We start from the raw sequence: 72,089 nt of genomic DNA on the forward strand, positions 1-72,089 counted from the left end.
TGTGCTTTGGCCAAGGCAAGTGTTCTCCAGCCAAAGAGGCTACTGGGCCCCTTCCAGGCATAGCTGGATGAAATGTAAAGCCCTCCAATACACAAAAATGAGGTTGCATGATCTAATGCTCCCTTCTGGACTCAAATATTCCACCAGAACTGGCACATTCAGTGCTTTTTTTTTTTTTCTGTTTATCAGATGTACTAAGTGGAATAGTTCTACAAGGAATAGGAGTAAACTATGAACACGGCATTTTGCCCTGAGCAAAGCAGATTTATATTTGGTTTCTCAGCTTTGTTCTTGTATCTGATATCCATTTAAAAGAATTTCATGGGGCCTGCAGGAATTGTGCTAATCAATGGGCAGTAAATTTATGCTTTTAAACAGCTTTGTTGTCCTCATACCCAGTGCAGTCATCACTTACATCAGGACTTGCACAGGAGTGGTTTTGGCACTACCTTTGTTTCAGGAAAGCCCTGGAAGTAGGTTGCTATTGTTAAATGTATAGTCCCAGTTCGTTTCAGAGCAGAGCAGAACAGAAATACAGATACCCAGCAGGATAAGCATCTCCCAAAGGTCACAGGGAAACACATTTGCATCTCATTGAGATGCACTTATTTCTATTCCCTCACTCAGGAATACAGACAAGTGCTTTTTAGTGAAGCTAATTATGTTTGGCTTGTAACAGCATCTGCCGATTCGTGATTGCTGCTTTATGGTTTTTTTTTCACTTGGAATCTTTTTGAGATTTCCTGCTTCTCTTTATACTCACTGAGCTCATGCATGTAGTTTAAACAGAGGGAAACGTACTTTTCAAAACCTATTCCTTGCCTCTCGTTAAAGCCCCACGTTTGGTGCTGAATCTAACATTCGTAAGAGCACATTCACCGTGCCATGAAGATAGAGACCTTATTAATTGTGGGTGAGGTACCTTCTGCCAAAAGTCCCTAGGGACTCTCTCAGAAGTGCTTACATAGCTCAGATCAAGGGTTTTCCATGACAATTTCTTAAAATAACTCTGGGGACTCTCTGAAATAATTTAGCTGGGTCCCTTTGGCTTCGAGAATTATTGCATATGGCACAAAATGACACAAATAGTGTGGCCAGGAGGACTATAGAAGTGATCATCCCCCTGTACTTGGCACTGGTGAGGCTGCACCTTGAATACTGTGTTCAGTTCTGGGCCCTTTACTACAAGAAAGACATTGAGGTGCTGGAGCGAGTCCAGAGGAGGGCAACGAAGCTGTAAAAGGGTCTGGAGAACAAGTCTCATGAGGAGCGGCTGGGGGAACTGGGGTTGTTTAGTCTGGAGAAAAGGAGGCTGAGGGGAGACCTTATTGCTGTCTACAACTGCCTGAAAGGAGATTGTAGCAAGGTGGGTGTTGGTCTCTTCTCCCAAAAAACAAGTAATAGGACAAGAGGAAACGACCTCAAGTTGTGCCAGGGGAGGTTTAGATTGGATATCAGGAAAAATTTCTTCACCAAAAAGGGTTATCAACAGGCTGCCCAGGGAAGTGGTGAAGTCCCCATCCCTGGAGGTATTTAAAAGACAGTAGACGTGGTGCTTAGGGATGTGGTTTAGTGGTGGACTTGGCAGTGATAGGTTAACAGTTGGACTTGATGATCTTAAAGGTCCTTTCCAACCAAAACAATTCTATGCATCAAGAGGTACTATTGTGTATGGCTTATTTCTCTCCTCTGCAGTTGTTCTAGGCCTGTTCAGCATGCATTTTTTTTCCCAACGTGATGTTCCTAGGACCCAAATTAATAGAGGAAGACCTTGTTGTACTGACAACACAGTAGGATTTCTCGGGTTTTTTTCCTGTTGACAGACTGAACATTGTACCAGTGAAAGGCAGCTGCATCCCAGCCATGCAAAATGAAGTCCTATTTGTAACCTTGAACATGTATAGAGAGATGTGCTGCAAGCACCCTGCCAGTATGAGTTACTAGGGTCTTATCCCATTCTTTCCTCATTTGTTTCCTGAAATTCTCTGCATGGCACCAAACCAGCAAGGTGAGTCTAAGGCGTAGATACTTGTACTTCTTAAACCAGGTGCAGATATTTGTACTTCTTAAACCAGACAAAGTACTACCTAGGGTGGTAGCACTGAGCGAACAGCCTGGCATCTGTCATCATCCTGGCCTGCATTACTCTGAGGGATGTAAACCACTTAACATTTTGTTTCATACTCAGCTTGGTGTACAAAACAGGTTCTGTAAATTATACGTTTTTCACTCAGGGTGCCACCAAAGTATCTTGGGCTTTTTCCCACTGACTACAGTCTAAAGGGGCGTTCTAGGAACAGAAACAAGTGTCTGGCAGGATGAGACATCAGCACTTGAGCTATAGACTTCTGCTGCAGTCTGAAAAAAAGTCATTTAACCACTCAGCCTCCACTTCTCTGTCATAAAAAGCTTACCCTCATCTGACCCTGGGCAGGATGCAAAAATACAGCAGAGAGGAACTGTGCACAGCACAAAGCAACAGCAGTGGGCTTCGAAAACCAAATGACAGCTGAAGCCATGCTACTAAATGCATCCCGGTGATGGCTGTGTGGTGGCACCGGTCTCGCCGCATCCCTCATCCTCACCCGTGCAATGCTCAGCATTGTTTCGACACCAGGGTCAGCCCCTGCTCCGAGTTTTTAAGGAGAAGATGCAAAGAAGTCAAAACTACTCACTTCTCTCCCCAGCAAATAGTTCCTCACTGAAGAGGAAAAACTCAAGGCAAGAGCACCCTTCCACATAAGTAATCAATGCTGAGCTGCACCGGGCAATCTCTTAAAGCCAAAACCTTTTAGCTTAATGAAGAATAAATGAGACTGTACCAGTAACACTCCATATATTTAAAGCCAGCTGCACATTTAAGTGCTTTTCTAAATAATGGGTCTTAAGGAGCCTGATAGTGATTGAAAGATCCACTCCCTGATCACAAACACGTTCTGCTAATGCAGTTTTTCTCCTCTCCTCGAAAAAAGGCATGTCTGATATTGCACGGAAGTTCGGTTTAAACTTCGGTGATGGGCTGATAGGCTGCCCGCTGTTTTATACTGAGAAACACATTGCATGCTTACCTGCAGTACAGTTCTCTCTAATTGATTCTTTCCTAAAGGTATTTCCCTCTCCTCCACCTCCTTCCCTCGCTCTGATTAACAATCGTAGCATGATCTCATCAGGCCTTGACAAGTATTGATGGGTCGCAGTATCATGAGACTAATAAAGTGTGTTACCCAGTATTTTCTGGTGACACATAAAAACTCCCTTATGAAAGACGCAGGAGACAGAATATAATATAAATGCCTTTCTAGTAACAGCAGAGTACCATGGGCCCAGCGGCGCCGGGTGCGAGTGCATTATTTAATGGAGCTCCGTGGGGCAGCAGCGCCCGAGCGCGTGGCGGGGGGAGGCAGGGGAGGGGGCGATGGGGGCCCCAGGGCTCAGGACCCTGCCGTGCTGTGGCCACGGAGGAGGGGACAGGGTTGGACCGGACCTGGAGCATTTTGTGAGGAAATGAAACCCCTGGGCACCCTCTCTGGGTGCTGCCCCAGCACTTGAGCAAAGCCCCCTGGGTCCAGCAGATGTCCGTGACTCTGTGTGCACTGCCTCCACTTCTGTTGCTGTTTCCTCTGTTGCCTGCACATTGCCCTGCTAATGCTATAGAGCTTAAGGACAGTGATGATAAGGCTGAGTGCCTATGGGTAAGAATCAGGGGGAAGGCCAGCAAGGCAGATATCCTGGTGGAAGTCTGCTGTAGACCACCCAACCACGATGAAGAGGCAGATGAACTATTCTATAAGCAGCTGTCTGATGTTTCACGATCGCTAGCCCTTGTTCTAGTACGAGACTTTAATTTGCTGGATGTCTGCTGGAAGGTCAACTCAGCGGAAAGGAGGCAGTCTAGGAGGTTCCTGGAGTGTGTGGAAGATAACTTCCTAACACAACTGGTTAGTGAGTCCAGGGGAAGTGCCCCACTAGACCGACTGTTCACAAACAGAGAAGGTCTGGTGGGAGATGTGATGGTTGGAGGACACCTTGGGTACAGCGACCACAAAATGATAGAGTTCGATTCTTGGGGAAAGAAGGAAAGGAGTGAACAAAACCTCTACCTTGGACTTCTGGAGGGCAGACTTTGGCCTGTTTAGGACACTGGATCAGAGAGTGACATGGGAAATAGTTCTTGATAACAAAGGGGGCCAGGAAAGCTGGACATACTTTAAGAAAGTAATATTGAAGGTGCAGGAGCAGGCCATCCCCATGAACATGAGCCAGCAGTGTGCCCAGGTGGCCAAGAGGGCCAACAGCATCCTGGCGTGTATCAGAAATAGTGTGGTCAGCAGGACTAAGGAAGTGATCGTCCCCCTGAACTGGGCACTGGTGAGGTCACACCTCAAGTACTGTGTCCAGTTCTGGGCCCCTCACTTCAAGAAAGACTTTGAGGTGCTGGAGTGAGTCCAGAGAAGGGCAACAAAGTTGGTGAAGGGTCTGGAGTGTATGTCTTATGAGGAGCGGCTGGGGGAACTGGGATTGTTTAGCCTGGAGAAAAGGAGGCTGAGGGGAGACCTTATCGCTCCCTACAACTACCTGAAAGGAGGTTGTAGAGGGGTGGGGGCTGGCCTCTTCTCCCAGGCAACTAGGGACAGGGCTAGAGGGCATAGCCTCAAGCTGTGCCAGGGGAGATTCAGGTTAGGCATTAGGAAAAACTTCTTCACAGAAATTTCTTCACAGGTTATTAGGCATTGGAATGGGCTACCCAGAGAGGTGATGGAGTCACCATACCTGGAGGTTTTTAAGAAAAGATTGGATGTGGCACTTAGTGCCATGGTTGACACAGTGGTGTTAGGTCAAAGGTTGCACTCAATGATCCTAGAGGTCTCTTCCAACATAGTTGATTCTGTGATTCTGTAATATGAGAACATTATTAGAGTACACTATCGAAGAGTCACTGTGTAAGTCCATTCCTTTAAAAAGGACGGGTGGAAACATACGTCAGATATTTTGCTCAATTAACTTTCTTCCTATTTAGAGTTATTCCCTGAGTGTGTGTCAACAGTAAACAATAAGGGTAAAAAGGCTAAATTAATTTCCCCTTTCTGCCATGTCATGACACTTGCCCAGCAAAGCCACATGCTACAAGGACAGCAGCGTCAGTTCAAGTCAGACCACAAGCAAAACCATGGTCCCAGCTCTGGAATTCTCAGCTGACCCCTCTGGACATTCAGCTGCACTGGGGCTGGTAGATGCTGGTCCCTGCCCCAGGGCAGGGTGATGGGGCAGCCGCCCCCAAAGACTGGGTGAGCACCCAGCACCTCTGCAGGTGCCCTGTTTGCACCAGCCTCCCTGGGGTGATGTGCTTTGGGGTGATGTGCTCATGGAGCCCCAGGGGAAGCTGGGATGAGCCACCCTCCCTGGACCCCCTTTGAGAGGAGCCTTGCAGCTGCCCCTTGTAGGGAACCCCAAGCCTCTCCCCTCCCTTCCCTTCATTTGCCAGTGAACTTATTGCTCCTTATTTTAAAAAAGTGCAGGTCTTGAAATTCCCATTGTGGAGTGGAAGGCAGAGGAGAGTCACAAGGTTAACAACTCGGGTGATCGCTGGGGCCACTCTTGTAACGGATGAAAAGAAGAAGAAAAAAAATCCAACAAGATGTGCAGCAACAAAGAAAATCCCTTTTCTATCTATCAAGCCCTCTTTCCCCAGCCTCTGTGAATGCCTCACCTCCTGCACAGTCTCCAAATATAAACTTTGCTCAGCACACTCAGGGTAATCTTTTCACATCATAAAACTTATAATCCTCCTAAAGTGGTTTCCTAGGGTTTGAGGTATGATGCACTTACCAAATAACTGAAACAAATAAATCAGCTTATTTAGGCTGTGGTCAGTGTGTGTGTAGCTCTGTGTACACAGGGAGGAAGCCAGCGCCATACCAGCATTTGTATACATTAGCAACAAAGCTGTCTGTGACAAGCTGTCCTCTGCACAACTAAATATTTAGTTGCGTATCATAAGTAACTTCTTAAGCGATTAAAGCGAGAGGGTGCTCTCTGTCCGCGCTGGCGCGGGGAGCTGGGGTGTCGGGGCAAGCAACATGGCAGGATGGGGAGGAGAGCCCTGGGCGCGGCGGCGTGGGTGCAGGAAGGGAGGATGCCCACGGCAGCCTCTGTGCACCCATGCTGCGGGGCCCTGGGACCTGGCGGTGCAGCTGTGCAGCTCGGGGACTATCCCGGCCCCGGCCAGGGACACGCAGCCTCGGGCATGCTCTGCTGTCACTTATCTCTGCCTAGAAACTGGCTCCGACCAGGGTCCACGTGGCTTTCTCACATATTTGTACAGAGTTCAAGTTTTCAAATATTTGTTGCTAACTTTTATTGGTGTTAGAGCAAGGTTTATTTTTAACCGGGCCTGTATTTATGGATTCCCGCGGTTGCATATTTTTTGCATGTGGAAAATTAAACTAATAAAGCAATTTCATATTTAAGAATTATAGAATATATGCTTCCCATTCAATATAAACACATTGTTAATAAACTCAAAACCTACTAGCTTGTAAAAATTAACTTGAAACAACAACAAGCTAGAAAAACTATCCTAAACTTGCTCCCTGTATGTTTTTCTGTGTGTACAGTAAATACTTTCTTCAGTGTTCAGGCACCATCACAACAGCACTCACTCAAAACATTGGGGTTGTTGGGATATAGATACGTGCTTAACAGAATATCTTGAATTTGATATTTTACCTAGGGGAAAAAGAGAAGGAAACCAGCCTGCCTTAGGGACATGTGCCCAGTTTTTGGAAGCGGGGATCTCTCCTCCTCCTGCTGCCTCCTGCCCTTTTCCCCAGGATCTTGCTGCCTGGCTTTTGCTCTCCAGAAGATATTTCAGCTTTTCCCTACTCTGAGGGGGAAGCTCCAGAGGCAATTTGAACTATTTTCAAGAATACTGATGTCGTTTCTCTTTCAGTATGTGCCATGTGCAGGCAAAGGGCAGAGCAGGATCGGGCTGTCACCCCACATGGATGAACCACGTGTGGGAAGAAGGTTGGAGGGGTCTGATGGTGGCAGTGCCCAGGGAGCAGGGATGGGGCTCCCCTGCACCCCCCAGTGCCTGGCACATCATCCTGCCTCCCCATCACCGCCGGAGGGGAGCCCTTTCCCATCCGGTGCCTCGGCCGCCAAGGATGCTCCAGATGTGCCAGGACCGTCCTGGGAGCCCCGGGTGCATTCTGCAAGGGCCGGTGTGGGGTTTGAGCAGCAGCTTCCATGGGGAGGGCAGAAACCCAGCCCTCTCTATTCCTTGTAGAGGTGTTTGTTCACACACATGCCAGACTGACAAAATGTTTTCAGCTACCAAAAAAAAATGCCAAGAGTTTGCTCTGGTGTCAATGTCATGGAGAGATGTTTAAGACCATGCTTCCACAAAACGTTTCTCAGAGATTTTGTTTCTTGCATCCGGGAGAGCAGTGTGAGGAAGACAGTAGCACCATCATCTTCTTTTCTAGAACATACTGGGTTAATAATAAAATTAAAGCTCAAATAAATATTCACCAGAAACTAATTTCAGTCTGTCATGGAAATAATCTACATTTATAAGTTATCTAAAGTAAAGTGAGCCATACTAGCCTCCAGCAGCAACCATTATGAATTATTGAATAAGTCATCTTTTTTTATTGTTATTGACATAATAAATATATTTGCTTGAAAACATCCGGAGCTGCATAGGCATAGAAGTATTTATGAGCCCGTGCTCTTTACAGAACTGTTTTACAGGGTGCTGTCAACTGCAGAGGAGAAACAGAAAGACAGAGAAGAAGGTTTCACCTCTGATGTTCTTGTCAGCAGACACAGTGCTTCAGTCAGCCCATCTCTACAGGTCCTCGCCTTCACAGGTCAAAAAAAATTAAAAAAAATCAAGGTGCAAATGGTGTTGCTGGATTTACTATTTCTTTAATGGCTAATTCTTGAACCACTAACAAATCTGCAGTTCTGCAAATGGAAATAATACTGCTTTTGGTAACAGAGCAGCTTAGGCTTTAAGTTCCCATCAGAGCAGCTTTGAAAGTCTTAAAAAATTAGAGAGCTTGGGACAAAAAAACGCACTGTCAAAAGTGACGGGAGGTTTGTCAGGCAGCATTGATAATCTTTGCATGCAGCAGCTGAGGAGAGGGACGGTGCCCGCAGCCACGGCAGAAGCTGATGCTGCTGAAGACACTTTCCCAAGGACTGGGTGGGATCTCCTGTGTCACAGCATTCATTTCTCTGGGGGAAGATCTGCCTGAATTACATTGAAACGCTAGGTAAAAAATACCATGATGGGAACTGCTGCGTGCAAGAGCATGCCCACACACAATGAAAGTTGAATCAGTCCTGGCTGGGCACATTTGCAATCGGGATGTCATGGCTAAACCTCGTCCTGGCACCTGACGGGCGCTTAGGCATCCCTGGGGCCAAACGCTGACATCTTCTGGGAGACTTCAGGCTCCCCTCTGGACACTCCAGGGTGCAACATAGTTGGGGGAAAAATCTCCTTCTGCAGTAAAAGCTGCGTTATATTTTCTGTCTGTCTCGTTACGCAGTAAATATATCATCAGTGGCTCTTCAATTTCCCATAAGTAAAAAAATTAGCAATTACTAGCTATGAATTCACAGGAGTACTTGCTATAAGCAAGAAAAACCAGCAGCACATTTTAAAGAGCGCGTCTCCCTGGAATGCAAGCCCAGATGAAGATTTAGCCTGTTTTTTTAGTTTAAGTCTGGTGGAGCAACATGTCATACCTTGGACATTGACAAGAAATCAGCCTTTATTCAAGTGTGAAAATTAAGGCATAAATTGCTGGCTGCTTAGCTCTCAAAACAATGTCACGTTACAAGAAATGTGGTATTTTGAAGAGAAACAGGAAAAAATTTATCAAAGTTAATGTTATTATTGTGTTATCCTCCTGCTTGATCTACTAGCTATAGATACTTGGTGTCTGCTTAAGTGCTTTCCATTCTTCCCATAAGCAAATTCTGGTTGAAGACTATATATCATTTTACTCTTGATCACTGCTAGTCTCAGTACCTCATTACAGCAGAGCACTTTTTGAAACTGAGCTATAGCCCAGATAAATGATTGTATAAAGTTTTAAATAAACTTACAACATTTATGTTATGTTGTTTCACAGAGATGATTTATAGTCATTTTCTTCTTCCAGTCCTGAGCTCTGGACATAAAAGACACTGAGCTCTCTGCTGTTTATCCAAGCTAAATCCTCTGTTTGTTCTGCATAAGCGTTCTTGATTCTTTAATATATTGCAGGCTTTAGCTTCAGGTTTATTCCCTCTGGGATGGTGGAATTAGATACATTAACTGACAAAGATAAGGTACGGACATTGTAGCTTAAGAGCCATTAAAATAGATACTGTGATAACAAAAATGGAGCTAGAAAAGGGAGTCAAGGTTGTGATATTTTAAAAATATGTATTTACAAGACTTAGACGAATAAATGCAAGATTTCAGAAATCTCCACAAGGAAACCCCCAAATGATGGTGGGATTTTGTTTGTTTGAGACAGAGAATCAGAAATGGAAGATATTGTGAACCAGGTTACATATATACCAGGTTGCCTCTGGTGTCCCCAAAGACAATTTTGTTTCTTCTTACTAAAATGACATTATGTAATCTGGATGCCGAGCCACTGAAAGAACTGCTCTGCACTACAGAAGAAAATTAAGAAAGTGCTGTAAAATAAAGCAAGTCTCTTTGCCTTAAGAAAACCTGGGTGGATTCTGTTTACCATGTTCCTTCTTTCATCAGCATATTTAAATACACATACATACATGTTCAAACTGCATAGGAGTAGTCTGTTTACTTCATACTGCTATTCTTCACCACAGCCCTTGTTCCTCTGTTAAAAAAGCAGACAACACTAAATGCCTGTTTTCTCTTCTTGCGTGGACATAAACAGAACAAATTTTGAGCTAAGCCCACTAAAATTTGCTTTGTATTTCGACTCCGTATTCATTCTTAAATTTTTGTGTAAAAACACAGTGTTAGCATTTAAAGACCTAACGCTTGACACAGAAAAAAGACTTTAAGAATTATAGTCTTTAATGTGACATACCCTAAATCACCTCTTACCACAGTATAAAATTAAGCTAAGATTTTAGAGGCCCTAAATGGACTTTCATTTTTTTCTAAGTCAGGATTAACTGGTGTATAAGTAACAGACTGGGCACTTTCACTGCCAAAAATTATCTAACTAAAAGTTTGAATCTGGCAGTATAAACAGCAGCCCTGCCTGTACTCATACAAGCTTGTTATTTTGTGGTACGCAAGTTGGTACGTTGTCCGTGCTCTGTAACAGATTGCATTCCATGAAGTATGAAATGCATTTTTATCTGAAACTTGAGTGGTAAAATAAGCAGCAAGCAAAACAAAGACATGGGCAGTAATTTTTTTTTTTAATTCTACAAGCATTTATTTTAGCTAAGATACTTTCCTTTTATAGTGGTGGGATACTTCCAGGAGTAATGGTGCAGATGTTGTGAATGACTTATTCAAAGATCATGAAAGGAACGGCAAAAAAGAAAACTCAAAAAAACCCTCAGCTCTTCATGAAAGACTGCTTGAGTATGCACAAAAACTATCTTTAAAAAAACCCACAACATATTTTCTGGAGATACTGCTTTTTTAAAAAGAATTATCTGATCAAGATTGCTTTCAAGATAAAGTATATAAAGTAACATGTAATTTCTTTGCATATTTAATTACCATTTTTTTATTATTCATTGTGAACAAACCAACCCAATTTATTTGTTTGCTGCTGAAATCTGCTGTTCCCTTCATCACATGTACATTTGATAACAGGAAAAGGAAAAAAAAAAAAGGAGCAGAGGGAGAGGGGGCAAGAGTCCACTCTGGCAAAAAACTGGGACTTTGCTGCTATACAGGGAGAGGTTTAGGTTTACGTTTAGTGAGCGGCAGCGAAAGTGTCTTTTCCCTGCAATGGGAAGTGCAGTGGAGCAAAGCCACTGCTTCCTCCTCCTCCCACTGCCCTCTGTGGCCCAGCAGCCCCTGAGTTTTGGTGCCGAGCTCCAGACCTGGGTGGAGAATTTGCGACCATCTTGTGGGCACAGCCACATTTGGCATGGGGGCGTGGGTGTCCTGCTCAGCAGCAGCCAAGTGGTTTCACAGCATTTGAGAGTTACTTCGCTAAGAGTTGGCCTCCCCCCACCTTCAAGACTCATTTCCAACAGTATCTGTCATGTTTGTTAGGATAATAGGGATTTGCTTTTATTAGTATTTCAATACTAATAAGTCATGAAATGATTTTCCTATAAAAGTTTTCACTAAAACCCTTGCAATTACTTATCTGCTCAATAGATAGGATATGGCAAACAATGCTTGACCTTTTCTTTTTCAAACAGCTGTAACAACCAAGCATTAACTAGCCATTCATCAAAGCATCGGTATAATGAGGAATCACCTTCATCTTACCAAGAGAGAAACAAAAGTAAACAGTACTGTCCCATACCACATACAGTCTTGTTCAGGGCAGGCCCAAAACTTCAGATATTTTGCCTTTTTTCTGCCCTCACCATGTGATATTAATTCATCTCTTAACATGAAGATTAACCTATCCTTTCTTGGAAGGCTGCAGCCTTGGACTCCCTTAATTTCCCTAGAAATTAGGGGGCTATACGTAAGGACTGAAATATTTTTCTTTTTTTCTAAAGTTTCTGGATGAATTGGTAATTAGCCAGAAGAATTAAAGAAGATACTCATTTATCTACCAAAAAAGAGCAAAATAAATAGCTTGTATTCATTTGTTGAAGAAGTATCCCAGCAGAAGCTAGTAACTACCCCTTTTAGGTCATTAAGATGACTGTCTCCAGCACAGGTAGTCTGAGTTTAGAGCAGTTTGTGAACCACTTACACAGAAAAGCTTTTCCCACATTATTCTCATTTTGCTGATAGGAAGTGGAGGCCCAGAGACCTGTTCAAGATCACTCAACACCCCTATAACCAAGACGGGCAGAGAACACAGACATTGTACCCGACCCTCAGCCTACCAGTGGGAGCCCCTTCACGAGTGATTCACGAGAGATTTTGCCCTGTTGCACCAAGTACTGCAACACAAGCTTTTGGTCAGGATGGCAAAGCAATGCTTTTCCTTTACACAGTGTTGGGAGAGAATGCCTTCTAAGACGTCCTCTTGCTAAGCCTACTTATTTCTACTTAGGCTATTACAAGCCACCTGCATTGATGACGACATATGTAAATGAAATAGTAATCAGTAGCATAAAAATGTTTATTCTCAGGTAAAACTGTTTTAATGATTTAATTATGTATATATGCAATAAGAATATAGAGTCATGGAGCAAAAAAAAAATCCATCTGTTCTGCAAGATGTAGTAGGATGGGAAAGGTAAAACTCACTGTAGAGGAACACAAGCATGTTGCTGAGGTGTGCAAGTTTTTGCGCTAATAATAGTGCCCTCTCATGAAGATATACCTACCAATTCCTTGTGGTAATGGCGTGGTCTTGCTTTTTGACATTTTGCTTATTTTTTTCATTTATTTTGGGTTATTAGCCCCATTTCTTCAGTGCAATAATTGGATTATTATCAGAAAAGTCAGGATAAATCAATAAGCTAGAGTACTTAAAACATCATATGCATCCACAGTCAGGAAAACTGTAGTAAAAAACATTATTGCTATACAAACATCAAAAACGTTATGTAGTCCAAACAACATATCCTCTACATCACCTGAACAGTTCCTGGAGAAGCATGTAGGCTCTGTGGTTTACACCAAATATGCATTGATATTCATGAAAACATACCCACAGTACTGGGATATAAGAACAAACTATCAAGCTGTCTTATTTATTTGGATGAGAAGCATGATGTCAACTTCATGCCTGGTATGAATGGGACTCTACCTTAATGCATGCACGTCTGATTACAAAGCAAGTAATAGCTTACGGTGCCTTTCAGCCCTGATCTGGATGACTGTTGTATTACAATATTAAGCTTGTTGCCAAAAATAGCCTTCTCAGGCAATCATACTGATGGTCTGGTGTCCTGTACAACCAATGCCTCTTAACACAAGATCAATAAAATTATTTTCTGTATTTGTTGTGAAAAACAAAACAAAAAATCCCCCTTCACTTATGCGAAGTTATTAAGCAAATACAAAAATGTTGAAGACTTACCATTACCACTTAAACCTAAATTCTACACATTTATTACCTTGATTGCCTGCTCAACTCAAAACCCAATGATTTAATTTTGCTGCCCTATTTACACTTGTGTTTGCCAAACAAAACTTATGATAGTCATACTAAGTCATAGTCCTCCAACAACTTTTACAGTTTTTTTCATAGTACAGTTAAAGCTATGAGCAACGTACAATAACCGTTGAAACAGTATTAGGCTGTTGACTGTTCTACTAGACTTCATCTGCCCCAACAAACCCACTCCAGATTTTGATGCCATATTATTTTATTGATGCAGTTATGTCTCGGTAACTGCATCAAAACCCTTTGGTCAAACATTCAGTAACACTATACTTCCACAATCATCTACTCTCTATGTATATTGTTAGAACAAAACTTTTTGTAGTAATATATAAATTGTTTAAAATGCTGTCAAACTACTACAAGCATTTCACCTGCGAAAAAAAAAAGTACTGGACTACAAAGTAGTGGGTATCACTTTTCCAGAAGCATTATTAACGGGGACTATTTTAGCGTTCAGTGATGGGGAACGACAGGCTGTAGTGTTTCTTCAAGTTAAGAACAGAAAATAACTGTACTTCCAAGAATTCAATTACTCTGCATTAAAGCCACCATGGGGTCACTGTACATTTATACATCAGAAAGCCAGTAAATTATTTTCCTATAAATTAGTCTCTCAAAGTCGACTTTTTTTTTTTTTCTTTCTGTTCTGAATGCCAAACTCCTGACTGCTTCTCCACCACAGAGACTTCATATCTGGATAGCCGACATCTGTAAAAACATTTCTAATGAAAACACTACTAATACAACCCCCTGGAGAAACAAATGAAATGAGATCTAAGTATGCAGCCGCCTTACTACAGTTCTGTCTTCCACAATAGCAGGGCTAGTGCTTCCTATCCAAGCCTTGACACAGGTCATGATCATTTAGGCACAGTAGTAGCAAAATAAATAACTGCGTAAATACATAATAACTGGTATAAATACTTCAGTAGCACTTAGAAGATATGACAAAGGACTTCCATCTGTAGTTGTGCGTTAAGGTTTGTCTCGGTGGGTGGAAGGGAGAAGCATTGAAACTGCAGTGAAGGAGAACTATGGATTGAATGCTTGAAAGCTTGGTGCCAGACATAACATTGCTTCTTTTCCACAACAGCGGTTTTGAAAGTGTGTTAGTGTTAAAAGTGTTGGATAACTGCTAAAATATGATAGAAACAGTGGTTATAGCTTCACCCCAAAAACCAATATACTGGAAAGATCAATAATGTAACTATGTACGTTAATAATAAAGATCCAAAGCACAACAGTGCAATCTTATTTTAAAAATAATTAGTTACATTTTTTTCATAATGCATTCCACTGCTTAAGTACACAAGAATTTAGAGGCAATTTTTCTGATGAATAGTCTAACAATTAACAGGGCAAAAAGGTCTATTTCTTTGTAATAGTTCTCAAAACCTTAGCTAATGCTCCATATCAAGGTGTATAAACATATTACATCCAGATTTGCTGCCTTACTTTCAAACCTGTACTAAATAATTCGAGGCAACTCTGGTAATAAGGGTTGGTAATAGCAAGTCCCCACCACTGTAAGAATAATAAGCACATACAGAGACAGAAGGGGATCCTCTGCCTGAAGATTATCAGAGAAAAGAACAGTGTTTCTAAACGCCCCCGTTTTCAGATGGGCTAACGCTTTTCCTTTAAAAGACTGGATTGGACAAATACAGGATATAATCAAAGTTTCCTTATCCAAAGCCAACTGCAAGTTCTGGGCCTGAATCGTAAGGCAGATGAAAGCTGGAGTTGATTTGGCATGGAACTGACATAGAACAGCAGCCACCCTCCGCCTCCCATTTACTAATTTTTATGGGCATTTGGGTTCACAGAAACATATTGGTTAGAGTATTGTTTTGAAATAATTCCATCGACTTCCCTAGTGAAATCTGGGTGCACTAAAATCAACAGCAGGAGTTTGCCAGAATGCCAGGAGGGCCTAGCTGTTGCTCCTCTTCCCACCCCTTTTTCTAAGGCGTACGGAACCAGGACTGAACCTGTAAACACAGGTTTCATTTCCAGCAGTCTTTTTATGCTGGGTAAATTAAAATAAGCTCATTATCTCATGCATCTGTTTCAAATGGCATTTCTTTTGCCATGAAGAGAGATTAAGATAAAAATTTTAAGAAGTTTTTGATGAAAAATGGTATTTGGTCTTTCCACTGAAGAGCTATAACCTTTAAAATGGTTTTGAGGCAATAAAAAGGGAAATGGAACCCAACATAAAAATATTTTTTTAAAAAAAGTAATATTGAGCTCATGTCTGCTATAGAGATCTAGCATACAGACAAATTGTGCTGGAAAACAATAAAATTGAAACATTGCGCTTAAAGTATCATTCATTTTCTCATTCTAATACACTAATGAACACTAAGAATAATGACTATATAACAAAACAAAAATGTTAAACAAGTTTAATATCACAATATTAGTGTTTCTCACCATGTAAGTAGAGATCTTTCAAATGACAAAATGGATCCAAATAGCTTAAATTATCAGGCTTATAAATGTTTTAAAAAAATAAGTGTTCTACATTTTATTTTACTCAATACTTTGATTTACTAGAAAGAAAACTCCTCCAAGTAGTTTCTTTTTAAACCCCACAGCAACATGACTGCTGTTTTCTTTACAAGCCATGGAAGAGACTCAATTAGAAAGTAAAAAGTGAAATTAACTTTGGAAGTGAACTGGTCAATTTTATGGATTCAAGCACTAAAGACTGTCATATTACCACAAATAGTAAACAAAAATTTTTGTTCAACTACATAGTCAAAAAATAAACACAAAATCCTTAAGATTTGAATTTTATTTAATAAAGTAACACACCTGAAAAGTCATAGAATACCAGTTCAAAAAAAAATCACCAATATGAAAATTTGGTGAACACAATCTTTGTGATCTTTAAGTCTAAGGCACCCTCCAGCGTTTGAAGAAGAAACTACACTTTGAGCAAGTGAGCAAGCATTTGAAGAAAACAGTGTGAGCAAGTCTTCCTGTCAAGACAGAAGGTCCCCTATTCATTTACAATAATTGCATATGATCATGCATCAGCGATATGACAAAGCCATGATGTAAAATAAAATGGTAAAATTGCTTTTCATGGATTTGTATTGGATTTATGAAGGTGTTATTTGCTTTGCTAGTGGAGAGGGACTTCTTTAAGCACAGCAATTTGAAAAATACAATAGGGTGTGCAAAGTATTACAAAAGCATTTCCTACAAAGCCTGATATTAATAAATCATAATTCCTCACAGAGTATTATCTCTATGTTTATACAGCTTGTTTAAAACTTTTCTAAGGAGCCTAAATGAATATTTATTTAACAGGAGATAAACTCATGGTAGGGAGGAGGAAAAACAATGCACCTGGAGGCAATGTCAAATACAATATATAAAAAAAACATTTTATAGTTAATACTATACAAAACAGGAAGGTCACTTGTATACAGTCATGTCCATTGAAGTTCACTGATTTTATGTAAAAAAAAAAAAAAAAGGAATTTTTGCATTGGTATCTTTGTTCATTCTAAAAGTAACAAATCCTAAGACATTTGCAGTACTTGACATTCAAATACTGAAACATTTGTGCCTATAGGACAGACAAAAATGGCTATTGAAAGGACAGAGTTGCCAGTTAATGTTACTAGCTAGATCCACACAAATGATTTTAAAACTACTGAAAGAACAAATGCTGGAAACCAAAACTTTTTCAACTCTGATTATGCACAAACTAACATTTCTTGTGGATTTCTCTTCTGGCATTTAACATCTTCAGACTGTGCCTTGTTCATACTTCCACAATCAAACAAAATGTTACATATAATTTAAGTGGTAATGAGATAACACGCTTTGAAATATATGTTAAGTAACCGCAAAGTGGTTAGGTCTTGATTAAAGAAAACATCTTCACTTCGAAAAGCTCTGGTTTTATATATGTGTTCAGAATTTAAAGTGTATAAATTCACTGAATTAGTGCTTCAAGTATCCTTCCTCATTAGGGATGGATATAAGAGTGCATGTATATTTCTGAACTAGGTCTTTACCCTCCTGGGTTCACCCTTACAGGCCTATGTGCAAAACTGCTAGGGCAACAAAGGGATTTTCATCCTGCACAATCAGGCTGGTTACTTAATTGATTCAGTTTCATGAAGTTTGAGGTTTTCCCACACACAAACTTAAAGCCTTGTCTCTTATTTCCTACAGAACTATGTTAGCTGCAATTGGAGAAGCAACAACTGATTTCCTTGTGATTTAGTAAAAAAAGTGACATTTCATCAGTGCTGCACATTGGTTCAGAATTAAAAATTCTGTCAGGGAAAACAGCTGATGTCAGTTTTCCCTAGTATAGTTGAAGAGATCCTTTTAAAAATTGAAAGAAATTATGACAATATTGACCAAAAAAATTTTAGCATGAATATTAAAAATACTACAAATAAAACTAGCCAGGGTGATGCAAAAAGACGTAGAAAACATTTCAGAACAAAGTACACAAGATAAATATATTTACATATATATACAAGAGTATAAAAACATTAAAACACAGCCATCACCTCTGTAAAACTTACAACTGTGCTTAACTTTATATTGCAAATATTTACATTGACTTCAAGAAGAGCTAACAACAGTGTGCAAAATTAAGCATGACCTTACATATTTTGCAAAGTAGTACAGGATTATAAAAATCACTCACTCTGTTCAAATTTTGGCTCTTTTCAACAGCTTTTTGTATGCTTTTATTTAGTGATGTTCCTTTTTGCAATAGCTTCTCTGATTTGACGATCAAGTTCACTTACAATACGGTCTTCATGATTATACACTCCTGTTCTCAACAGGGTATCCCTCTCTTCTATCAGACGAGAGAGATAATCATCCATGTTCTCGTTTAATTTTCTAGAATGAATACTATCCACTCTACCAGGAGAATTATCTCTAACATCTTGCAATTGCTTTCTCTCTTCTTCTTGTTGCTTTAGCCTGATGTTGATAAAATAGAAAGAATCAGAGGCTGAGCCACATTAAAAAATGCTCTGATTATTTTCATATTAAGTCTTTAGGTTATTTGTCCACTAAAGTACTTAGTAAAATAAAGAAACCTATAAAAGCTAACAAGTTATCCTCTCTCTATGGAAAACCAAATATAAGTAAAAGAAATGTTAATATAATATTTAAATTCTAACAATACCTTTTCTATATGCATACGTAACTATACTTGCTATCAAGGCTCCTATTTTGATAATGCAAACAGCACTCAAATTAAAAGGGTTCAACATACAGAACTACTGCAGACAGTTTTAGGAGGACAACATTAGCTAGATTTAAAGTTTTCATGTATTCAAAATATGAATAGTACATGCCTCTTTCTTTTCTTAGTGAAGAAGTTATCCTTAGAACTAAAGGTTTAAAAGAGAAAAAAGTCTGGTGCTGTACAACTATGACCATAACATAAAAAAAACCCTAGAGTGGCCTTAAACATAGATTTTCTATACTGCAGTACTGTTGCATTTTATAAATGTGCAATCTTTATCTAAGGGACACTAAACTGTGTTCTTTCACTGGACTGACAGCCAATCACAATCTTGATTTAACTAAACCTTCTCCTATTTTGAGGCAGATAGCAAGAAAAGGGGTAGGGGGGGAAGGAATCTTACAAATGCTTTTATACCTGTTAAGTTCATTTCTGATATCCTCCAGCTCTTGTCGGTCTGTTTTCCCCAGCTCTTTTTCTTCTGCTGCCAAATAACGCAACCTCATGTGCTCCAGCTCTTGTTGCTGTTTTTTAAGGTGAGCCACTGCATTTTCTTGTTCACGCTAATGTGGGAAGGGATGAAGACATAATTCAGTTGACTACATGATTACATGTAAAAGCACTAATTATAGTGACATGAGCAAAACTTCAGGAATGAAGTCATGACAATTAAGTCTCCAGCAGTATTAGAAATGCGGGAGTTAAACAGAATGTCTTAGCTGTTGATATCTACAGTGCAGTAAGATCAGTGACTACCACAATTGCAGTAAACCTGCCCAGGCTGGATCAGCTGAAGCCCAGTCACAGGTATCTTCCCACTAACAAAAGAACAAAAATGTTACAAACCCTTTTACAAACTCTGGCTTAAGCTGGTAAACATAAAACTTATACTTGCAGAACTGCCTAAGATACTGAGAATTATTCCTTTGCTACATGGTATTTTAAAATATAACTTTTTTTTTTGAGAAATAAAAACCAGGAAAATGCTAAATAGCTGCAGGAAACTTCATCATCAGCCCCATAATGCCTAGTGTCAAAGTTTCAAGAACTACTTTTTGAAACTGCAGTCTGTGGTTATAAAATAAGCCTTGAAAACAAAACTATGGTGAGGTTTCCTTTAACGTTTGTCTAGCTCTATGCAAAACCTTAGATAACATTCTGTGGATTTAATCCAGTTAATCTATCCATTCTAAAAGTTTACTTGGTTCTATTTTTTTTAAGCTCTATACAGACACTGTAATAAAATTAGGGTTTGACTCCACTACCACTTTGTGACATTAAAGTGTCTTAATGAGAAGTGTGGTCCTCTCTTCACTTGTTTTCCTCCCAGTCATTTTCCATATGACCTTGTGCACTAACTCAATACAGTCAGTCTTACACTCTGAACGAGACAGAAGACCTGGGGTAAAATGACATTTCTTCCTGTAGTTAAAAAATAAGGCAGGAGGTTAAACAAACATCCTGGATCTAGACATATTGTGAAGTGCAAGGTTACCTTTGTAATTTTGACTTTGCTTTCATCTGAAATATTTGATTGTTAATACAGTCAGTTTTATATTACAGGGGTAAAAAAAGATAATTGTTTGATATGTGACAATGTATTCATTATACAGTCAACCTAATAATATTTGGAAGAGTCTCGTCAGGCAGTTTCCTGAATCTCAGTTCCCAGCATCTTAAGCACTCCCTGTTGATGATCAATAAGCAATAAGAAAATCTGAATTTCACAAGGAATTGGTATAAACAAAGACTCTAATTGTTAATGTGAACAGGCAATGCAGTAGGGGAGTACTTGACAAGAAATCATAGCATGCCTGTAACTCCAAAATACTTTATTTTTATACTAATTCCAGTACACCACCCAGGCAAATTAAATGTTAGAATTGCAGTGAGACAGGCCAGAAAGCCTGAAGAACAACTTGTTAAAGAGATACATACTAATAATAAAACCAGAAGCAGGAATCCTGCCAAAGAGTCCACAGCTGATAGATGACTGAAGTATAAAAAAAGCACTCAGGGAAGATAAGGTCATAGTCCTTCCTTCCCCATCAAGAGTTCATCGCATAAGAACATTTCCATGTGAGAGGCACCCTTTTACATGTGGGACAGGTCTGAAGAACAGTCTCAGACTGAAGTAGAATAGGTTTTAGAATAGGACTCTACAAATACATATAGCAAGTACTAACAAGTCACCACAGCCAGCTGATATTTATCCAAGAGTTTTAGGGAAATTCAAACACAAAGTCACAAGACTAACTGTAGGTGTAATCAGTCATTAAAATTGACGTTGACACTGCAGGAATAACTATTTCCCAATTTTTTATTTTATCTTTTCTTTAAACAGAGGCCTTAGGAATATCCAGGAACTACCAGCAGGACTTACTTCCACAGTGGCCAGATTGGTTGAAACCACAGCTAAAACCAAAACTAACAGGTTGTATGGGTACACCAGGAAGAATTTATCCAGCTTTTGTAGAAAAGTCACACTTCCAAATAGTCTTTAAAAAAACCCCAAAACAACACCACACCAAAGAAACCACCTACAACTAAATACAAAACCAAGCTGTTACCGAGAAAGTCCTCTTGGATTAACTCAGAGTTTAGAAGACCAGAGAAAGGATAGCGATTTATCATTTCCACAATAGCAAGCAGGTAACAGTGGACTCCACAGGAATCTACTCTTTGATATATTCATAAATGGGGAAGACATTCTGAAATAAACAGTTTGCTGCTGATACAAAATTATTCAGTGGGGAAAAAGTGGATGTGAAAGAGTAGGATATTATGAGGACAAAAATATGAGTTAGTTTGAAAAGGAAACAGGTAAATTAAGAATACGTTCACTGATGTCTGTTAAACACTACAGCCTGAATGCAACCTCTGGCTCATGATGTACTTAACTAATTGACTGAGGGCAGCTGGAGGATATTCCATGATATCCAAGCTGGGTTTCCAGATCTTGTGCCTCTACTGCTGGCCTCTGTATGGGCTAGATTGATATTTCACACCAGTTGTCTAGTTTGTTTTTTTTTTCCACCCAGTGAAAAGCTCTAGCTGAAAGTCAAAACCAGGCAAATTCCAACTAGAGATGTGATTCAAATTGTTAAAACATGGGAAATTAATCACTTAAGCAATACACCAAACATGTTAGGAGCTTCTTAATCACAGAATGTGACATAGAATGTCTTAAGATAGACATTTGTATTTTAAAAAATGCTACAGATAAAGCATTATTGTTGAAGTATTTAACAAAGAAAAGACAGAGGGTGGGTTTTTTTTTTTTCTTTTTTATAAAGTCCCAGCGAATATCACAATGGTATTCTCTGGTTTCCAAGTATCTGGATAAGCAACAGCATCCAGACAGTGAAGCCAAATTTCAAGTATACAATGGGTTATGATGAGGAACAGAATGATCTTAAGTATTTTGATAGTTGTACTTACCCTGAATTGTTTGCTTTGCTAAATGCAGGTAGTAAGATAAGATGCTGAGCATGATCTAGCCTCAAACAGGTTTGTATAAACAGTACAACTTCTGGTTATAGACCAAGTAACTAAATGGACAGCAAAGCTGATCATCTCAATTACCCAAAATCTAGAAGTATGAGGACAGGCTAATATTTACGTCTTTTAGAGACCATCACTATTCTTGGTGCTCTCATTTGATTTCCTAACTTAAATCCTTTTCAAAATTAAGTAAGTTAAAATACTGCTGTGTTTCAGAAAAAAAAAAAGTTGAGATTAATAACTTAAGGCAAACACGAGACCTACAATTTCAAGTATGTTAAATCTCCTTTGTAAAGTTTGTCTAGCCTCAGGAGAGTTGTTGCCCTATACATGTAGAACAAGTCTAGAAATTTCTACTTGTCCGTCCCTAAAGGTAAAGAGTCCAGTAATTCAGTCTGGTGACTACCTACTTTTCCTGATTAGACAAGTCTAAAGAAACTTGCTGTACGTATTCCTGTAGTAGATGCAGTACAGACTGCATATCCAAGTTCTGGTTTTGGAATTAATTTGTCTAGTACAACCTGGTTTTCCTGTTGACATTATCTAACATAATAGATAATGAAGGCCACACAATAAATTATATAAGAATGCATTTTACAAGCGAACTGCCTTTTCTGTAGGAAAAAACCCTTATTACTGTGGAGGATGAGGCTGACATCTTCCTCTTAGATGGATGTCAAAAATCTAAATCTTTTACAGAAGAGAGGACTTCTAACTACCATTATCTCCTTTTCTAGCCTTTCTACCTATGCTGATTTGTTGATATGATCAGCTTCAGTCCAACTCATTGATGCAGACGGTGAGGAAAGGATTAACTTTGTCGGGGCGGGGGGGGGAGGGAAATCTCCTTGCTCTGCAGTTCAGTTTATTCATGCTCTAATTGTCCCATTTTAAACTAGGACTACTGTCACAGGAAGCTGGGGTGTTAACGGTTAGTGTCAAATTTGTGTATCTCAGTAATTCTGTGAGAGAAGTTTTTTGAACGTATGTTGGGCAAACATCACCTGAAAACTAAATATTGGAAAACTAATGCAAAACAGAGTAGTACTTATTAGTAGCACAGGAAGACTTCAACATGCCAGCAGAAAATGACATCCCTGCCTACTAATGAAACAGATTATAATTAGTCACATAATACACACAAATCATCAAACAGCTGTGACTATACTGAATAGAAGTCTTCTAATCCAGTCCTCCAGTTTGTGGAGTGCATTGTTCAGATCCATAAGGAAAGATTTTGAAAGTGTTCGTACGGTTGCAGCTTCAGAGGAAAAACATAACTGTGCTGGCCAGAAGAAGTGTGAGGAGGGTGATGAGGCCTTCTACAGGCAGCTGAGAGCAGTCTTGCAATTACAGGGTCTGGTTGTTGTGGGATTTCAACTACCCTCATATTTGCTGGGAGGCCTACTCAGCCAGCCATCCCCAGTCCAGGAGGTTCCTCCAGTGCGTTGATGATAACTTTCTGATGCAAATGGTGGATGAGCCAACTAGGAGAGGAGCGCTGCTGGATCTTATCCTTACTAACAAGGAGGGTCTGGTTGAAGAAGTGAAGGTTGAGGGCAGCCTTGGTTGTAGCGACCATGAGATGGTAGAGTTCAGGATCTCATGTGGCAGGAACAGAATAGCTAGCAGAATCACAACCCTGGACTTCAGGAGGGTCAACTTTGGCCTTTTCAAGCAATTGCTAGGGGAAATCCCATGGGACAGGGTACTAGAAGGTAAGGGGGCTCAAGATAGTTGGTTAGCATTCAAGGACTGCTTCTTCCGAGCTCAAGATCAGAGCATCCCAACAGGTAGGAAGTCAAGGAAGGGTACCAGGAGACCTGCATGGTTAAACAGGGAACTGCTGGGCAAACTCAAGTGGAAGAAGAGAGTGTACAGATCATGGAAGGAGGGTCTGGCCACTTGGGAAGAATGTAAGTCTGTTGTCAGAGGATGTAGGGAGGCAGCTAGGAAAGCTAAGGCCTCCTTGGAATTAAACCTTGCAAGAGAGGTCAAGGACAACAGAAAGGGCTTCTTCAAATACATTGCAGGTAAAGCCAACACTAGAGGCAATGTAGGCCCACTGATGAATGAGGTGGGGGTCCTGGAGACAGAGGATAAAAAGAAGGCAGAGTTACTGAATGCCTTCTTTGCCTCAGTCTGTACTGCTGGAGGCTGTCCTGAGGAGCCCCGGACTCCTGCGGCCCCAGAAGAAGTCAGGATAGAGGAGGAATCTGTCTTGGTTGATGAGGGCTGGGTCAGGGACCAATTAAGCAACCTGGATATCCATAAATCCATGGGCCCTGATGGGATGCACCCACGGGTGCTGAGGGAGCTGGCAGAAGTCATTGCTAGGCCACTCTCCATCATCTTTACTAAGTCGTGGGCAACGGGAGAGGTGCCTGAAGACTGGAGGAAAGCAAATGTCACTCCAGTCTTCAAAAAGGGCAAGAAGGAGGACCCAGGTAACTATAGACTGGTCAGCCTCACCTCCATCCCCGGAAAGGTGATGGAACAACTTGTCCTTGGTGCTGTCTCTAGGCACATCAAGGACAGGGGGATCATTAGGGGCACTCAGCATGGCTTCACCAACGGGAAGTCATGCTTAACCAACTTCATAGCCTTTTATGAGGACGTAACCCAGTGGATAGATGATGGTAAAGCTGTGGATGTGGTCTATCTCGATTTCAGTAAAGCGTTTGACACGGTCTCCCACAGCATCCTTGCAGCTAAACTGAGGAAGTGTGGTCTGGGTGATCGGGTAGTGAGGTGGATTGTGAACTGGCTGAAGGAAAGAAGCCAGAGAGTGGTGGTCAATGGGACAGAGTCCAGTTGGAGGCCTGTGTCTAGCGGAGTCCCTCAAGGGTCGGTACTGGGACCAGTACTATTCAATATATTCATTAATGACTTGGATGAGGGAATAGAGTGCACTGTCAGCAAGTTCGCTGATGACACAAAACTGGGAGGAGTGGCTGACACAACGGAAGGCTGCGCAGCCATTCAGAGAGACCTGGACAGGCTGGAGAGTTGGGCGGGGAGAAATTTAATGAAATATAACAAGGGCAAGTGTAGAGTCCTGCATCTGGGCAAGAACAACCCCATGTACCAGTACAAGTTGGGGGCAGACCTGTTGGAGAGCAGCATAGGGGAAGGGAACCTGGGGGTCCTAGTGGACAGCAGGATGACCATGAGCCAGCAGTGTGCCCTTGTGGCCAAGAAGGCCAATGGCATCCTGGGCTGTATTAGAAGGGGTGTGGTTAGCAGGTCGAGAGAGGTTCTCCTCCCCCTCTACTCTGCCCTGCTGAGGCCGCATCTGGAGTATTGTGTCCAGTTCTGGGCCCCTCAGTTCAAGAAGGACAGGGAACTGCTAGAGAGAGTCCAGCGCAGAGCCACGAAGATGATTAAGGGAGTGGAACATCTCCCTTATGAGGAGAGGCTGAGGGAGCTGGGTCTCTTTAGCTTAGAGAAGAGGAGACTGAGGGGTGACCTCATTAATGTTTATAAATATGTAAAGGGCAAGTGTCAAGAGGATGGAGCCAGGCTCTTCTCAGTGACATCCCTTGACAGGACAAGGGGCAATGGGTGCAAGCTGGAACACCGGAGGTTCCACTTAAATTTGAGGAAAAACTTCTTTACAGTGAGGGTGACCGAACACTGGAACAGGCTGCCCAGAGAGGTTGTGGAGTCTCCTTCTCTGGAGACATTCAAAACGCGCCTGGACGCTTTCCTGTGTGATATGGTCTAGGTAATCCTGCTCTGGCAGGGGGATTGGACTAGATGATCTTTCGAGGTCCCTTCCAATCCCTAACATTCTGTGATTCTGTGACTACAAGTTTCATGACAGGTTGATACATTACTATTTGAGGCAGTAAAGTTCAATGATCCAAAGGTTTCTGCTGTTCAGTAACATACTCACAATGGCAATGTGATAGCAAAAAAGGCATTTTAAACACTCAAGGAAAAAGTATACATCAGAAGAAGTACATATACTGAAGGTTAACAGAACAAAGTCTGAAGCTCAATCAAACCAAGAAGATAACAGAATATTCCTAATGCTATCCTATTGATCAGAAGGTATCTCATTTAATACCTTGATCATTTATGCCCTCACTGAACAACTTAGTTTCAGATCTATACGGTTTTTTTTTGATTAAGAAACATCTTTACTGATGTTTAATAAAACCAAGAAAAGGACAAAAAGAGAATAACGCAAAACCCAAGGAGTGATGTAGGAAAAGAAAGGCTTTCTTGAAGAATCCTTTGTTCAGTTCCTGTTCCTTTTCATGTTTTTCTCTGGGAAAAATTTCTATGACAAAAAAAAATTTGAACAAAAATCACTGTCACTAGTGAGCATGCTCATTGCTCAGGATAATATCCCTAGATTCGTAAGGAAGTACGTTTGAATATAGAGAGTGCTAAATTCTCCTTTTCTCCACAGAGGAGAAAAACTCTTACCAGTACATTTTGTCTCCAAGCTAACGTTGGGTAGAGCTTCCTTTCAGATAAGTGTGATTAGAAATTTAATTGATTACTAATGCAACTGTGATGTAAACATTTCCTTGTTTGGGAGGGGTGAGAGAAAAGAAGAGATTAATTTTAGTCCTTTAACAGTGAAAGTCAAGAATTTCTGTAGCATGCCATGCCATGACCCTCAATAGTGACATTGAAGTACAATAATATTAAATGAAAAAAATAAAAATCAACATTTTCTGAGGCAGGATTTTCTTAGCATTCAGTTTAAGACAGTCCAACTTCGAAAAAAAAAAGACATGAAAGCAAGTGAGAAGGGATTCTGCAGATTCATTTATGATGGATCCTGTCTGTAATTTAATTTACACACTTTGTACTCTGGGACTTTCAAATGTCTTTCCCAACATTAGTCTTTGACTCCTTTAAAAGTCTTGTCATAACAATTTGTAGGGTGCATAACAGCAAACTTGCTCTATGCATACCATTCACAGCAAAGCAACAGAAACCCATTTCCTAGTAATCCATCAATACAAGAAGATAGCAAAGAATTTACAACAGTTGTTTGATAAGAAGTGAAGCATGCTGATTTTGAGTTAATTTATATACAATTTTGTTATATGTTGAGGGACCATAAAAAGATTGTCTTTTGTTACGATGAGAGAGAAGGAAGGACTTCTTATTCATCACAGTGATGAAACTGGTGCCACTTTATCAGAGACATTCAGGTATTAAATCCACTTTTTCCATCACAGTTTAACAACCCATTGGGCAACAAGCACTTCTTTTTTTTGGAGGAGTCAAACTCTACTGCATAGTAGTACTTGAAACAGCAGTTTACTATGAGATCTTCCAAAATGAAAAAACAATATTAATAAAACACTTCTGCACATTTACAGTGCTAATAAAGCAAAGTTCAGCATTTCTAAACCCACTTGTAACATCTTCATTTTCTTCTGTGCATACTTAAAAACTAAGTTATAATTGAATACAATGTATTTTTAAGTATATCTTTGTGCACTCAAGTTTATACATACAGACTCACACACTTAAAATTTTCATTCAAGTCTTTCTGACATACTTTACAGTTCCAGGGAGAATATACTCCTATAATATATCCTGAAATAAGGAACATTTCAGATTTATTCCTAACTACTTATTGTAGCCAGTCAAGCTGTTTTAAGCCTAAGTAAGAACTATTAGAATTTTAAGATTTAAACTTATAGAATTTTGTATTTTTAAATCTCATATAAGGGAACACTCTGGAATCATCAGCTGCTGGGCTGAAGGCAGCTTTGTGGATAGAAGATAAGACCCACAAGAAACACTTGGAAACTTTACTCTTGCATCACCACCTAACTATCATCAGCCACTATCCCATAGTGAGGCAGCCACAGATGAACCAGAAGTGTCACATGCAAGTTACTCTGAAAATTATTTTTGCAATACACTCTTAGTTGGCCCAGGTACCTTCTCCACTACTTTCTCAGTACTGGTAGTCACACTATTCCTTTTGCTCATTTTCTTTCCTTTTCCTCCCCTCGGTAAAACTTATCACCAATATTCCTTTCTCTTATTAATTTGATATTTTGCCATCCTCCTTTTACATCCCCATAAACAAAACAAATCCAGCCAAACAAAGCCACATACTAGTTACCAGAGCATTTACTTCAAGGTTTTACTACTTTTCTTCATTAGTTTGCATCTCTAATGTAGTGCTTGAGACATGGAATACTGTTTAAGGAGCTTGCATGGTGGGAACTTCAATCATGTTTTGAAACCTACAGTTCTACAGGAATATCAGCATTAAATAAAAACTAACTGGTAATAAAAAACACTCAAAATTTCAATTATAATCAGATCATAAAAGAATCTCTGTATGCTGCCAGGTGCTCTAGTTAAGAGGCTCTTCAATCAAGGAAGCACAATCTTTATTTTGCCATAGCTGCCTATAAATCCAGAAGGGAGATGTAAACATACATACACTAGACTAAACAATGGCTAAATAGCAGCCACTATTCACTCTCCCACTCACACATACCATGAAAGTCTGTGGGAAAAACTTACGACTGAAGCTAAGGAACTCAAGTAAAGTTTTCTGAAAATAACCCAGAGCTGACAAGTCAGTAGGAGGGCCTGGATGTTTTCAAGACACAGTTTTTAACCAAGCTTGGACCTCCAACTGTTTTTTTTTTTGTGTGTGTATTTTTTTAAAAACAAAGAGTTACATCCCATCCTTGGCTAAATTACTTATAAATTAATCAAATTAATTACTGAATGGATAAGCAAGACACTGGACAAGACAGAACTAATGTCAGCCAGCCAATATGGTCTATGTTGTTTTAAACAAATGCATGAGTGCTGGTTTTAACAGGTCAGTAGGGCACAAACACATTAAAAGACTTAAAAAAATATTTCTCCCAGAACACTGAATAATGTATGCATGTAAATTTTGAGATTTTGGTTTTCTAGATTAGAACAGAGATTACCAACTGGTTAAAAAGACATTTCTGACAGGTACTGAATTTAGCATCTAAGATCTCTGAAAGCATGTACTCAATTTTGTGTAAATGGTTTGCTTGCTCTCAGAAATGATGCTCACATACATAAAAACTATGCAAGTCTCATTTGTGTAGTACTGAGATCTCCCAGTCAGCAAACTTTGCAAGGGAGTTTTTGAAACGTCTGGAAATGATAAAGTCTACCTGGGTGCATAGATACCTAGCTAACTTGTTGATGTTTTTGTCTTCCTAAAGCTGAACACGGGTATAATAAATGAAGTATTAATACAGACTTGCACTGAGTGACAAAGATGGAAGAAAAGTAAGCTGGGTGAAGCCTATTTTCACTCAGCTTTATAAACTGTGTTTAAATTCGACTGACTTCTGTATTTTGTTAAGCACAGGTTAACATGATGTATGTGTCCTCATGTACTTTAGATCTTCTTTTGGTTACCACTGGCACTGTGTTTAGCATTCAAAATCCTACACATGGAGAAGTTCAGAGCATTTGCTATTAACAGTTCCATACTTTTTTAAGTTACGTACTGCATAACCCATATTCTGCAAAATATAAAATCATCACAGATGTTCCACACTAGTTCTTAAGAACTAGTTCCAAAGTAAAAGGAACTTCTTAATTAAGGAAACATTGACTTTTATGGTTGCAAATCAGAAGAGCATTTTACTAAATGCTTAGCCTGTAGATTATGCTTCTTTAATTCACAAATTGACTGTACGAGGTCACCTTTGAGTAATGGAAATCTCTGTTTAAACTTTTTTTGGCAATGGGCACAAAGCATTAGATTTCATTTCCAAGACTTACCAGCTGGGTTTTGTCATTAACATTTATTAACAATCTAAGATATGGCTTTCAGCGTCTAATCCTCACTACACAAATGTTTTGTATAGTTCTCTAGAGAGCTTTGGTGTGACAAATTACTGGCACAGATTACAGCCCTGTGGCTATTCACCAGAGGCAATGCAAAATTAACATGGTACTAATCCAATTTAAACAAGAAATTGGTCAAACTATGCACAATTGCACAAATCATCCGAACTAAAGCAAATCTAGAATTCCTGAAGCAACAGTTTCCAAATTTGTATTTAAAACACAGTAAATGGTTTTTGATCAGCTCTGCTTCAACTTTTATTTGGCTCTTTAAAGTCACTTAAATCCTTTATCAATAGACTAAGTATAAGATGAAGAACAGGAGTATAAAACCCACACGAAACCACTTTGAAAGGGTTTGTTCTGTAGTAGAAAAGTTTTAGGTAGCATAATTCACTGTATATGCCAACTTATTTGGCGGTTCAGACTTTCAGCAAGAGGGTCAGCTGAAACCATCTACATAAGTTACTAAATTCAGATTGTCAGGTCTACAGTGGTGAAATTTAAAATAAAAGCCTGACAATGATACACACTAGTGTTAATCTGTCAAGCAACAATCTTCTCTTTTATTCTACAGCAATTTGTAAATATGGCAGTAAGAAAAAATAGCCTAGACATTTCATGGCTGCTGAAGAAATCTTAATCCAAGAGATAAGATTTATGTTCTTCATTCTACCATCTCGTCAAACATAGATGTTTCAGAAATTGGAGATGAGAATTCATGACTCCTTTTATCACTAGGCAAAAAAGGACCAATTTGAAGACAGCAAATAAAGATGAGGTTTTAATTATCAATAGTGATTATACAGTACATTCACTCCTTTCATAGAGAAATACAGATTTAAAAAAAGGTAATTACCAATTAGGAGATGGTGGGCTTAGCTTCTTACTCTCCAGAAACTGAGTACTCTAGGAGTTGGAATGAAGTAGGAACTACGATCCTTAAAAAAACCCAACACTTTTCCTCAAGCAGGAAGTAGGTGTGAACACAGGTAATAAAACCCTTTTACTAAACCTGAATTCTGAAGCTTTATGTCTGTGTCAAGTTTTGTTCAGCAACAGGGATTAATGATTTACTAATTTGTTTGTCAAAGCCAATGGAAATGCTTGCCATTCTTAAGTATATTGTTTAGCTAATGTTTACTGTAATTCATGAAAGACAGGTGAGGACAGAAAACAGAGGCATACTGACTCTGTGAGGATGAAGCTGCTACTCGTTTAAGTTTGAACAGAGTATTTTCAGGTCATGTGTATGACTATATATACACACACACAAGCTCTGTTGAAACACATCAGTAAAAAAGTATGCCACGTTAGTATGAGATTAGGATTTCCAAAAGCAGGAGAAAGTTTCACTTCCAGTTTAAATTTTCTGCAAGTTTACTTCATTACATAGCATTCAGCAAACCTTAAACCATTGTTTCTAAAAGCTACGATTTGTTTCTCATTGTTACTCTTCACTCATTTTACAATTAAAATACAGAACAGTTAGGACTGTAACTGACCAAGACGGTTGGGACAGGAACAAAATATTTTCTCTGGAAGTGCTGACTGAGCATTATTGGGAATGAGACTAATAAAACTTTTTTTTCAAATCATGCCTGCTTTTAGCTATGCCAACCTTCTCTGCAGACCTGAGCCTTGGTCTTTCCTGAGTTCAGTATCAAACTCAAATCAGTTTTGCTGTTCTCATTTTTGTAAAAAGTGTAGCTCAGAGCTTTAATTTTGCAAAGACAAACACTAATAAAATGAAAACTGCCACTAGTTAACAGTAATTATAAGTAGTTTCCAACACTACATTAACTTGGTTGTCTCATATGACAAAAGAAAACTTGGATACCTGTTTTAACCTTGCAAGTTCTTTCAAAGCCCTTGTCCATTGTTGTTTGTAGTGGAGCTTTGACTTGGTAGCTGACTCTAACTTTCTTTCAAGTTCAACCTAAAAGCAATTAAAATCGTATCAGCTGAAGTAATAACAGCAGTAACAATCACTGAAAGATGTATATATACAAAGGGTCTGGTTTAAGAAAAGTGTTTATGTAGTGTAACATACAACATCATCTAAAGCTGTTATATAATATAACATAAATATTATGGCACACGAACATTTTCTTGTTTAAAATATAGCCTTATTTTTATTGGATAGCTGTCTATACAAAAAGAAAAACATTAGTTTTTAGCACTAAATCTGCTGATGTAACCTTTAAATTTAAGATTCTCAAATTAGCAACCCCCTCCCCTTTATTTTTTTTTCAAAGTAAGATTACAACCACTAATTTAACAGAAACAGATGGATAAATCTTGTCTTTAAAAGGTGTGTAGATTTTTTTTCTTTCCTGAAGCTGATGTAAGATATGTGCTACATTCTTTTCTCTGATATACATCTATTCAAATCATTCTTTAAAATCTATGTATCTAGTATGAACATTTGATCTTACTATCTAAATAAATCTTTAAAAAATGTTACACACTAAAAAAAATTCATTGCATTCTGTACAAAAAAAAATCTAAGCAAATGAAAGTAGTTATGAAGCACACAGAACACAGTAACCTGAAAAACAAGGCATTTTTAATTAACTCTGAGGCAGCGATATTTTCTTTTAGTCAGACAAAAATTATCTACCATTAAATTTGTGAAGATCTTATAGCACTGAGTTTTTTTTAAAATCTAACAAAAATAGGAAATCTAAAAATATTTAAGAGTTTAAAAAGTCTTTAGACAGAAACATATTTTGAATCATTTGCTTGCATTATTAGAAGTTATTCAAGCATACAGCAACATGCAGACTGGCCATATAACTATGAGTTCATTTTGTGCCAAGAAGCCTGGTCCATTTTTTTTTTTCCAGCTTACTTGGTCAACAATTTGACTCAAACCTCACAACAATTCTGAGCATAAAATACCCATATCTGTGGTTTTAATTATGCAAAATATCCTCTACTGAAGGCATGTATGGTTTCTAAGAAATTAACTTATGACAGTGATTCCATTGCCCTGGTAAGTAACACAACCTCTTTTCAGAAATAATGAATAAAAAAACCCAATCCACATAATGGAATACCAGTGTAAATTAATCCTCACAAGAAAATCTTCATCTTTATTTAGTTTTATAAACAGAATGCTCAGAGGCCCCAGCATAAATCACGATGGTAGCAATTTAAATATATAGGTTAGGTTTTTTCCTGCCTTAGCCTCTAACACTACTGCTTCCTCTATAGAAATAAGGCTACTGTTGGCCTTATTTGTGCCTGAATATTTAAAGTCAGAAGAAATTGTTGGAAAAGGTAAAACAAAAATGGACAAACAGTTTATCATGCAAGATTATTTTACATCTCTTATCAGTGAATGGACCACTGTGACAGTTTTTAAAGACTACAAAAATCCAAGATACCTTTTCTAAAGTGAGAAGATTTATTTCTGATTGTAGCTGGATTTCTGGTTTGCTACTTTGCTGTTCTTTGTATTGCTGGAACTCCTTTTCCAAAATTTTATGTTTATTTTCTTCTTCATAAAGCTACATTAAAGACATCAAGGTATAATGCAAGTTAGCAGAAAAACCCATTCACAGACAATGAATTAGGTTACAGAACTTAAGTTACTTCATACTCCCTGGAACAAACATCTTACTGTCAATTATCTGATATAAAACAGACACTGAAAGCTACACATTCATAGTAATTTCTTGATGATGGCATACAGCAATGTTTTAATTTTAAAGAGGGTCTCTGCTCAGTACTGGAAAGAACAAACAGATCTGTCCTCATATACAGAAGATGAAGATTTATAAACATTGATGTTCACATTTCTAAAACGACTTGCAGAAGAAACAGAAAACAAAACTATTTAGATATACATACATCTTTTAAAGAAAGCCAACAGTGTTATCTACTATATGAAGTTGTATTACTTACTTAGTTTCACCAGCATAACTTGTTTAGGAATGTCTGGAAGAGGAAACAACTAATACTTCGTACAGCCAAATAATGATTTAGAAGAAAGCCTGAAGTAGAAAGACTTTAGTGACTAATGACTTAACGCTATATACTTCTGCCCTCACTGCATACTTCCACAGTCTCATGAAGTTTTTATAAAGAGAGAGCTTTGCTTTTCATCTTAAAATGGGTAATTTGAAAAACGATGCCAGCATACAATTATTTTGCTACAAAGAAACTAAGGAAGTCAAATGTTTAACAGCTTTTTTTATTATACTGTATTAAAAATATTAAGAATTTTTTATAAGATGTTTTCTAAGAGTAGCTTATGTTCTTCTTCTGTTAAATATTATTCAGCTATAAATACCTCAATATACCTGATGGAACTGATGCATTCTATCACAGAGTATGATCCCAAATGCTGCACTTGTATTTATGTCCAACTAGTTAATACAAGTATTTCCATGAACTGTACCCAACAGTTTAGTATACTGGGTGAAAATGCTTCAGAGAATTATTTCTGTTTCAAAGCCAACAACTTCGTCCGTTAGTACATAAATATTTTAATTCTTTGGATCTCCTAACTGGGTCACGTCTTTTTCTTCCAAAATCTTGCTTTTTGCATCTATTATTTTTACAGAATTGATGTAAGAAAGCAAAGATGCTTCCTAAGGAGCCATACAAAAACCATAGTTCATTGTAGTTACTTCTCACATATAACTGCAATAGCCAACTTTGACAAAAGCTACTATTGTTTGACACCTTTCCATTCTTACAATTTCTTTTTAAAGCAGACATACAGACATGATGCCAATGAAAAAAGACAGTAACTAATTTCTTTAGCTATGAAAAATGCCAGCTCTTCCTAGAACTTCTACAATAATGTTTAATTTCTTGTTTGGTTCTGAAAACACTTTCAAAAATTGAATTTCTCATGAGACTTCAGGTTGTGAACTGTTAGGGAACTGCATAAATCATACAAATAAGCACAACTTCCTTAATCAGGAAGTAAGAGTGATGTTCTTCAAGGTGGATGCTTCAAGAATTTTCTCTTGCACGTAGTGGGGCTTACCTCCAAACAAGTTACACATTTAGAGAACTCTGCAGTTCATGTGTGAAAATTGTATATTGACACATCTCCCTAAAAGGTAAGGGATAAGTCAAAGCATATTGTTTAGAACTATTTTAAGTTACTCCGTAACACTCCTTGTTAAAAAAAACAAAACACACAAAGAAAAAAAACACACACAAAAAGGTAAAAAAAAAAAAAAGAGGCCCATCAGAACTGGTAGCACTGGAACTTTCTGCTTGTGCACAAAGGGAACCATGCTACAGTGAGACTCCAAAGCAAAGAAACAAAAACCATCCCCACCCCCAGCAAAGCAAAACAAAAAAGCTTGTCTTATGCAGTATACACAGTACCACCTCATATTGAAGCATGACAAAGATTCAAAATAGCAGGAACAGCACAAAGACAGCCAGGATGATCAGCTGGAAGGAATGGCCTTCAAACAACGCAAGACAAAACATAGTGGGGTTTGTGTTTGGAAGAGAGACAGTACGACAGACACCTAAGCAATCAGGAATGGTATGTAGCACAGGCACTAAAGGATTCTTCAGAATTAAGCAATGAGCTTAAAATGAACAAAAAGTTTTTAAATACAACACATAATTAAAATTTTAGAACTCACTCCCACAGGATGTTGCAATGCTAGAAACAGAAATACTTTTTAAAAGGGATCAGATGAGTTCATGAAGGATACTTTCACTGACAGCTAGTAAATATGAAATGCTGCCTCTGGCTGAGGGCACACGTAACTCTTGATTGGTAATGCTGGATACACCAAAAATGAATTTTCTCAATGTCTCGTTTCTTATTTTCTTGCCCTCTAAATCCAACCGTTGCTGAAACAGAATGCTGAGCTAACTGGATCTTTGGTCTGATACAGTATGTCTGTTCTGAACAGGAAAAAAAGTTATCGTGATGATATTGCAACCTAGCTAAAAAAAGTCAGTGCAAGTCAAAAGAACGAATTTGGAAGATGACTCCTAAGTGGTGGCATTTGGCTGCTTGAACCTGAAGAACTATTGGCTGTTTTGTCTGGAATGATACAGCATTGGTAGCTGCCAACAACACATCTACAATGTAGAAGTGATCCACCTATCACTTTGAAGTGGATTGCATTCTGCAATTTGAAACAGCTTATCTCAATTCAATGCTTGTTCAGTAGAATAGCCAAGATTAGCATCTTGCAGATAAGCAGCATTTTTTGTATTAGCCATATTTAAAAATTTCACGTGTTGGGGTTAACATATGCTGATGTGAAAAGAAGCAAGTTAATATCAGTGTTTAATATTAAACTAAAAAACCCACAAAAACCCAGCACAACTTTTCCTAATACAAAATATGCCTTTGGCTGATACAGTTCTTCCATTAGTCAAAGCTATTTTGGTATTATCGCTATCACATATTAGAAATGAAAAGCACCAAAGCCAGTAATTCATCTACATAAACTAAGTACTTTGAAAAACACACATTACTAAGATGTAATCTGCTTAACACCAAATTAAGTGTCTATTATTGTAACTGGTCAAAAAAGGTAGTACTTTTAAAATTTTACAGTATGCTTTAACAGTCAAGAAAAATAGCTAAGACTAGCCTTGTTGTTAGCTCAAAAGCTAGCTTACAGAAGAAAAGAATGTGGTCTAAATTTTATCAGTTTAATGAAACTACTACTTTCAGAACAATAGATCACAATAACAAGATATTTCCCCTCCAATTCCTGCCCCAATAAGGATAATAAAAATACTCTTTTGCAATGGAAGAATAAACCAAACTGCATAGTCAATCTACCTAGATGTTTTGCTAGATGTTAATTGCTAACAATTTATTAAGTAACTGAAATGTATACTGCTGTTCAGGTTCTGCATGTAATGTATGCCTGAAATTGCAGTTTGATTTTCAGTGTGGAAAAAACCCAAATAATCGCTGCATTGCAAACTGGCCCTACTACTGAGCAAGACTGACAGAGACAGATCCCAGCGTGTAGCTTACCAAAAAAAACTGACATAAAATGTTTATTAGAAAGTTGCCATTGCTCAACTTAGTATACTTATTTTTAAAAATGCTTAAATAAGTAAATGGTGGAGGCAAAATTTTAGTGTACTTACCTGCTGCTGTAAGCAAAGCTTGCCTTCTTCCAGCTGTTTGATTTTTGACCTTTCTAGCTCAACCTGGTGTGCACATTCTTCTCTGACTCGCCGCACAGAATCCTGTAGCTCCTGCAGATTTCGTTCATGCTCTGCTTGCAACTCCTTCTTTACTCTGTGAAGCTTAAAAGTGAGACATACTTATACTAATCCATAGGTACAAGAGCTTTAATAGCCTTTCTTACAAGTATTACTATTAATGACAAAAAATTGTTATCCATTTTAGAAATTAAACAACAGAAATTCCATTGTTATTCTTTTGTTTGCTATATAGTCTTTCACTGGCTTTCAGTTTAACTAACAACCTGCAAATTACTATATTTGGGCTACAAATATACTCTTGCTTGACTATTATAAAAACAGAGCTATCTGTATCTCTACTGTACTTTCTACATGGGATTGCTAAAGGCAAATTTTATATCCACCTTTCTACTACAAACTAAAAAGCTAAATACACCCCTTCAGTACAGAAACAGTGAAGTCACAGCTACAGCCAAGATGCCTTTAGATCACTAAGACTGTACTCTTCAAACTGAGCATATTGAGAGAATTTCTCATTGAGCTAAACAGGAAAACAGTCCTTGACTTGTTTGAACTTTCTAGAAAGATGTTACTGGCCCAGATAACTGCTAGCGGAATAGAAACCTCTCCAAACAGCCCATTTATCAAACTGTGTAATTGCTAAATGAGCCCTACATCATTTTGTCTAGACGCTTTTGGAATCCACTGATTTTTATTATCTCTAAACCCTCAGGTCAGAATCTCACTAAATTTAGCGCAAGTTTTGAGACAAACATGTATAAGATTCAAAATAAGTACTTTTAGTCAGACTGAAGTGCATTCAGCCAAATCTAATCACCAAATTTTTTGCACAGATGTCAAAGGTAAAGTCAGATGCAATTTACAGCACAAACTGCATCTTGGGGAGTACAGACAGCCTCAGTACAGAACAGGACACAGGCTCAACCAGCCAATCCCTCTATTGGGAGCTTTCTTAACTTTATTTACAAAAGCACAGAGGGATTGTTATGATAAAAAGATTAACCTCTGCTACAGGAGAAAAGGGAGTTTGATGGACTGCTAAATCACCACAGCAGTTTACCTATGTAATTGGGAGTTTGTTCTGAAGTACAAAACCAGGCAGTTCATTTTTTTTTTTTTTTTTTTCTTCTCTTTTCATATGACTAGCTTCCCTGAGGATTTGCACCCCATATCCTCTCTTGGGGGTGTTCAGTGAGATCTAGAAACAGTGGTAGCTACTGGTTTCTCCTGCATCTTCTTTGGCCCTATCGCTATAAAAAAAATACATGATGGGAAATCTATCAAATTACTGGATAACAAAACCTGGATAATTGCAGCTTCTCCCAGCTCTCCTTGTCACCTTCTATTTCAATCGTGCATCTAACAATTATTGTTTGAAGTAAGGCACTCTTGTACACATGTACAATGTTCACGTGACAGCACTAAACTTAAAACTGAGATACCCTAATGTTATATGTCTCCACTGATACTCTAATTCTGTTAAGAATAGAAAATCTACAGTTCTGTAATTTTAGCAACCCGTTTAACAGTTCACTGTATTTCCATTTCAGTAAAAAAGTGTAATTGTAACAAAACTTGGCTTAAATCATTACAGCTCCTTTATGTATCAATATGAATGTGGCTATTTCATTTCTTATACACGAGTCACAATTGTCTCTACATGACAACTCAAACCTTATAGAAATAGCTCAGGCAATTGCATTGTTTAAAGTGACCAAACACTTTTTACCTCTGATTCAGCACTAAAAAGCTGTCGTTCTCGCTTATCTAGATCTCTCAGGGTTTTCTGAAGTTGTTCTTCCAAAACAGTATATTCTGCTACCTGAAACAACAACAACAAAAAAAGGGCTTTTTTTTTCTTGCAATAAAAATAATATTTTAGGCAGGCAACAAACTTACTCTTGCTATGCTATAAAACATTGACAATTTTTGTTTGTAAATTTACATATAAAACAAATCTCCAGCTCTTAAAGAAATCGTGATAGAGAGCCTTTCTTCCTAATACAAAAAAGGCTAACAGGTTCCTATGCACAGCTGGGCTGTAGAAGTGCTTTTTGACCATGCAAGTGAAAGGCAATTAAAATTAAAAAGCCCCCAAAGAAAGTAAGATAACCTAAAGGATTTCCAAGAAGTATTCTATGATTAAGGGCTACTTTTAATTTTTTGCACTGTTGTAGATTAGATGCATGCATACCAGGTGTGAAGACTGATCACAGACCCTTTGTTCTATGTTATAGTTACAAAATATCTTGTCAAATTTTATAGTGATATGACATTTATAATGAGACTTTCAGCAAGTATAAAAACGAGTTTCCTTACCTTTTTCTTCACTAATGCTTCTCTCTCTCTATCTCGTTTCTTCCATTCTTCTGCAAGTGCTTGCATATGGGCCATTTCCTTCTTTTTAAGCTTTTAAAACCAAAAATGGACCAAAAACCCCAAATCAGAAAACTAAATGAAAAACGCTGGAAGTGTAACTTTAAATGTAAATGTACTAGCAGAACTAAGCCTTGAAGCAAAAGAATTAAAAACTAAGTTTTGTACACTGACTTATATAAATCAAGGTATGATTCTGATAGTGAAAGATATTTCTTACCCTTAAGTACAAAATGCAAAGTACGCTAAAGTTTGAGAAAAATATCCGAACAAACAGACACTAGATTCTCAGTATATTTTAAAAGAAGCATGCGACTCTTAAGAACACGTAGAAACACTTCAAGAGTAGAAACACAGCAATGGATTTTGACTGAGAATAAAGAAACATAGTGTTAATATTTAACACCAATAATCTGAATGTTGATTACTATACTTCATATACAGTAAGGGGAAATTGCGAAGGGTGTATTCTGTATTTCACTGCCTAGCACCTACTTCAGTCACTTAACAGAAAAGAACTGACCTTCTTCCTTAAGAGTACGGAAGATACTTGTGTACATCCAAAGTTTTAATATTCTGTATGAGCAAAATTTAGTTCTTCCTTGAAATAGTGGCAAAGTTTAAGAAAAATGCAGTTAATATTCCTTTCACTAATTCTGCTAAAGCTTCTCTGGCAGTCATGCAGTTTAGGAAATAAACAGAAAGAGTAAAAACCTGATTTTCAAAAATGTCTTCTTGCATTTCCTTCCACATTTCTAACTCCAGTGCTGCTTTGTATTCAAGAGTTTCTCGAGTTTCTGGATGGTTTTCTGGGGCACCACATGGCTGAGTGTGAAGGACATGTTGTTGTTGACCAGCACCTACACACTGATACAGTAACAGTGGATTTTTAACTGGAAATCCAACTTTTCAAAGAAGCGTTCAAGGAGAAAGGGTAAGATTTACGTAAAATTTACTTGAGAAGAATCTGACACCAGAACTTCTTGCACTTTCACAAGCCCGTAGTCTTCTAAAGTGATAGTATATGAAAGCTCTGCTATTCTGTTGCCTGACCTATAATAGCATTAGAATGTTATTTTAATGAAAATTGTCTTAAAAATACAGAAAGTGAATTGTATGACAACACACAAAACAGCAAAGTTGAAGTGTTAAAAGGTTCCGTGTAAGCTCAGAGACTCTAAATAGTTGTCTATGTGAGAGCCCAAAGGACTGATTTATACATCTACAGTAAGCTTTCTGACTTTAACAGATAACTTGTCATTGGGAACCTATATAACTAACAGCTTACTATAATCAACACATCCCCATAACAAAAGAATGATCCAAAAATCATACCTGCAGTCTTAAATCTTTCTAATAAATATACCTGTTGAATACAGGTATTGCTGCTGACTTAGTTGTTTCTAAGATACTCAATGAATTCCATTAGTCTTGCTTTTTTAAACATTAACAGTAACTTTCTAGTTATCCACAGTATAAGCCGCCACGTAGCTTATCATGTGTGGTAAGCCATCCTTGGATTACTAAAAAACACATTTCTGGAAGCTTCAGGACAGAGAACTGACAACTTTAAATCCACGTATAGGTTAAATATCTACTTGCACTTGTACAGTGGAAGAAATGTCTAGATAATAGATATTTTAATAAAACAACTTGAAATCAGTTGCTTAATAAGCTAATTTGAAATCAGTTGCTTAATAAGCTAATTTGAAATCAGTTGCAGTTTCTCCTTAAGTAGAACATTGTCTCTGGCTGTCTCATCTCTAATCACAGACAAAATGTAAACAAAGGTGGTTTTCTGCACAGAAAGATACTAAGAGAAGGCATACTCACAAATCATGTAAAACAAAGTTATCACTAGTCTAACATGAAAGTACACTGCAGTCTAGACCTGTACTTGGTCAGAAACAAAACTATCATTTCAGTTATAACTACTCAATGATGCAAAGGCAATTATACAATCACTTGAAGCCTGGAAGCTGCAGAATTAGGTATCAAGCAATTTGCAACAAAAGGCTGCAGGAGTTAACCATGGATGTAGTTTTCACAGAGATTCTCTTCCAGCAAATGTAAAAAGACAACATTAAAATATTTTTACAAATGTGGTGCAATCTTATACACAGTTATTTGCAGGGAGAAAAAATCCCAAACATTTTTACTTCACATAAATTAACATAAATTACTGCATTAAATTCTTGCAACTTTATATCAGTCACTAATTAAAAACCAAAACAAGATTCAAGGTAGTGGACCTCAAAAATCTGAGTAATCAGTGTAAAAAGAACATTACACCAAGAGAAAGCAAGAAAGCTATCACCACAGCAAAATGCAGAGACCTGATTACATTTTGAGAATGCCATCTAGTGGTTATTAAGTTTTGTGCAAAACCAGGTTTCATTTTAACAAACTTATTATTGGTGAAAGTGTGAACTTTAATGTACAATGAGATCATAAAGTAACTCTCCACAGAATCAGGCCATGCTGCCTTTCACACACAAAGAACCACAGAAGTTTAATCAAAGTCAGAGACCAATTTCCTATCAGTTGGGGACAAGGGGGGGTGTGTGTGTGTGTATGTGTCAGTCTTTGTGTCAGAAACCGGAAGTTTCCTGTGTATCAAATATAGCATGTTTTAATTATCTCTAGGATTAGAGGTTTAAAACTAACCTCAGTCTTAACAGCAATTATATTTATTTCTAAAGGCATAATCAAGTTCCATTATCACATAGAAAAAGATGAGGGTCTAGACACTGATTGCTAGCACAGTTCACATCTTCAACAAGGACACAAATAACTATAAATTAAGTTTCTTCATATACATAAAAAAGAACATCACTCCTCTATGTGAATGAGCATTTATCTTCAGAAAGAATATTAACTAATAACACTGCTCCTTCTGATGTACACAAGCTCAAACCCTTGCTGCTCTCACAAGGTATAATCCTGAAACAGGAAGCCTCTCCACTCTGTGGATATATCTGTCCTAACTTTCACTGAAGTCAGTTGCATCTAGAAGCATATTATGGACAAACAGTCTTACCTATTTCCTGGAATATCAGCAGCTTTTTCTAGTTGCTAAGTAACTTACTCAGGAAAGTACCTCAACAACATTTTTTCCAATTATTTATTTCTTTAATCTGTCTGTGAAGCTTACCCAAGATCATGATTATATTAAGGTTTATTATGATGACTCTGGTAGTTGTGTGGGGTTGCACAATATGCCTATGGCAATTTCCCTTTTAATCTCTTGGATGCCTATTCCCACTCCCATATTGCAGTACTCTCCAGCCTGTTTACCTATTCAAAAAGGTAAACTGGAAAAGCTTGACCTTTTTCAGGGAAATACTAAACAAACAATTCTTCAAAACTTGCTACAGAGTAAGTAATTTTTTTAAATAGTTTTACCCTTGTGCCTGTGTGACACTGACTGTTTCATTACAAGTCTGACGCCAGCATTGTTCACCATTACCACCCAAGAACCGTGTTTTTTCCGAAGTCAAAACATTTGAAAGCTGAAGTCTTGCCACCCCTAGAAGTAAGTCTTTAGCTGTTTTATCCTTGTGCCACAATTCAACCAGCAGAGGTAATCTGAAACAAAGAAGTGATTTCAGCGTCAGGCATCAACACAAAAGAGGAAGCATTCCTATTTATTTGGGAAAAAGACCTTATGTTCTAAAAGTAACTTCCCAAATCAGTTATGGTCACAATTGTCAAACAACAAGATGGGTTTACCACCTCTCACTCAGAGGAATGAGACTGAATTTGTATCTTCTCCATCACCTACCCACTTTGGTCAGAGTATCATTCCTTTCTCCAATTATTAGAAAGAACAATGCTGCAGTGAAAGTCATTGACTGAATAATCTTAACAGACCTAGATCTCATAAATAAATTTTAGTCACTGTCGCTCACAGAATACATCTCCTCCACCTCTTCTTTCAAAATACCACTATTTTGATGACTCTTTATTCCACATCTTCATCAGTTATTGAAAGTTGGCAGGGCTACTGTGAAAATTGTGCCACAGCACTCAACACTGTACTCAGCTTCCAAGGTACTTGCTGTATTTTCAAAGATACTGGACAGTCATTGTGTATTAAAAAGAAAAAACTTATCTATTTCATTTGAAGTAATGCTTTATTAAAATTATGCTATCAACCTTTAACAACTTAGAGCAACTTGTTTCTGTAAGCAATGATCCCTGCATAAGTACTCAAGATATAAAAGCAAGAATTTCAGAGTCCCTAACTTTAAATGTAAGTAATACAGAAACTAGAAGAGCAGTGTATTAAATATTCGTTGGCATTAGCACTTGGATTCTTCACTAAATTCTCAAACTGATGATCTTAAGTAAAAAAAATTGAGTTTGCGACTGCATTTATAACAAAAAAACAGAAAAAGTGTAATTAAGATAAAAAGAATGCAAGTTATCACCTGAAGAATGTATCTTGAAGCTGATGAGGTATAGTTGCAAAGTCAAATGCACAGTAGGACTGTGGAAGAAAGACTTCCATGTTCTTTCTGACTTCTACAGGGGGGCTTGTCATAATAGGTGCTGCACTGCCAAAAAATGGATACGAGTACCTAATAAAAACAGTAACAAAGATAATCAAATAATAATTAAATACTTTTTTCTTAGGCCTTCTGCAACAAGAAAACCAGTTTAGACATCTTTTACTGAAGCACAACTTGTATTAAAGTTAGAAAAATTTGCACAAATACATCCAACAATAGAATTTAGTTCTCGAATATACAGGTTTTCATTTACTTCAGCACTGATCCAGCTTCATTTATATTTGCTGTTATTTTGAGGAAAAAAGCTTTAATAACCTGTATGTTCATAATCACGTGAATTATTTTTTTATTAAAATTCTGCAATTATTATATAAAGTGACAGAAATAGAAGACAGGAATAATATATTCAGATGTAGATTGCTACTTAAGAACATTTGTAACTATATTTACAGCTAAGACTGGTGTAACAATAATTGATAACTATGTATACATACACACAGTGTCAGAACCAATTAAAAAGTTCAGTCACATTTGAAGAATTCAGTTTTTATTCCCACAGTTTAATTCACTAAGCGGCAAGTCGAATCATTTTACCAATATGATTTACAATGCGGCCTGAAACTACTCTACTGGCACAATTCAGCGTATGATTAACTACAACTAAGCGGAGGACAAGAGCCTCTTGAATTTTGCTTTGCTCAGATTGACACTACCAGCTGCCAGCTAAGCTCCTAGTAAAATAAATGCTGCATCAAATGCTGCCACTTATAAAATTACCCTGCAACTTTTCTTAGCATTTACATGTTTGGATGTTTCTCCTCTTCAGTTTCTTGCCATATTCATTATTACTGTAAAAAGTGAAGTGCGTGAAACAGCAAAACCTATTTGTTGTCACTGTTCTGAAACAAATTAATTTTTGGAATGTTATGTGAAAAAGCTTTTACATGACAAAATTCCATTTATTGTACGTTGTTTTCCACGTACTATTTAATAATGTAGCCTATACAGAAAACCATTAATAATGCAAACTATATTAGTTGTGTTTTAAGATATTTCACCCCTCCACCCCAACCCCACCTTTTCACCCTAGTTCAAACAAAGCTTGAATTCCAAGAATCTTTAACACAAATAGACTTCCCAGTGACCACTTAAAACTGTATTGAACCCAGCTCTGTCAGAACAACAAATGAAAAGCAAATGCAGATGCATCTCCACAGCTACAAACATTCAACTTTCTCAAACCAAATCACTGTTTCAAGATATACTTCATCATCTGCACCAAAAGGGCCCTAATAGAAGCTAGAAGGCAAACTAAAAACTGCCGTGAACCACTGAATTCATATACACCATCAATAATATTCCATGAGTAGGAATTTTTTTTTTTTTTAAAAAAAAACCCAACAAAATCATCCCTGTATCTATGAACTCTTGATCCTAAATGCTAAGGAAAACCTAAAACAAAACAACAAGCTGATAAAAGAAAGTTTCTCTCTTCACTGGCAGCATCAAAAAAACAACCAAACCGCAGCCTGCATACAGATACTGGTTTCAATATCCTTACTTTGAATCGGTCCTTCACCTTTTTAGTTCTTATTCCTCCAACTTAGCATTCACCTCTGAGCTATCATCTGCTTCTCCTCCGAAAGTGCTCCCATACTTTTCTTTCATGTTGGCATCAGTAACAAACCAATCTCTAAGCAATTATTCCAAACTAGCACTGGTAGTTTTCTACTTTTGCTTCAGGCACAAAACTCTTGTATCCAAAAAGCTTGTCTTTTTTGTAACTCCACAAAGTAATGTAACAAAGGATGCTACTTCTCCCTACTAAGCTTTGCTTCTTGTACGCAAAGACTATCAAAAACCCCTGATGCTACCTCTCAGAATGACAATGCATTTACTACACTGGTTCTTCACTTTTAAGACTAGAATGTGCTTGCTTTAGATTCACTGTCACACATAAACCAGCTGATCTGTCTCTTACTAAAACACTACAAGGAGTTCTTGGGGGAGAGATGGAAAGCTAGATAAATCACTTGTTTGATCAGCTTGAAAGGCAGCCAGAAAGTAAGAAGACAAGTAATCCTCCTTTTCCTCTAATGACTGAATGATGATCTGTATTGTCTGAGCACAGATATTCAAGTGAGATTTTTATACAAATAACAGTGCACGTGAAGTGTTACATGCTGTAATGCTCAGAAGTTTAGTGATGAGCCAGATGAATATTCCAAAGTATTTTACTACTGAAAATCAACATGAAGATAAAAGGCATCAGGCAGCATACTGCCAGCAGTCATTCAGATTGTGAAGGCTTTGTATTGAAAAGAAAGATACTGTTATTACTAAGAAGATCAACAAAAATAAATTATACCTTAAAATGCAATTTATTGGAAAACCAACTTCCAGACCATGTATACTTCGTAAGTCTATTGAAAAGCAAAAATGGTGGGAAGCTGCTGGAATTACAACTTTCTGTGTTGACACAGGCTCAGAAGAACTGGGTGCACTCACAGGATTGGGTTGAGATGCAGCTAATGGCCCATTATCAGCTGAAAACACAGAAGAGAATTTGCGTGCATTTTTAATAATTTTTTCTGCCCAAAACAACAAAACATATTAAAGACAGGTCTCACATTTTAAATGCAAGTACAGATAGGTTGCTTCCCCAAGAGATTTCAATTCCTTGTAATATAAGACAATACTACGAAGAATAGCCACTCTATTTGTAAGTTACTGCTTCCAAAGAAAAAGCACCAAAAACCCAATATACTTTCAATCTTCTTAAAAGATTCTGTAATTTTTTCCTTTTTTTAATTAATCTTCAAGGCTATGAATGTTTACCTTAGACTAAGATCCAAGATATTAAATTCTTCAGAAGGATGCTATAACACTTTAGTTTCAACAGTTTACAGAATTGTTCCTAGTCAACTTGAGGGCAGGCAGAAGAGGTGAGCTTCCAAAAAAAAAAAAAAAAAAGCTGTAGTAACTTAATTTGCTTTGATTAACTAATCTCTTTAGCTTGGGACTGAAAAAGACAGAGCACCAGGTCAATTACAGTGCTTATGTAAGGCAGCATCAACTACTGGTCCCAAGCTGAGGTTTAACTATTGAAATAAACTAAGATGCTCTAGCTAGGTCTGTAAAGCACATCTGCTTATGTCCTTTCATCAGAACCCACCTACTATGACATCCATTTTGTAATTTAGGAAGCAGAAGCTACAGTGAGTGCCTGTCCAACTGCATTCAGGCTTCTCAAGTTCTTTCACTGGGACCCAATACTGCCTTCAAAGAGTAAAAGGTCAAACTACAAGTTTTACAGGTGGGGTCTCCAAAAGGTATCCTCCAAAAATGTTCAACGTAGTAAAGCAGAGAAAGAGGCAAAGAAACTTGCCAGAGAAGAACTCAATTGCCTTTTGTATGTGCTAGTTTTTCTGATCCTCTTAATTATCTAAAATGTTTCCATTTTTGTTATTTTTATAGAAGTACATCATTGCTAGCATTGACTTTATTTTTTCCTGCTTGTTTTTGAGTATTTATTTGCATTAACAGTAACAATACAAAAAAGAAAAATTCAATAATAATTCAACATCAGCTAGTTAGCACAACTTAGGAATGAAATAATTTTCAGTGATTCAGGTAAAATGTCACTAGATTGCTTCATGCAATGAAATGGCTAAATAGAAGTTTAAGGCTGTCACAGACAAAGGAACAAAAATTACATACAGCCTACTGTTAAAATTTATTTAAGTTGCTACTATATTCAAATTTCAGTCAATGTACTAAATTCAATAAATTTTGCATTACTGGAATTTTGCAGATCTGACAATAGAGGTGACTTTGCTCTGCTCTGTGATTTGAAAACTGGAAGCTCTTCAGTATACTGTTTGTTAACCTCTTGGCAAGACTCAGCCACCAGCCCTGAAAGATAAATGTGAAGTGACATGTTTTACACCTTACCAAAACAGAGAAATTAGAAAATTATTACTACTATTAATAAAGAAGCACAATCCTAGATTTCTTAACTACAGATTCAAACTAGCTGCTGGGTTTACAATACTTTTTCTTGATACATTCCGTATAAAGGACTTAATCCTTGCTTAGATAAAATCAGTTAGGATTAAAAGAAAATCTGGCTGAATTAGCAGACAAATCCTGAAAGCACATTCTAGGACACAGATTTTTTTCTCTAGAGAACTGTGTGTCTTTAGGACCAATCTCAAAAGAACAGTAACACAAATATCATTAGAAGAATAATCACTTGGCTTTATTCATAAATCGTGTCTCAAAAAGATGTTCAGTAATGTCAGCAAACTATCATTCTATCATTCTTTCTTCTGAGCTTTACTCTATCATTATAGTATATCTTCCTCTCTCACGTCTGTTTCTCTTTGACTTCTCCCCAACCCAGTCCTCAAATATAAAAACTAAAACAAGGGAAGTCTTAGAAGGCTATGCAGGCTACGAAGTCCTTACAAAAGGATAATGTAAAAAAAACCAAACAAAAACCCCAGTTGCTTGGTTTTGTCCAGGAATCTGTACAGTAAGAACATTTGCTTTCACAGTTTATTATCCACATATTAAATCTTTTAGAAATCTTAAAGCCCCACATTTTCCCCACCTTTCTATTTAATAAATGTGAACATTAGACCATTTAATCTCCTCGTTGAGCAAGACACTTTCTTCATGGGTATCGTACTGAACCTTCCCATTCTCAAATTCAGGGAATTCCAAACATTTATGGTACTATTTTTCAAGCTGATGACCATCCACGTCACTTGTAATCTACACACCACCAAATCCCCAGTCTAGCTCTTCCAAGTGTTTTCAACAACCACCATGTTCAAATTACATTTATTCTCCTCCTGTTACTTGTTTTATGTAAATAATTTTCACTTGCCTGAAATTGATCACCACAAGTGAGTAGTACATGATCCAAAATCACACTTGACAACTGGGGAAAAAATTATATACCACATACCCTTTTTCTTTAGTTTCAAGTCTTTTTCAAACTTAAGGCTTTCCACTTCACTTTCTGTTGCTTCATCTTCCATTGAAGAGTGGTCAGCCTGAGATGGGACATTCTGGGATCTCTGCTGCGGGGGCTCTGTTTTTCCACTAATAGGTGAAAGAACTTTCTCCTGTGGCTGTTTAGGTTCAGTTGGAGCATATAAAGGCATCAAAGGCTGAATGAAGTGATATAATTTTCTTATTGACCATGGTATGCACTGAAAAATTTTGTCTAAAACATTTTTATAGCTTGAGATTATTTATCTGACATAGAAAAATGAAGCAATGAAAGGATTATTCATATAAAGCAACTTATTCTTTAAGGTTGGTTTTTTTTTGGTTTTTTTTTTTTTTTTTTTTTTTTTTTTTTTTTACACATACTTAACTGTCAAATCTGACTTAGAAATACCAATTTCTTTTAACAGGAATCTGTGCAACAGTGTCTAAACTAATAACAAAAGAGTAAGCTATACCTGGGCACTCAAGCTCTCCCTTTGCAGAATTACAGATACCCCAACAGTAGGTGTCATATCCAAAGGCAACTGTGGCAGTTTCTGTTTAGCTCTGTTTGGTGGAACAAGGACAAATGCTCCTTCTATTGCCACAGGGTGTTGATCGACCTCCACACTTCCTTTTTTCAGTAGTCCAGACAGCAGTATTTCAGTGCTTCCAAGAGACTGGTCCCCACAGCAAAGATGGATCTGTACACATACAAAAGCGTTAGAAAGTTAACTGGCACGTGGATTTCCACTTGAACTGTCTGCTCACCCTCTACTAAAGGTAGCATAAATACAACAAATTAAAATGATCATCCATAACTAGTCCCTGTATGCTGAGAACAAGTGTTTTGAGCAGTGTAAGGACAGCTATGAAATTTCAGTATTAAGCAGGTAGGATTTGCCCAGTGCTAGTACAGTAGCAGATCACTGCACTGCCCTTCTGAGGACCTGTTGTATCTCTTCTGAAGAAGAAATTCAGTAGTCTGTGGCTTCTAAACACAGCAGATTCTTGCCCTTCATATACAGGCATGTAAAATGCTTGACTGCAAGGTAAAGAAAAGTTATTTGAAAGCTCAGCCAGCCTTTGTGCATATATTTAGACACCACTTAAATAGCAAGGATTTTTGGAATTAAGTAACTGTGTTCTTAATTCCTGGTAAGAATCATTATTCCTTTTTCAAAACTTGACTCAAGTCTTTCTTCCTTCCACAGCTTAATATTTATACACCTAAATAAAACACAGATCTTAAAAAAAACAACACACTCTAAGATAATTTATTTTCCCCAGTGAAAATTCTCTTGAAGCTTACATACCAACTTGCTCTTTCCCAAATAGGAGTCACTTCAGTTCTGTTTTCGCAGATCAGAACACTGTATTTTGATCCTTAACATTTATTGCACTTAATGAAGACTTTAAGGCTAAAAGGTGTCAGCTGCCAATATACACACACATATATATAAATAATATCAACCATAAACAATATATATACCCCCTCCCCCCAGTCCCAGTCTGGCAGCTCGCATCTTATACAACTAGTGTCTTCATTTTCAGAAAAAAAAATATTAAATATTAAGGATCAGAATACAGTGCTCTGATCCTATATCCTAAATTTTAAGAAACTGAGTGAGAAGTCAGAGAAAGAAAACTGTAAATCAAGATGTGGGTCTGTCTCTGTTTAGCCCACATCCAGGGGCTAAACTATAGCCAGCTTTCTATCACCTAATCACCCCTTCCCAGCCAAGAAGGGGAATCGGGAAAAGGAAAGGAGACCCATCAGTTGAAATGGAAATAGATTTAATGAAATAACAAAACTAAAATTAATACTAATGCTAATGGTAAGTACACAGAGTTATACTCAGCCCAATGAATGCTGGATGTCAAATACTGCGTGACCGTCACAACAAACGGGAGAGCAGGCCTCGGGAGTGGAATGACGGGTGAGCCTCTCCAGGGATGGTGACCATTGGGGAGGAGTGCCATCCCCAGCAAACTTCCCAATTTATAGTAAGCATGACGTTTATGGTATAGAAGACACCTGTGGGCCAGCCTGGGTCAGCTGCCCTGGCTCTCCTCCTCCTAGCTTAAGCACCTGGCTAACTCAAAATTGCTAATGGCCTTGATCACTGTGGAAGCCCACATACCACGGCACCCACCAACTAAAACAAAGTGTCTTAAACACCTCTGTTCCTGTCCTATCAGATGCTGCAGTCTCCTCAAAAATGCAGCTTTCTGAACAGAAAATTGATTCGATGCTTCTAGCCCAGTGAAACAGGACAGCATTTGACCTCATGACAGCTCTTGTTCAAAAAGTCATTCTTTAACATGATGAAAACAAGCATAATTCTCTGTATGTGTACATATATATAATATATGCTATATTAAATGCTTTGTTTCAAGACCATAGACTAAGATTAAATTCCAAACACATCAGTGCATATGTTTCTTCAAAAACTGTCATTAAGAAAATATTTACAGTAAAGACAAAAGAAATCTGAAACAACATAAGATTTAAACAGAGACATTCTTAAACTAACCTGGACAATAAAACTAGAATGGTCTGTACAAGTTTAAAGAAAAATAACTTTAAAAGCATCCAGATCCAAGACTTACTTTGTATACCTAACACTGTCTTATTTACCAGCTATGTTATTAGAAACCATATACTACCCTTAAAAGTCTCTTGTTTTGTAATGAGTTAAGTGTGAGACAGACAGAGATTGCCATAAACACTTCCAATACTACCCAATATTTAGAATCATAGAATCATTTAGGTTGGAAATGAGGTTGGACCATTGAGTCCAGCCATAAACCTAACACTGCCAACTCCAGCATTAAACCATGTCCCCCATTTAAAGGCATAACTACAGACAAGCAATATCCTGTAACAGCCCAAGTACGGCTGCAGTGTATTTAAAAATAGTATTTGGCTAAGGAGTAGGAAAAAAGCCAGACCTGCCTTATTATTCACAAAGAGTGCTGAGGACAGTGATTTCAGAACTTGGGCAAGAGTGACCTGAGCAGCTGGTGTGAGTGAGGTTAATCACAGGCAGCACAAAGCAGCACTGTGGGTTGCAGATGGTCTGATTGCAGAGCAGGTCCCAGAGCTCTTAAGAATGCCACATTAGCTCCTCAGGAATATCATGTTTCAGCAATACCTTTTATCATCACATGTAACCCAGCTTACTAAAGACACTGCACTCCACCTGAGCTGGGAAACTTGCTCCTGGGGTTTCCCTCATATCAGCAAGAGAATCAACTTATATTTGAGCCAAAATACCATAATAGAATCTTGTTTTGGAAAGAGAAATGCTTTGCAGTTTCAGCCTGAGCCACATTCTATTTCTTTTATTTTCATTATTTATTTTCATTCACATTTGAAAAGAAACAGCTTACCTGCAATTTTGACTGTGCACAAAGATAAGCTTGAAGCACATCAGCTGTACTACGTATGCGAACTGAAGCTCTTTCTGGCTCAAAGTTTGGATTAATTAAATCAGTGAAAGGTTCATTTGTGACATCATTTCCCAGTAATGAGTAGTAGAAAAAAAACTCAGGCTGTCTTTCAGGAAGTTTCATAGTACTAGGAACTAACTAAAAAAAGATGCAGAAAAGAAGAATATATCTCTTCCATTAATGGACAGTTACAGAAATCCTTAAGCATTAGCTCAGAAATTAAAGAGCTTAAAGTTATCTCAAACTACCAAGTAGCTGACCCAAATCATAGCTTGCGCTACACACATAAAATAAAAACAAAACTTATATTAATACTTAAAGGGAATTAAAAAAAAAAATCTTACTTTACAAGCATACCAATAACTTGCAAAATGACCCACTTTGAGTTACCTTTAAGTTTTATTAGCAGCAAGGGCTGTAACTGACATCATATATTCAATTATGTAAAGCACTGCACAAACATTCAGAAATAAACAGCGCCTCCACAAAATATTTATAAAGTAAATAAACAATGCAGATTAGATACTGAGTTATATAATAACTTATGTGATGGAATAAGACTGGAACAGTCAGAAACACCTTCTTCATCCTGTAGCCAAACTAACTATGAGTTCAATGCCTAAAAAGGCACAAGCTACCCCAGAGTGACCACAGCAAATTTACTTCAACAAGGTCCTGTAATTCTGACATGGAAAAATATTTTCTCTAAAAAAGATGGCAAGACTAAGGAGAGGTTACCATACACTATGAGTTATAGATCAATGAAAATCATGCTGGCTTGGAGTCGTGACTTTCACAGTAACTTGGGCATACCGATATTTTTTACATCGGACAATGTGTATCAGTGTGGTACAGTACAGCATAAACACAGCAGCTGAGGTCTAAAGCTGAAATAATCACATTAGCATGGCACTTCATCCAAGCTAATAAGTCCTTCCCTTAGGCAACATACAAACTCAACTCTTTCATATATCTTATGGATCTGAAAGGTATTTTGTCCTCCTTGAACTTCAGCACATGGGCACCACATCGAAGACTGGTATTACCCATACTCATACTTTTTATACTATATTGTAATATAAATGTATGCATTTCATAAAAGCGCACAATTTAAAGCAAATGAAATTTTAGTGCTCCAAAAGAATTCTGATCTTTCATCTATAATTTGATATGTAAGCACTACATAAAGTTTAAAAATTCAAATTAATATATACGAATTCAATATGGAACAAGGCTATTTATTGCAAGAATGTTACAAGACAATAAAAAAATCCTAACTAGAAATAAGGCACAGGAGGGTGAAAATACGTAGGATAGTACTTCTTAAAAGCTACATGTAGCAAGGAAACAAACCTGCTCTAACCGTGTGGCAAACGCAATGGTTACAGACAAGACAAAGTAGTCTCTGCAGTACTCTGCTAGTCCAATTTGATGATAGCCCTTTTCTTCATTCAAGACTGGTACAATACTTTTTGGGTCTAGTCCAGAAAGAAGGGCAGATGCTAAGAGAGAAGAGAAAAATAAAGTAACTTGTGACCTTATCAGATTGCTGCAGGAATCTGATATATAATTGTGATTTTACCTTTAATTATTGTATGTGTAGAAAGAAAAATTATAAATAAAGATCCTGATGCTTGGTTCCAAAGCATTTCAACACAAAAGAGTCCCTAAGTATACTTAGGTACAGCTACAAAAAAATTCTGAATTGCTATTCAGTGGGCACAGATGTTATTTTGAACACTATGCGAGAAACAATGCTAGCGCATGTTTTTATGCAATGTTACAGTGAGTGACATTACAGTGACCAGAACTTTATTTCATTAGCTTAGAGTCTACCATGCTGTTTCTTTATTTTACACATTAAAGGAAATGCAAGTCAGTAACTGAATATGACAATCTGTTCAATCACTGGAAGAAGTATGACGTCTCATTCCACAGACCTTTGGAATGTTTCATTTAAAGATTTTTCATCTGAAGTCTTCAGTGCGTAAAACACTATTTGTATTCTGGTTTACTAGTTTCTACTCTATAGTGCCAGTAATTCAATACATCTCAAAGCACCTCAAGTTACACCAAATAGTAATAATCACACAGCATTTTTAGTGGTGAACCAACAGGCTCTGTTTCAAACACTGGAAACTTAGGACCACTTAAGTCAGTGAAGCAAAAAAAAAAAAAAAAAAAATTTCAGTGTGTGAATCCCAAAAGGAAAACATCTCCTTAACTATCTGACTAGACTAGACCTGGATAATCTAGCTTTGTCATACTCAGTGCTTGGAACATTAACTTTAAACCTGCAAAAATCTACGCGTTTGTTTTCCTCCACTGCCTAAATATGGTATTGACTAATCTTGAGAGGACAGAAGAAAGGGAAAAGCTGGCAAACTTGTTTGTATCAATTACTCCACAGAAAGCACGAAGTGGAAGACAGTGCTGGGTGAAGGCAGAAGGAATTTATTGTATTTTCTGCCAGTGTCATGACAGGTAGGAGGGCTTGCAGGCACAAAGATCACAAGGGAAGTGCAGATTATCAAATCATTTACAGTATCCTTGCCTCCTTGACAAACTTTACAGTACGCACAATTCCCTGTGCTTTGCCATGAACCTGAAAGGATGGAGTAAGCTAAGTGATTACACTGGAACTTCAATGCTGCCTTAACCACTCTTGCAATGCAGCCAAGTGGAAGCCTGGGCCACAAACCTTGTAAAACACTTACTGTCGTTGACCACTTTGTTTTTACAAAACCACAGCCATAGACTGTGATAAGCAGATGATGAATTTAGAATTAGGAAAAGTTACCCTCAGGGCAAGAACACAAAGCATTGTAAGGTAAGTAGGAGAAAATCCACTAGTTGTAACAGAAGATCAGTTCTTAGAAATGAAGTAGATAGGCTTTTGGGTGGGGGATGAGGGACGAGGTAAATCCATTTTTGTTTTGGGGGTCTTTTTTTTGATCAAGTTTCTAAAGCGTTTTTTTTTTTTTTTTAATATTAACTTGCATTAAAAAAAAATCTGAGATAAAAAAATGACTGAAAAGCACAGTACATAAAGACACCTACTAGCATTAATATTTAAGTTCTAATAGATTTTTTTATACATTTCACTGATTACTTTTGAGAGGAATGTACAATGGAATCCAGAAGTGGAACGAGTCCCAACATTTAGATTAAAGTAGATGTTACTATAAAAACTTATCAATAGAACATGATTTAAGTACTGATTTAGATTAGATGAAAGACTCATCAGAAAAGAGAAGCAGCCTATCCAACAAATGAAATATTGCACCCCTTTATAGTTCCAAGCCAAACTACTGAAACTGCATTCTGTAAAGAAGCTTCTTTCTTATTTCTTTCATTACAGAACTTTCTAAAGCCCTGAAATGAGTAAAATGCCCATAGGAGTAAACTATTGAGTCCCTGATTCTGATTTTAAAGATCAGTTGGATTGTAACTCTGTCCACCTGAAAATCATACAATTACCATACTAAAGCACCCTTGTAAAGTTATTACCACAGGGTACATTAATCAACCATAAAGGATTTGCATGGGAAACACTATGAAATTAAAATTCTCTTGAGACTTAAAACAACACATTTGCAACAAGTGATATGTTCATCTGGCACAGAAACATTCTGAATTCAAAGTGAGTGATAGATATCCTTATTATGTTACTTACCCTTCCCTTCTCTAGGGGGTGCCTCCTTTGCTTTAAAACTGTCGACCAGTGCTTTTGAATCAGTCTCCAACACAATACCTACTTGTATTTCAGATTTAAATTTAGTGTACTTGTTACTAAGCAGAGGATACCATTTTGGTGCCTACATAATTAAAAACAAAAATAAAACCCAAAAGCACTTAAAAAAACAGGAAAATAATATAATACTGTTATAGAAAAAACAGACTTGCTCTAGCATTTCTACTTTATCATCTACAGCAATACCCTTTGTTTTTTATTGCCAAAAATTTCGTCTATTTGGAGCACACTATTATACTAAAAGATTCTATAGAAAGATTTCTGAAAGACTAACTGAACATACTCTTTTCCACTGATTTGTACAGTAAACAAGTTAGCAAGAAAAATATGCCATAAATCTTTAACTAGAAAGGAAAATCTTCCAAGTTCTCAACTGAAAGTGCACAGTAAGTTATATGGATTACAAATCCTTAAGAAGTGTGATGTCAAAATAAGACATCAGGTTCCTGTTATGACCCATACGAGAGTTATGTTTTGATCAAGCACAACACAGAATTTTAACTATTAAATTTATGTAAACAATTATATTATGTTTACTCTATGCTGTGTTAAGGGGCTAGAACTTCTGATCGCCTAACACATCTTCCACAGAGGTTCATTAAAAAAAGCTTAAGACTTGATTTGATGATGGAGACTCAATTCAATGGCTTAATATCAATTGCTTTGATAAATTTTTCCAGGTGATTAAATCATGGAATTGCTTAGAAGTATTCCTTACAAGTGTTCCAATTCTCAAATTCAGCAATGCAAGATTAGTGAAAAAGTATTTTCATTTGCCCATGTTCTTATATAGAGGCAAGATGTCTCTCCTTTAAAAAAAAAGTACACAATCAACTAGGAGTCATACTTGAAAACAAGACTCGAAAGTTTTGGCTTTGCCTTAATTCAAATTCTACTACCTGTAACAGTACCATTTTCAAAACATAAATTTTTAAAGCTTTATACCCCATAACATACCTGTTTCTTTTCCTGCACAGCCCTTAAATCAAGCACAATATAGCCTATATTCTCTTTAGCTGAAGATACAGGATCCAATGCAAAACACTGGAGTTTGATAGGTGTACGCTGCAGCCTGAAAGAACAACTCAATTGAAATCCAAAATGTAGAAGTTATCTCTTCAATTAGTTAACAAAAATAATTCATCAGTTTCAAGCATACCGTGAACAAAATCTATTTGCTACATAACTAGTTTTAGTAGGTCAGAAACTGGGTTTATATTGAACGCCTAAAAACTCATCATTAAATGAGAGAACAAACAAGTAGATTAATTTTGTAAGAGTGTGTTGGAGTCTCACAGAGCCTCAAGTGCTATTAAAAACATGTTAGTGACATATAAATTCAATCTCATCCAGGTACAAGAAATAAGCACTGTACCTCATGAATCGGAATTTCACCTGTGAGTGTCTTAAAAATAGGACTTAGGCAAAAGATTTTTGTGCAAAGCACCAAACAATACATAGAGGCATGGATAAGGTGTATATCATAAGGTACATTTAGGTGTTTTTCTCTCGTCAAACGTCAAAGATAATACGGCTTTTTCAACTTCTTTAAAATATGGAGGTAATGTTATAATCTGTCTGTCAAAACCGAGTGACAGTTATGGAAACCTCATTCAATTTCTCAGCTCTTCTATTTGACATTTTCAAAGATATTTTACGTAGGCTTTTCAGGCTTGAAGTTAATTCTGTGTCACAGTACACATAAGGAAGCTTGAATCCACTGCTTGAACTATAGCATTATTATTTGCTGTAAGCTCTTGGGTTTTTTTTCAGTAGTGTAAAAACATACCCTTTAGAATTTTTAAACATCACTTATCTTGCCCCATACTACTTCTGTTTATTGTGGCAACATTATGGTAGATCAGTGTACAGCTAAAAGAAAGTTTCTAAACAAAATTCAGATGACAGTAACACAAAAATTCTATTTCAGTAGCTGTAAAGACAAGAAAATTAAATATTATCTCCAAATAAGACTTAACTTTCTAATGTTACCTGTGCTGATGAAGTGCTTTCCTATCAAGTTCCCAAGCCAATTCCGTAGCAAATTCTGGCTGATCAGTATGATCTACAGGATCAGTAGCCAACTGTTCACCATCAAACTTCGCTTCAACTATAAGCATGTGCTTGGGTCGTTTTGGAAAACAGCGCCCTGTAAAAGAGTGTAATTTCCACGCGCCATCACTAAAAAGAAAGTGAGAGCTCAGATTTAGGCCATCAACCAATTACATAAAAATACATTTCCCATGTCATCTTCCCTGTGCTTACTCTAAAGCTATGTTCTTCATATTAAAAAAAAAAAGTCTTCCCACTATGCAGGAGAAAGAAAATAACATGAAACAGACTACTTGTGAAGCATCCAGAAACAGCAAGACATTAAGTAACAAAGAGAGAAGGAAACTAGGCAACTAGTATTATTTAATTTTGAGAAATCTGTTTGGCAATACATCAATCGAACAGGTGAGAGAAATAGACTGAATGTTTTGCCTCTACTGCAGATTTTACCACTGTCCCACAAAACAATAAAACCTATCTAAAGAAAGCAGTGAAAGGTGTTTTTCCAACTACTTGTTGTCAAAAAAAAAAAAAATCACTACTAGATTAGGAGAGTAGCTAAAGTTGTACAGGATTTTTCCTGGGCTCAGCATCATCCTGTATTCTGGTTAATAATTTAAATGACAAAACGAAGTGAATGCTTTTAAAATGTACATGTACCACAGTGTGGGGAGGGGCTACATGCATGTTGGAGGACAGGATCTTATTTTAAAGCCACCTTGGCAAACTACATGAACGGGCAGAGAGATAATACGATTTACTTGACAAAGAGAAAGCATTCGGCCAAAATAAACCCGAACAACCCAAACCAGAAAAAAAACACTCAAACAAAAACCCACTCTCACACACTAATTACACCTCAGTAAGTATAATCTCTAGAAATACAAGATGAGGCATGATTAGCTAGGTATTCAAGCCGACACTAAAAAAAAACCTTACAGTAGATTGCTAGTAGGGGATAGAAACACCAGAATACTACTTAAAAAAAAAAAAAAAAATGGAGCGGCAGGCACATGAAACGATCGTGATCATCGTAAGATATCGGCTGGACTCACACGTTTTGGTCCAAAGCTTTCTTGACTGTAGTCCAGCTGAAGAGACTCCACAGCCAGCCAGCGAGAACTGAGCCTCCACAGCCGGTCAGGAAGGGCTGGCGATGCTCCTGCCCGCAGCTAGGGAGGGGACCGATGCGACGCAGGGCTGCCTGTGCCTATGTACAGGCCCCATTCACGGGGAACGGTGGCAAATCACCCTCTGTCCCCGCTGGGAACGGCAGCGACGCGGGGTTTAACAGACCACACAGGCTATGCGAGTTTTGCAAAGCAAAACGCCAGAATTTTTTTCAGGAAAGGAAGGATGCTTTCATCGCTCATTTTAAATAATATTTTGGGTAAACACCTCCAGAAACAAACTGAGGGTAGGGCATCCTGGCTTTAAGATATGTACGCCCATGGCTTTATCTACATAACAGCTTCGCTTATCCCGCTCACTCCACAGAAAAAACACACCCGGAGGCAGAGACCACCCCTCGTTTTCCGACCAGCAGCAGGGAGGCCGCGACCCCTCCCGCTCCCCCCGTTTACCTTCCAGGACGGAGACGACGATCAGCAGCCGATCAGCGGCTCTGGACACCATCTCCTCCCTCCGCTCCGCCCGGGGGCTGCCGGGGCCGGGAAGCGCAGCCGCGGACGGGACGGGACGGGACGGGACGGGACGGGACCCTTACCGGCCCTCCCGTCCTGCCGCCACTCGCCGCCCTTTACCGCCTCGGAGCCTTTAAACGCCAACCGCCGCCCGCCGCCGCACTTCCGCCTGGCAGCACTGGCCCCGCCCGCCGCGCCGCTTCCGGCGCGGAACGCCGCAGCACAGCCCCTGCGTCGCCCCGCCCCGCCCCGCCCCGCCCCGCCCCGCCGCCCTGGCCTCGCCGCGCTCCGCCGCCCTGGCCTCGCCGCGCTCCGCCGAGCGCCGGGCGCGCTGATGGCTGGCGAAGGTGCACGCGGTTGAGGGGCGCGGCTGCCGCCGCTGTGTTGCGTCATCTGCTTTCTGGGTTGGAAACGGGGAGTTTCGGGAAACGCGGGAGGTGCCGCCGAGCAGGTGCGGTGTTTGCTTGGATTCTTCCCGTGAGTCGTGCGTGGGCTGGGCTGGCGGGGCACCGGCTGTGCCGGGGCACGGGCGGCGTGACGCGGCCCGTGCGCGCCATCGGCTCTGGGAAAAGCAGTCGAAAACCTCGTGTACAGAAATAAAAACATAAATACGGCATCGCAGTTTTCACAAGGACTTTGCATCACCAGTCGACGAATACCAGCTGCTTTAAAGACATCCTGTCTGTTAAAACAGCCAAGTTTCATTGTTTTTTTCCCGCTGTGATGAGCGGCAGGGCAGGACAATCTGAATGCAGTTCTAGCAAAATGCAGCTTTGTAGTGCTTAGGTAATTTTTTAAAGGTATTCTATCTTCGGTATGAGGTAATGATCAGTTAAGCAATAATACCAGGAATTAGCGTCCCCTGGCATCCCACTTGTGTGCCTTGGCTGTGAGGCAAAAGACACCAGTTTTATGTTTACAATCTTTTGTTTACTAGATAGCCCAGCAAAAAACTTAGCATTAACATAAAATCCTCGCTTTTTTGTAACGCACATATTCTGGAAAGTTACTGAGTCATGATTTGCAAACATCAGGAGAGGGAGAAGCCCAGCCCTTTTGCAGGATTCGTTCTGGTTCTGAAATGCTGTTAAATGCATTTTCTTATTTCTGAGTTGAACCTGCCTAAGGTCAGTTCTGGCTGCTGTTTTTTATTGTGGCATCTTCTATTGCTTAACACTGCATTTGGCATGACAGCTTTTTATGTTTACAGTCCGAGTTCTTAAATTTCTATCACTGTTAGCTTCTGCAAACCAGGTTGTAGGTACTTTTTAAAGAAGACCTGGATGCAGACCTCTGAAAAGTGAGTAATTTTGGCTAGGGAGGGAACATGATCATAGAAGGTGACAAAAATGTGCAGTTTACCTGGCAGCTTTTTTAAAAATTATTTAAAAATTGATTTCTCTTAGTGTGATTCCTGGAAATAATGTCATCTTCTGGTGACTTAAATGAGTTTATTCTGTATCCGAATGCTGCAGTTTCTAACCAGAATAAACTACTGTATCAGTAAATAAAGATTTAAAAAAATTAATTTCTAGAATGAACAATTTATTTTTTTTAATTAATTAATTTAAATTAAGCCAGTAGTGCTTTCTGGCTGAAAAAAATAATTAAAAATTATCCCTCAGTGGGCCTCTCCTTTTCCTCACAACAGGCAGCTGTATTTCATCACTTTCTGGTCCCTTCTATTTTTGGCCTTTCTTTGCTTCATATTTTCCCATATTTTGTCTCTCTGACCTATCGTAGCAGAGTTCCACGACGCAATCCACGAGAGGGCTCGGAGTAAATGCACGCAGACCAATATGGTCGTTAAGCAAATCTCATTTATTCGCGTATCTGAGGGTACATTTATACTATTTCACTACCGTGCACGCTCTGTGTGCGTGTCGTCTTAATCTTAATTGGTTAACATACCTTACATGTACTAATATGATTGGTGAGCATGCTTTGTCCACGCGCCTCTATATTAGTTCTAATTGGTTTATGCTAACAGGCCATACTATGCTGTCATGACATTCTTCTTGTATCAATCTTGTTTCGACTTCTACATATTTCGCTTGTCTCAGTAGCCAAGGTCCTTGCTCGCCGTTATGATTGGTCAGTTCATCACCACCTACTACCACCCCCTTGGACATGGCTCGTTCAGTACGTGACCATTGTCTCGTAGAAACCCCACAAATCCCCCTTTTTGTTTTTGAACGAGCCAGGTCTGATGGAACATTTTCAGCAATGCTTGCTTGATACAACTCATTGCACATCCCATTATTAGCAAGACAATTATTACAACAACCAACACAGTTATTCCCTGTACCAACAATTCCCTTACCCATCCTGTAATGCCCATAGATTGTAACCAGTCCAGTAAGGGTGATGTTGATACAGTAAGTTTGTTCATATTGTCCTTCAGTTGCCGAAGATGTTGGTGAATAGAAACAGAATGATCTGAAAGATTCATGCAACACATTCCTTCTACATCCTCACATCCATGCCCTTGAGCTAAAAGCAAAAAATCAATTGCAGCCCTATTTTGTAATACCGCATGTCTAATACTGTCAACATCAGTAGCTAAAGTTGAAAGTATCTCAGAGGTTATATTTAATTGTTTAGCTGTCCAACACCCTAGTGTTTTTGTTATTTGTAACGCTTTCGCAGTCCCTATTGGCACAAACAAAACAGTAATGAAGTTAGTAGGTCTGTCCCAGTATCGTACATTATCATTGCATCCTGGTCCCAGCGGTAATACCGCACGCTTTTTCCGAGAGGCTATGTAGTTCCATACTGTTTTGTTTACCAATTTTCCCACTGAAGGTCGAAACAGAGTAAGTTTCCCTAGGTAACATGGACCTCCAACTGGTCTACTAGGAATCCCTGGCCAGGTTAATGCACTTGATCGGAAACCACCGTACACCTGTGCCTGTAGAGACAGAAGCATAACCTCGACCCATTAGTAACAGTTCCCCTGGTCCCAACCACTCATTAGTACCTGGTTCCCTATACCACACTTTGCCTTTGTTTTGCACATAGCTTGCTCCCTGTCGAACTGCCTCCCAATGTATTACTATTGGGGGTCGCTCCTTATCTCCTGCTAAAGTCAGATGATTGAGTACATAAACAGCTTTTGCAAGTCTCTCAGAAGGTTCAGTCACCTCTCTCCCTTTTTGTTTTTGCAGAAGCTGTTTCAATGTACCATGAGCACGTTCCACAATCGCCTGACCCGTAGGCGAATGAGGAATCCCAGTGACATGTGTAATACCCCATAGTTGACAAAATTGACGAAAAATCTGTGAACAGTATGCTGGCCCATTATCAGTCTTAATCTGTTGTGGAACCCCAAGACTCGCAAAGCAAGCAAGTAAATGTCGTTTGACATGACGACCAGTTTCCCCAGTTTGCGCTGTAGCCCATATCACATGTGAAAACGTATCAACAGATACATGAACATATTTGAGCCTTCCAAATTCTGCAATGTGAGTAACATCCATTTGCCAAAGTTGCAATGCACTCAAGCCTCGAGGATTTACTCCTATTCCAATTCCCATGCCAATTTTCTGACAATTAGGACAAGCACTGACCAATTCGCGTGCTTGTGCCATGGTGAGCTGAAATTGTTTCGCTAACATTTTTGCTGATTGATGAAAGAATTGATGAGAGAGGCGAGCTTGTTCAAATAAATTTGGTGAGACTTGTGTATAGGACACAAGTGTGTCTGCGTTATTATTGCCAATGCTCAAGCCTTGATCAAATTGATGACTACGAATGTGAGTGACAAAATAAGATAGCACTCTGAGGTTTATTGCTTGATGCAACTGTAGCAAAATGGTGTGAAGTCGCATATTTTTCACTGGACGTATAAAAGCTCTTTCAATTCGATTTACAATGCCTGCGGCATAAAGAGAATCTGTTACAATATTTACAGGTGAATCCTTCCATTTTACAAAAACCTGGTATATTGCAAAAAGTTCAAGTGTCTGCAATGAGTCCTCAGACTGTCCTGAGAATTTGCAATGTTTCCATTGTCCATCCTCTTGCCAGGTAATAACTGCCGAGTGTGACCGTTTTCCTGCATCAGTAAAAACAGTTAGTCCCGTCACAGGTATCTCTGATCTGATAGGTTGTTCTTCCCAATCCTGTTTGTAAATAAACTGTAGCTTTTTATCTTTTGGTAAATGGACCAACAATTGTCCAGTAAAGTCCTGTAAAGCCATTTGAAAAATAGTTGACTGATTTGTTAACCACTGTAGATATTCCTTCTTGATAGGTACATAGATAGAATCTGGATCCAGGCCATTAATTTCTGTAATTCTTTTACGCACTTTAACAATCAGTTGTGCTATTGCTTCCACTCTGGTACAGATTGTTGTCCTAGGATGAAAAGGTGGAAAAACCCATTCTATGATTTTAACAATTGGATTTACTTGAACTATTAAAGCTTTCAAATGTTTGTTTTCCTGTGATGGGTTTGCTATAATTGCTGCGAGTGGCTCATTCTCAGTAATGCGAGCCACGTCCTGTGTTGCCACCTTGTGTGCAATTTTGTCTATAGCTGTCTGTTGATCTGCTGTGAGAGTACGGCTCACAGTGACATCAGGGTTTTGTCCAAGCAATGGCATTAATGGTGCTATATCATCATTTGTAATGCCACAAGTATTACGAACCCACTGCAATTCTCCTAACAATTTCTGAGCATCAGCCAATGTTGATATATCCACTTTTAGAGTGATTTTTTGAGGTCGTATTGTTTGCTTAGTTACCTCCCAGCCTAGGTATTTCCAAGGCTCTGATCTTTGTATTTTTTCAGGGGCAATTTTCAGTCCCCGTTGTTCTAGCATTTTTTCTAACACAGGTAACACAAATTCCACCTTCAAATCCTGACCAGCAATCAAAATATCATCCATATAATGATAAATCAAAAGATTAGGAAACTTTTGACGAAAAGGTTGTAAAGCCCATGCAACATATAATTGACACAATGTAGGAGAATTTTTCATACCTTGAGGTAAGACTACCCATTCATACCTTTTAGCAGGTTCCTGCTTGTTAATACTAGGAACTGTGAATGCAAATTTGGCACAATCATTTTCATGTAAAAATATTGTGAAAAAACAATCTTTTAAATCAATTACTAAAATTTGCCAACCTTCTGGAATCATGGTAGGAGTAGGTAGTCCAGGCTGTAATGCTCCCATTTCTTCCATAATATCATTTATGGCCCGCAAATCATGAAGCAATCGCCATTTGCCTGATTTTTTTTGGAATAGTGAAAATTGGAGTATTGTAAGGACTTGTAGATGGTCTGATATGTCCTGCTTCTAGCTGTTCTTGGACTAACAGTTCAATCTGTTCCAGCCTGTCTGATCTAAGCGGCCACTGATCCACCCATACTGGTGTTTCCATTTTCCATTTTAAAGGTAGGACAGGCCCTTTTTCAGTGACCGCTCCTAAAAAGGCGTTACCAATTTTGCACCCAATTGTGTTAACACATCTCGTCCCACAAGAGATACTGGCACCCTCATAACATAGGGTCTAACATTCACACAGACTCCATCTGTAAATTGTAGCTGTACCGGTTGCTGACTCATCATTGGTAAAGTACAACCCCCAACTCCAGCTATTGCTACTGGAGCCGCTTGCACAGCCCAAGTGTGTGGCCAGTGCTGTTGTGCAATAATTGTAACATCAGCTCCTGTATCAATTAGCATAGAGATCTGTCTTTCTTCCCCGTGCTGATTCCTTAATGTTACTCTTTCACGCGGTTGGTTTCTCGTGATGTCAATAGCAAGATTAACCAATGCCTGTCCAGTTGATCCGAAACAACCCTCCCCCCTGTCTTTGTCTTCCGCGTTCGGAACACAGCCCTTAAAGGGAACTAACTGAGCAATCTTTTGACCCTTTGGAATAAATACAGGCGGGGATAAGGTGTATACCATAGCACATATTTGCCCTGTATAATCTGCATCAATAACCCCTGGCAGTACAATTATTCCTTGTTTAGAAATAGATGATCCATGAAGGATTTTTCCACTTTCATTCTTGCCTTCTCTGCAGACCAACACCCCAGACTGGTATCTTCCTCCAGGGGCAGTCTTCATAGTCAGCTTCTTTCCTTTTTAATTCCTCTTGCTTTATTGTGTACTGCTTACCTGCATAAAGACTGTTGTCATTTTTCTCATCAGTCTTTTTTGGAATAAATAATCTCAAGTCCCAGAGTTCTGTTAGTCATGTTTTCTGTGATTTTATTAATTTCTCTTGCCCTTCTCGGAACTCTGAATTAGTCCTTACCCTTCTTCATTAACAGTGTCTGTAGGTGGATAGACTACATCAGGTGAGGCAGCCTTAGTGTTTTCTACAACAGAATTACTGCATGTTTTCCTGCATGTTCTTTACTTTATTCTTGTGAAGTACTGATGGAAAAACAATGACCACTTCTTGTAACTGTTCCTAGATTTGATTTTTGCCCATTTAGCAAGCTGAACTGGTTCAGCACAGGGTCAGACAAATGCCAGAGCCAGCACAAAAGAATGACAGCACGTGGCTAACAACGCTGGTTTATGTGTGTTTGTGTCTGCACATGGCAAAGCCTGTGGGATCTCCCCTTTTGGCAACGGCAAGCCATTACATCAGACCACCTACCTCATGAAACTTTTTATCCTTAGATATTCTCTCCTGACCCTAGCCTGACTTCTATCTTTATGTTATAGGTATTAACTGTGCCAAGAGCATCATTGCCATTAACCTTTCCCAGTAAAGACTTTTTAAAAAAAAGAGAGGGGAGAGGAAGAGAAAAAAGACATTAAGAAGACATTAGGACCTCCTCGGTCTTCTCAGCTTCATTTGTTTTGCTGTACACCAAATTTTTCTCTAATAATCTTCCTATCACCACCAAAGACTGTTTTCTTATTACACTTTCATAGTCTTGCCCAGTTGTATCTCATCCTGTGCATTTGCCAGCCCAGACGTCAGGCTGCAGGCTGTGCCTGACTCCTGTGCCAGTACTGGACGGCAGCAGTGAGCACCCCTGTGGGAGATGCACCCAGGTAGACGAGCTCTCCTCTTAGTGGCAGAGCTCCGGGAGGGGGTGAGGAGGTTGACGAATATCAAGGAGTGCAAGAGAGAGCTAAACTACTGGAACTGCACCCTACCTTCCCTAGGACAGCCCTGTCAGGCAGACAGGACGCGTGATGTGGAGGATTCCCTATCCTCTCTTCACCCAGCAGAACACGGTGACTTAAGGGGTAGGGGAGAATGGTGACAAGTTCCTGCCCGGTGCAGCAGGCACATCTGCTCTGTGACTACCCCACCTTCCCTGGTGCACTTGCATAATAGGTATGAGTCTCTACAAGTGGAACTGAACAATGATGAGGATGATGGCTCATCTAGTTTGCAGATGTCACTGAGGTTAAGACAGCCTACACCCTGTGTCAAAACTGCTTCCATAAAGAAAAAAAGACGTGTCATTGTCATAGGAGACTCCCTTTTGAGGGGAACAGAAGGTCTAACATGCTGACTGGACCTACTTCTTAGAGAAGTCTGCTGCCTATCTGGGGCCCGGGTTAAAGATGTGATCCCTACCCTGGTACAGCCCTCAGATTATTATCTGTTATTGATTTTTCAAGTAGAAGTTTAGCAATGAAGTTGCAACAAGAAGTTGAGGTCAATCAAGAGAAACTTCAGTGCCTTGGAACAACTGGTTAAAAGATCAGGAGCACAAGCAGTGTTCTACTCTATCCCTGCAGTTGCAGAGAATGATAAAGGAAGAAACAGGAAGACAATACCCGCTCTGAGACTGGTATCACTGGCAAAATTTGGGTTTTTTTGATCATGGGTCAGTCTACATGACACCAGGCCTGCTGATGACAGCTGGGGTACACCTGTCTCAAAGAGGGAAAACAATCTTTTTGCAGGAGTTAGCAGGGCTCATTAAAAGAGCTTTGTCTCCATTTAGCCTGCACTCAGGGCTAAACAATAACCAGTTGTTCTATCACCCAAGACCCCTCCCCAGCCGAGAAAGGGAATTAGGAAAACGAGGGAGACTCATGGGTTGAAATTTAAACAGATTTAATAAAATAAGAAAACCAGTATCAATACTGATACAAAAGACACAAAATTATAGTTAGCCCACACAGCAGTGGCAAGTGACTCCAGGGATAGCAATCATTGAGAGGAGATGAGAAGGAGGGAGAGAAGAAAGCAGAGCAAAGAGCCCCATGCATCCACTTTTATAGGGGATGGAAGGGGAAGCATGCTTTCCCTTTTATAGTGAACATGGCGTTAATGTTATAGAACATACCTGTGGGCCAGCCTGGGTCAGCTGCCCTGGCTTTCACTGCTAATGGCCTTGATCACCATACCACAGCTGGCCACAAACTGAAACAAAATGTAACAGAAAAGTGATTCTATAAATTTTATCCCTGCCAAACCAGGACAAGCTTTAAACTAGATTTGAATGGGGAAAGGGATAAAACCAGGCTTGCTAGAGATAAGCCTGGGGGTGGCACACCAATGTTTAAGGGATTGTGTGTTAGTGAGGTCCTTCAGTCTGCTCCATGATGTGCTAAGTACACTAGAGCACATTTGAAACGTCCCTGTACTAAGGCATGTAGCACCCTAGCCATCTCAGTGGAGGCAGGGGATGGAAATCCACGTGGCAGCAAAAACGCAAGGGTTATTGCAGTGTTAGAAACTATGGAAGTGCCTGGAAACAGTCGCATAGGAATTAGGGCTTCTCCCTGAAAAAATGTGTCAGGATCAATAGCCCAACTAAAGTGCATCTACACCAATGCAAGCAGCATGGGCAATGAACAGGAGGAGCTGGAGCCATTGTGCAGCTGGAAAATTATGATATAATTGCAATCCTGGAAACATGGTGGGATGACTCACACAACTGGAGTGCTGCAATGGATGGCTATAAACTCTTAAGGACAGGTAAGGAAGGAGAGGCAGTGGGGTGGCCCTGTATGCTAGGGAGTGTTTAGATTGTTAAGAGCTTGATGATGGTGACAATAGGGTCAAGTGTTTATGGGTAAGGATCAGGAGAAAGGCCAACAAGGCAGATATCCTGGTGGGAGTCTGCTATAGACCACCCAACCAGGATGAAGAGGCAGATGAAATTTTCTGTAAGCAACTGGGAGAAGTCTCATGATCAGTAGCCCTTGTTCTCTTGGGGGTCTTCAACTTGCCAGATGTCTGCTGGAAATACAATACAGCAGAGAGGAAACAGACTAGGAGGTTCCTGGAGTGTGTGGGAGATAACTTCCTGATACAGCTGGTGAGTGAGCCAACTAGGGAAGGTGCCCTGCTGGACCTGTTGTTTGTGAACAGAGAAGGACTTGTGGGCGATGTGATGGTTGGAGGCTGTCTCAGGCACAGTGATCATGAAATGGTAGTGTTTTCGATTCTCGGAGAAATAACGAGAGGGGTCAGCAGAACTCCTGCCTTGGACTTCCGGAGGGCAGACTTTGGCCTGTTTAGGAGCCTGGTTGACAGAGTCCCTTGGGAGGCAGTCCTGAAGGGCAACGGGGTCCAGGACGGCTGGACACTCTTCAAGAAGGAAATCTTAAAGGCGCAGGAGCAGGCTGTCCCCATGTGCCCATGTGCTGGTGTGGAAGACCAGCCTGGCTGAACAGAGAGCTTTGGCTGGAACTCAGGGAAAAAAGGAGAGTTTATGATCGCTGGAAGAAGGGGCAGGTGATTCAGGAGGGCTACAGGGATTTTGTGAAGCTATGAAGGGGAAAATTATAAGGGCCAAAGCCCAACTAGAATTTAATCTGACTACTGCAGTAAAAGACAACAAGAAATGTTTCTATAAATACATGAATAAAAAAAGGAGACCTATGGAGAATCTCCATCCTTTTTTGGATGTGGGGGGAAACATAGTGACAAAAGATGAGGAAAAGGCTGAGATGCTTAATGCCTTCTTTGCCTCAGTCTTTAATAGTAAGACCAGCTGCTCTCTGGGTACCCAACCCCTGAGCTGGAAGACAGAGACGGGGAGCTGAAGGAAGCCCCCATAATCGAAGGGGAAATGGATAGTGACCTGCCACACCACTTATACACACACAAGTCTATGGAGCCGTATGGGATCCACCCAAGGGTACTGAGAGATCTGGTGGAAGTGCTCACCAAGCCACTTCCCATCATTTGTCAGCAGTCCTGGCTAACCAGGGGGATCCCTGTTGACTGGAGGTCAGCAAATGTGATGTCCATCTACAAGAAGGGCCAGAAGAAGGATCCAGGGAACTACAGGCCTGTTGATCTGACCTCGGTGCCGGGGAAGGTTATGGAGTAGATCATCTTGTGTGCCATCACGCAGCATGTCCAGGACAACCGGGTGATCAGGCCCAGTCAGCATGGGTTTATGAAAGGCAGGTCCTGCTTGACTAACCTCATCTCCTTCTATGACAAGGTGTCACGCTTACTGGATGAGGGAAAGGCTGTGAATGTTGTTTACATGGACTTTAGTAAAGTCTTTCACACCATTTCCCACAGCATTCTCCTGGAGAAACTGGCTGCTCATTGCTTGGATGGGCGTACACTTGACTGGGTCAAAAACTGGCTGGATGGCGAGGCCTAAAGAGTTGTGGTGAATGGATTTAAGTCCAGCTGGTGGCCGGTAACAAGTGGTGTTCTCCAGGGCTCAGTATTGGGACCACTTCTCTTTAATGTCTTTATCAATGATCTGGATAAAGTGCATGCTTTAGGGTGATCAAGTACACCCTCAGTAAGTTTGCAGATGACACCAAGTTGGGCAGGAGTGTTGATCTGCTGGAGGGTAGGAAGGCTCTGCAGAGGGATCTCAACAGGCTGGATCGATGGGCCAAGGCCAATTGTGTGAGGTTCAACAAGGCCAAGTGCTGGGTACTGCACTTGGGGCACAACAACCCCATGCAATGCTACAGGCTTGGGGGAGAGTGGCTGGAAACCTGCTCGGCAGAAAAGGACCTGGGGCTGTTGGTCAAAAGCTAGCTCAGTGTGAGCTGGCAGTGTGTCCAGGTGGCCATGAAGGCCAACAGCATCCTGGCTTGTATCAGAAACAGTGTGGCCAGCAGAACTAGGGAAGTGATTGTCCCCCTGTACTTGGTACTGGTGAGGCCACACCTGGAATACTGTGTTCAGTTTTGTGCCCCTCACTACAAGAAAGACATTGAGGTGCTGGAGCGAGTCCAAAGAAGGGTAACAAAGCTGGGGAGGGGTATAGAGCACAAGTCCGATGAGGAGCGACTGAGGGAACTGGGGTTGTTTAGTCTGGAGAAAAGGAGGCTGAGGGGAGACCTTATCGCTCTCCACAACTACCTGAAAGGAGATTGTAGTGAGGTGGGTGTCAGTTTCTTCTCCTAAGTAACAAGTGATAGGACGAGAGGAAACGGCCTCAAGTTGTGCCAGGGGAGGTTTAGATTAGATATCAGGAAAAGTTTCTTCACTGAAAAAGGTTGTCAAGCACTGAAACAGGCTGCCCAGGGAAGCGGTGGAGTCACCATCCCTGGAGGTATTTGAAACGTATAGACATGGTGCTTAGGGACATGGTTTAGTGGTGGACTTGATAGTGTTGGGTTTACAGTTGGACTCGATGATCTTAAGGATCTTTTCCAACCTAAATAATTCTGTGATTCTATGATTCTAATACTGTCCTCATAGTCCTTCTTAGTAATTAGCCTAAATCATTGAAGAGCTAAGTTAACTGGAACTATTCTTCCTATTCCTTGTACTGGAATACTTTGCATGTACATTATTAAAGAGTTTCTTCAAGGAGCTACCAACTCTCCTAATCCACTTTCTAATAAACATGTTTCCCAAAGAAATCTTACACATTTATCCTTTGAGTTCAGTAAAATCTGCTTTCTTGAAATTTGTTATGCCTTTTTCTAAAGATTTTTTGAATCCGAACTGAGACAACCTAATGACTTTCAGGCTTCAATATATTAGAGTCGGAAGTAGCATTGGTTACAAAATTTCTTCATACAGCCAATGGTTGAGGTAATTATTGATTTAATAAATTATTACTATCTTTATTAAATGCTTTAGTCAAAATTAGTTGTTTTTATCTTCTTCTTTTAGAGGCTACTAAGTTATAACAGTTCTTCATAATTATTAACTAATTTACTTTGGCACGGCTATTTTTTCGGTCCCAGCTTCACTTCCCATTGATATCACATGTTAATTTTGCCTCCATATATTAAGTTTTCCCTCATTTTACAGGGTTACTTACTCTGCCCTCTTTACTTCATTCTCTTAAATAAATATTTTAAAATTTATTTTTATTAA

General features: G+C 38.9%; 1 protein-coding gene across 3 annotated transcripts; it reads right to left on the reverse strand.

Annotated features, from left to right (window-relative positions):
- Positions 1-16,094: 16,094 nt before the first annotated feature.
- Positions 16,095-59,989, reverse strand: CEP120 (centrosomal protein 120). 3 transcript variants are annotated; one of them, XM_068422485.1, is made up of 21 exons: positions 59,775-59,989; positions 58,132-58,288; positions 57,097-57,211; positions 56,062-56,203; positions 53,739-53,887; positions 52,326-52,523; positions 49,406-49,633; positions 48,904-49,108; positions 47,730-47,843; positions 46,297-46,474; positions 43,848-43,997; positions 42,820-43,002; positions 40,371-40,467; positions 40,129-40,281; positions 39,358-39,447; positions 38,768-38,860; positions 36,958-37,119; positions 33,246-33,368; positions 31,694-31,792; positions 18,928-19,073; positions 16,095-18,239 (listed from the first exon to the last, which is right to left on the reverse strand). In XM_068422485.1, exons 1-21 carry the CDS (start codon positions 59,824-59,826, stop codon positions 17,999-18,001), a joined length of 3,075 nt encoding a protein of 1,024 aa, XP_068278586.1. In that variant the 5' UTR covers positions 59,827-59,989; the 3' UTR covers positions 16,095-17,998. The 3 variants fall into 3 exon arrangements, with proteins under 3 accessions (XP_068278586.1, XP_068278587.1, XP_068278588.1); XM_068422486.1 differs by having other exon boundaries at positions 58,132-58,320; positions 59,775-59,824; XM_068422487.1 differs by lacking the exon at positions 52,326-52,523.
- Positions 59,990-72,089: the final 12,100 nt, after the last annotated feature.

This window comes from Nyctibius grandis, chromosome Z (genome assembly GCF_013368605.1).
Source record: "Nyctibius grandis isolate bNycGra1 chromosome Z, bNycGra1.pri, whole genome shotgun sequence".
NCBI classification, from domain to species: Eukaryota; Metazoa; Chordata; class Aves; order Nyctibiiformes; family Nyctibiidae; genus Nyctibius; species Nyctibius grandis.

Coding starts and splice junctions, on each gene's coding strand:
- CEP120 (XM_068422485.1), bottom strand. CDS start 59,826: ATGGTGTCCAGAGCCGCTGATCGGCTGCTGATCGTCGTCTCCGTCCTG. Junction 56,204..57,096: donor CTGTGCAGGAAAAGAAACAG/GTATGTTATGGG, acceptor TTAATTATGTAG/GCACCAAAATGGTATCCTCT. Junction 37,120..38,767: donor TTTTTAGTGCTGAATCAGAG/GTAAAAAGTGTT, acceptor CTCACTTTTAAG/CTTCACAGAGTAAAGAAGGA.